The sequence below is a fragment of the Chrysoperla carnea genome, chromosome 4 (assembly GCF_905475395.1).
Source record: "Chrysoperla carnea chromosome 4, inChrCarn1.1, whole genome shotgun sequence".
NCBI lineage: Eukaryota > Metazoa > Arthropoda > Insecta > Neuroptera > Chrysopidae > Chrysoperla > Chrysoperla carnea.
In genome coordinates this window covers 146,820-218,908 of record NC_058340.1, presented here as the reverse complement: position 1 = coordinate 218,908, position 72,089 = coordinate 146,820, and the positions used below count along the sequence as shown (strand labels likewise).

At 25.6% G+C, this 72,089-nt stretch overlaps 11 protein-coding genes across 11 annotated transcripts; 5 read left to right on the top strand and 6 right to left on the bottom strand.

Annotated features, from left to right (window-relative positions):
• Positions 1 to 953: 953 nt before the first annotated feature.
• Positions 954 to 3,255, bottom strand: LOC123297648 (probable serine/threonine-protein kinase DDB_G0272254). Its single transcript, XM_044879395.1, has 3 exons — positions 3,237 to 3,255; positions 1,529 to 2,068; positions 954 to 1,402 (listed from the first exon to the last, which is right to left on the bottom strand). The coding sequence occupies exons 1-3, from the start codon at positions 3,253 to 3,255 to the stop codon at positions 954 to 956; spliced, it is 1,008 nt and encodes a 335-aa protein (XP_044735330.1).
• A 142-nt stretch (positions 3,256 to 3,397) lies between these two features.
• Positions 3,398 to 6,846, top strand: LOC123297644. The gene is made up of 5 exons (XM_044879391.1): positions 3,398 to 3,463; positions 3,981 to 4,019; positions 4,293 to 4,520; positions 4,587 to 4,668; positions 6,782 to 6,846. The coding sequence occupies exons 1-5, from the start codon at positions 3,398 to 3,400 to the stop codon at positions 6,844 to 6,846; spliced, it is 480 nt and encodes a 159-aa protein (XP_044735326.1).
• A 360-nt stretch (positions 6,847 to 7,206) lies between these two features.
• Positions 7,207 to 11,025, bottom strand: LOC123299188 (differentially expressed in FDCP 6 homolog). The gene is made up of 5 exons (XM_044881481.1): positions 10,879 to 11,025; positions 9,320 to 9,698; positions 8,524 to 9,132; positions 7,962 to 8,350; positions 7,207 to 7,415 (listed from the first exon to the last, which is right to left on the bottom strand). The coding sequence occupies exons 1-5, from the start codon at positions 11,023 to 11,025 to the stop codon at positions 7,269 to 7,271; spliced, it is 1,671 nt and encodes a 556-aa protein (XP_044737416.1). The 3' UTR covers positions 7,207 to 7,268.
• A 16,792-nt stretch (positions 11,026 to 27,817) lies between these two features.
• LOC123297623 (type-2 histone deacetylase 1-like) lies at positions 27,818 to 32,187 on the bottom strand. Its single transcript, XM_044879366.1, has 4 exons — positions 31,924 to 32,187; positions 30,036 to 30,346; positions 28,795 to 29,348; positions 27,818 to 28,452 (listed from the first exon to the last, which is right to left on the bottom strand). The coding sequence occupies exons 1-4, from the start codon at positions 32,075 to 32,077 to the stop codon at positions 27,831 to 27,833; spliced, it is 1,641 nt and encodes a 546-aa protein (XP_044735301.1). The 5' UTR covers positions 32,078 to 32,187; the 3' UTR covers positions 27,818 to 27,830.
• A 6,959-nt stretch (positions 32,188 to 39,146) lies between these two features.
• Positions 39,147 to 40,348, bottom strand: LOC123298310 (NADH dehydrogenase [ubiquinone] iron-sulfur protein 5). Its single transcript, XM_044880278.1, has 3 exons — positions 40,266 to 40,348; positions 39,909 to 40,159; positions 39,147 to 39,357 (listed from the first exon to the last, which is right to left on the bottom strand). Exons 2-3 carry the CDS (start codon positions 40,119 to 40,121, stop codon positions 39,271 to 39,273), a joined length of 300 nt encoding a protein of 99 aa, XP_044736213.1. The 5' UTR covers positions 40,122 to 40,159; positions 40,266 to 40,348; the 3' UTR covers positions 39,147 to 39,270.
• Positions 40,349 to 41,183: 835 nt separating this feature from the next.
• Positions 41,184 to 43,788, top strand: LOC123297639 (deoxyribodipyrimidine photo-lyase). The gene is made up of 5 exons (XM_044879384.1): positions 41,184 to 41,208; positions 41,606 to 42,192; positions 42,251 to 42,418; positions 42,494 to 42,641; positions 42,728 to 43,788. Exons 1-5 carry the CDS (start codon positions 41,184 to 41,186, stop codon positions 43,417 to 43,419), a joined length of 1,620 nt encoding a protein of 539 aa, XP_044735319.1. The 3' UTR covers positions 43,420 to 43,788.
• A 1,351-nt stretch (positions 43,789 to 45,139) lies between these two features.
• LOC123297637 (UDP-N-acetylglucosamine transferase subunit ALG14 homolog) lies at positions 45,140 to 47,501 on the bottom strand (the record flags this gene model as incomplete). The annotated part of the gene is made up of 2 exons (XM_044879382.1): positions 45,140 to 45,148; positions 47,025 to 47,501. Coding segments are annotated over 2 exons (486 nt in total), but the record flags the coding sequence as incomplete, so codon positions are not given.
• Positions 47,502 to 57,446: 9,945 nt separating this feature from the next.
• LOC123297634 (U4/U6.U5 tri-snRNP-associated protein 2) lies at positions 57,447 to 60,496 on the bottom strand. Its single transcript, XM_044879378.1, has 5 exons — positions 60,429 to 60,496; positions 60,070 to 60,332; positions 59,825 to 60,000; positions 58,975 to 59,257; positions 57,447 to 58,169 (listed from the first exon to the last, which is right to left on the bottom strand). The coding sequence occupies exons 1-5, from the start codon at positions 60,494 to 60,496 to the stop codon at positions 57,469 to 57,471; spliced, it is 1,491 nt and encodes a 496-aa protein (XP_044735313.1). The 3' UTR covers positions 57,447 to 57,468.
• Positions 60,497 to 61,403: 907 nt separating this feature from the next.
• LOC123297551 (probable galactose-1-phosphate uridylyltransferase) lies at positions 61,404 to 63,701 on the top strand. The gene is made up of 6 exons (XM_044879259.1): positions 61,404 to 61,539; positions 61,605 to 61,780; positions 61,849 to 62,060; positions 62,401 to 62,629; positions 62,933 to 63,261; positions 63,496 to 63,701. The coding sequence occupies exons 1-6, from the start codon at positions 61,518 to 61,520 to the stop codon at positions 63,587 to 63,589; spliced, it is 1,062 nt and encodes a 353-aa protein (XP_044735194.1). The 5' UTR covers positions 61,404 to 61,517; the 3' UTR covers positions 63,590 to 63,701.
• A 386-nt stretch (positions 63,702 to 64,087) lies between these two features.
• LOC123297631 (transcription elongation factor B polypeptide 3-like) lies at positions 64,088 to 69,261 on the top strand. The gene is made up of 7 exons (XM_044879375.1): positions 64,088 to 64,403; positions 64,540 to 64,789; positions 65,855 to 66,265; positions 66,683 to 66,993; positions 67,343 to 68,023; positions 68,945 to 69,110; positions 69,179 to 69,261. The coding sequence occupies exons 1-7, from the start codon at positions 64,335 to 64,337 to the stop codon at positions 69,259 to 69,261; spliced, it is 1,971 nt and encodes a 656-aa protein (XP_044735310.1). The 5' UTR covers positions 64,088 to 64,334.
• A 1,369-nt stretch (positions 69,262 to 70,630) lies between these two features.
• On the top strand, positions 70,631 to 71,822 carry LOC123297628 (golgin-45; the record flags this gene model as incomplete). The annotated part of the gene is made up of 3 exons (XM_044879372.1): positions 70,631 to 70,965; positions 71,031 to 71,098; positions 71,647 to 71,822. Coding segments are annotated over 3 exons (579 nt in total), but the record flags the coding sequence as incomplete, so codon positions are not given.
• Positions 71,823 to 72,089: the final 267 nt, after the last annotated feature.

Here is a 72,089-nt window from a genome sequence, read left to right as displayed (position 1 = left end):
TTTAAAGTTAAATTTAATAAAATTGTATATTTAGGTAATTTTGTTAATTGTTTTTTTATAATCATTTTAAAATAAATGTATTCAAATTAAAATATTAAACAAAATACTTGGTATTTTTATTTATTTATTAATATAATCACAGATAAATATTATCCAACTAATATTTCATTATTTGTATTTACAGTGGAACCTCGATAATTCGAGCCTTAAGAGAAAGCCAAACAATTTCGAATTAATGAATTTTCTACTTAACAAGTATTTCGAGATACAAAGCCTTCTTTTATTGCTAAAATTTCGACTTCGAAAGGTTGTCATTATATTTTACGAATTACGATTTACGGAGTCAGCCAGAAATAACATTTTGTTCGAGTTACAAAGTGTAATATAATTCGAGACACCGCGTATTTAGAGGTTCGGCGTAAGGGAATGGCTTTTAGTTTGCCGAGTTATCGAGGTTTTACTGTAATAGGTAAGTTAAACATGCCTCAGTATCGTACCCTATAATTCAATTGAAATTTAATTTTAATCTATATACAGTTTGATAACCATCTCGTTAGCCATTTAAAATATATGAAGTACGAAGAGTTCTTATGAACGTTCTTATGTATAAGACAAACAAAGAGTCTTAAGACAATATATTATGTGTAATCATAACATTTGATCGGTAGTTATACATGTGTATAGATGCACACAGCTGGTCAGTCAGTCTCATTACTTGTACATCGCTTAAAGTTGTACACATATGATACAGCGAGATAAGACCGTAGATGGCTAACGAGCTAGTTGCCAAACTGTATATTTAATTGCACAACATTCAACTTTATTTTATTATTTTTCCAGTGCTGGATCAAGGAATCCACCCAAGAAGGACCAAGAGCCAAGGACCAAAGACAGGTACATTTTTTTTTCTAATTCATTCACTCACTATTATATCCCAAATAAAATAGTTGTAATTAAAAGAAATCATAATGATCTGTTCCTCTTGTATGTTGAACAATATCAGGTATTGATGATAAATGATAATTATAATTATCATTTGATAATGGTTCACGTTCACGTTCATGTTCAGCTCTTAATTCTGATAAAAATAATATCTGATCTAATGTAAATGATGCACTATTACAATTAACTATATTAGTATTATCATTATCATATTTATCTGATAATGATAATGATCTATCATCTGTAACATTATCATTATCATTATGATAATGATGTAATGTTGTTGATGAACGTCTTATTTCATCAATAGTTGCAACTAATGTACTTAATGATGATGATGAATATTTATTATAATTATTATTATCAACACCATTATCAGTTGTATTATTAAATGATAATGATAATGATAATGATTCAAATTCATCATCTTCATTAATTGGTTCAAGTGATGATAATGCAGCTACAGCACTAGGTGGTTGTGTATTATTATTATTATTATTATTAATTAATAATGATGATAATGATGATGTTTGATGATGATGATAATGATGATAATTATTTTGATCATTTGATGTTGATGAACAACGTATTGATTCAATACTATCATATTTATTATCATTATCAGAACTGCTAATGGTTGTACATGTATCATGATCATGATCATGATCATGATCATCCCATGTACTTGTATTTGTAGTGCTACGTTTGTCATGTATTGTGCTGTCATCATGCAAATCAATGTCAATGTCAGTGTAACCTTGCCATGAACGTAGTCCATGATGTCCATACTGTGCTCTATTTATATTGACAGCACACATATTCTCATAATCATGCGTTGACATTATCTCATTATCAATATTATCATTATCATTAGTTATCATTATCACTTTATTATGATCAGCAACTGTTTGATTATCAATATTATCATTATCATTGATAATAATTGATGGTGTTGTTGTGTTAAAATCGATAATTGATGTACAAATAGCACGTCTTTTTAATATTATTAAATTATCATTATCATTATCATGATCATTATCAGTTGTAGTTGTAGTTGCAGTTGTATGAATATTATTTAATGATAATGTTTCATTATGTATTGAATGGAATTCAATATCATTATTATCTTGTTGTTTTGATTGTGATAATGTATTATCATTATCATTATCATTATCATTATTATTATGATAATCTAAATTATATAATTTACGTAAATGTAGTATTTTAATATTTTTATTAATATTATTATCATTACAACAAGTGCATGTTGTTGAATGATTATTTATTTTTATTACATAATTATGTAATATTTTTAAAAACGCATCTAAAACATAAATAAATAAATAATTATTAATATTATTATTATTAAATTAAATAAATAAAATTAAATAAAATAAATACTTACATATAATTATAATAAATATAAATGTAATAATTGTTATTAAATATGATGATTTAATAATAATATATATAATATGTATTATTATATTTTCAATAATTATAATTATATAATAAATATATTTAATATATTTATTATTAAATATATTAAAATAATCAATAAATAATATAATTGATAATAATAAATTATATATAATTTGTATTATATTTAATCGATTATTATATTTATAATAAATGATTGTTAATATAATTATATTACATATAATATGTATAAATATAATATTTATTAATAATATATAATTATTATTAATATTATTAATAAATATTATATTTAATAATAATATAATTGATATAATACGTATAATTATATTACAATAATGTATTATAATTGTAAAATATTTATTATAATATTTAATTATACAAAATGATTGTGTGGTTCTTGTATTTATATTATATTTTGTATAATTTATAAATAATATATATTTTATTGTATATATTATTATTGATAATATTGATATTAAAATAATTATTGTTGTTGATAAATTATAATTATTATTATTATCTGTAACAAAAATATATTTAATTAATAATTAATTATATAAAGTACATAAATAACTTACTAAAGCTTAGATAATCAAATTCTTTTTTGAAATGAGGTAAAAACAAGTACAAAACAAACAATTGATTGAGTTAATTGTTGAAATATCATGTATAGACATGCAGTATTGATTACACTGTCACATTACACATATACGTACTACCGAAAATGGACTAATTAGGCGATTCTATGAACACCTATTTCAAAATTAAAGTATCTTTTAAATCGTTAGAGATAGAACAAAAATTTAAATGTTAAAAATCTTTCTTATAAAAAAGTAAACAATTTTGTTTGAAACATTTTTTCATAAACACCATTATTTGCCCGTGAAGGCCCAAATTAAAAAGTTTGTTATTCATTTTTTACAAAATTATAAAAGATAGGGAATTGAAAATTTTGTAAATAGAATTAAGTAGTGAAACGCTCTGGAAAAACGAAAAAAAATTCACTATCTCGAATATGGGAGCTTTTTGTGTTTTTAATACTCCAGAAGCTGCTATTCCAGGAGTATTGGATTATTGCAATGTTTGACACTAAAATAGATTTAGTTTTTGAAATAACGTAAACAAAATTTGATCAATTTTTGCAAATAATTTAAAAGGAAATTAGATATAAAAATAAAATGTAGTTTTGTTTTATACATTTTTAATGATAATAAAATACTTAGAATTGAGATGAGGAAGCTGCAAAGTAATGATAAGAATTACAACATTACAGTACAGTAGAGTACAGTACAGTACCCACACCAACACTCACACTTCAACCTGACTGATAAATAAATAAATAATAGTTAAATAATGTTAAATTATTATAATTGTTGTATTTATTTTAAAATAAATACAACAATTATATTTATTTTATTATTTATATTTATTAATTATTATTTATTTATTAATAATTTTATACAACAAATAAATAATAATAAAGTGTTTTTAAAATTAAATAAAATTAATATATCATCATCATCATCTATTACTGCAGTAAGTACCTACTTACTTATAATTAATTTAATTAATTAATAATATTGTAATTATTTATGTAGGTTGATATTGAAAATGAATTACGTAAACGTTATCAAAGAGTACAATATTTATGTGATAATATTATAAATAATAATGATCATGATAATGATAATGTATTATCAAAAATGATGTTTATACAAATGTAAGTACCTCTACCAAAGATATTATTTAAAACTTATATCATATCATATTTAATTATAGAAGGATCTAAGATCCATTTAAGAATGGTAGACCCTGACTCTAAAAAACAATATGCAGCCGTTTGTAATTTTGGTATAAATTTTGAAAAACTTTCCTTTAATACTTTTGATGAATATTAATAATTAACAAAGCTTTATTTATCGTCTCAAAAAACTGCAAAGAAATTTTCGTTAGAATTTGATTCCCTAACAAGTTTTTTTTTTTTAAATTTTAGATCAAATAAATCATTATTATGGTGTCCAACTTTTAAAGTAGCAACAACTTTTGTACACAACTATTTTCAGAATATAAAACATGGTCGTACTTTTAAATTATCAAATAAATATTCAGATTCATATATTTTAAATAATATTATAAAGGTTAGTTTACACTATTAGTAATATTAATTTAGCTACTGACGATGATTTATATGTTTTTGTTTTTAGAATAAAACTAATTTAAGATTGATAATTGTACGCGATCCATTTGAACGTTTATTATCAGCATATCGTGATAAATTTGAAAATCGTTTTAAACATGAATATTATTATCAACGTTTTAGTAAATTAATGTTTAATAATAATAATAATAATAATAATAAATTAATTATAAATAAAGTACCAACATTTATTGAATTTATTAAATATTTAATAAAAATAAATAAAAATAATAAAAATAATTTTATTGATGAACATTTTAAAACTTATTTTAATGATTGTTCACCATGTTCTATACAATATGATTATATATTAAAATTAGATTCATTTAATTATGAATTTAATTATTTTATTTATAATTATTTTAATATAACAACTATTAATTATAATAATAATAATAATATTAATGAAACAATTTTATATAAATATTATTCACAATTAAATCATGAATTATTATATCAATTATATCAAATATATCAAATTGATTTTCAATTATTTAATTATTCACCAAATAAATATTTTAATTATGTTGCTACCAACAACAAAGTCAATGTTGTTACTACATCTACAACTACAGTTCAAAACTAATTATAAACGTTACGTTAACATTATTATTAAATAATACTGCTATTTGGATTCAAAATATGTGGCGCTACCTAGTGTTTAATAATGTATTTAAAACATTGGTATGTGAGTCTGTGTGGTATTTTATGATTGAATTAAATAACTATAATAAAATTAAATTAAATTTAAGTTATTGTTTATACTTACTATAATATAATGTAGCATCATCATCAGTTGATGTAATAAAACTTTTAAAATTAAATATTTGTATAAATAATTGTGTTGGTATTAAATATATAAATATATTTATGAATTGTAATATTAATAATTCATTTATTAATTCTTTATTATTATTCATTACTTGTACTTCATCATCTTGTTCTTGTTCTTGTTCTTGTTTTAATTTTAATTCTTTATCATTATTATTTAAATAATATGTTTTTATTAAAATATAATGTCTAAAAAACAAACAATTAAAGAAACTTTAATAATTTAACACACAGTGCATCAGATTCCTAAGGAGTTTTTGTCATAGAATTTGGTAAGAATTACATATAAAGATAATTTTTAAAAATAATACATACCTGTATATAATTGCTAATAAACATATTTGTTGAATATAATTATAAATATAATTATGATTATTATTAGATTGTTTATATTGTTTATTTTGTTGATACCACCAATCAAATGATATTATTTGTATTAATATTATAAATATTAATAAATATATTATTAATATATAATTATAATTATAATTATATATAATAAATATAATATCTAAAATGAAAAAATGAATGCATCTTTTAAATTTTATTTATTAGTTTATTAGTTTAAAGTGACTTACCTGTTATTAATTGTAAAATATATAAAATAAGTGATATCGATTCAATAATTATATTTATTATATTATTATTATTATTATTAATAATCATTTTTAATTAATTAATAATTATTATTATTAATCATTTTAATTAATAATTATTATATATTTATTTTGTTTTGTTTTGTTTTGTTTCTTCATCAAGTTAGGTTTAATCTATAAAGAACACTGTATAAACATCAAACAAACAGGTCTACAGATCGATCTATAGGTCTACAACAGCATTCAACAGGTACAGGTACCTACATTCAGATCCAATTCCAATTGCTTTTAAAGATTTTATATTCAACTCAGTTCAACAGCAACTCTTCTTAGGTTTAGGTAGGTACTACAGAATCATTGTAAATTATTGAACTTATAAAACATTCAAATTTAATTCAAAAATTGTGCAAAAACTTACAAAGCTGAAACCTAGGCCATTGTAATCGATACCAAACATACAAAAACTTTTTATAATTTCTTAAAGTACTTTGGATGCTACGGGGGGGGGGGGGGGAGAGATGACTACAATCTACCAATATGGTGATAGTGATCAGTTTGTAAATAAAGAAATGGAATTAGTTGATTCTAAAACAAGACCACATTGATAATCAAGCTTTAGCCTACCTACATGTCTGCATCTTATAAAATAACCTCATTTGAATACAAATACTAACTTAATATATTGATTATATAATGATGATTATTTTAGAATGTGTTTGTAGCTGCTACCATTCATTGTATTTGATTTGATTTGTTTGTGTACCTGTACCTGCAGTACCTGCTGTACCTGCTGTACCTGCCATGTTTGTGGTACTTGTGGTACTCACAGCTCAACTCTAGACTAACTAAATCATCTGAGTCTGAGATCTGAATCAAAATGCAGTCGTCTGATACAGACTACAATACATTACCTGTCTCCTGTCTCCTGTCTCCTGTCTAACGATATCAATTTTACAATTCTTTAATTTCAATTCAAGAGTTAAACAGATTAGCACTTCTATGCGTCCCGTAGTCGAGTAAAAAGAGCTTTATTAGAATTCAAAAGAAAAGGATCAATAATTACAAAATAATAAAATATAATATAATTTAATTAATAATACATTTTAATTATAAATAATGTTTTGAGCATTTTTTAAAGTAGGTAAATAAATAATTAACAATAAGTAGATAATTAACAAATAAATATTAATTAATGAATGGACAAGGCAAGTTGATTAAATTAAGTTTGTTGAATGAATTAAATAAAAGTGATGACATTAACATTAATGTTGATTTGATGATCTACGTAACGTAGCTGATCTCACTTCAAGTAGTACAGGACGTTCTCTACCTGTTGATGGCATAAATGATTGTGCACGTCGAACACCAATACGATCATCTACGTCTCTTGCATGAGGTGCAGCTGCTGCCTTTATGTAAAACAAAATAAATAAATATAATTATTATAAGTTTACTTTCATCCAGATGGCTATGCTGCCATCTGGATGAATAAAACTTCAGCAGCGTCAAATATTCAACAAAATGGACCAAAAAAGTATATTACCCCTGAAGGCGATAGTATATTGAAATTCTGACTTCAGAATGGTGATCAGCGCCCGGGAGTACTTTTCTGGCCCATTTTGTTGAATATTTACAGAATATTACTAGGTTGTATCTGCGGGCGGGCGCGAATTACTTCAAAAACTGGGAGTTCTTGTTTTTTGTAGCTCTTTTTTTTCAATTTAATGCTAGATGGACATAATTCTCTATTTTTTCAGCTAAGTAGATTATTAATTTATCGCTCAAAGCCAGCATCAAGCGTCATCATAAAATTACATCTATGTTCGCTTTCGATGTTTTTATTTATTTGACACTAACAGTGCAGAGTTTTAGTCAGTATACGCTTATTTACGTGTAAGCGGCCGTGGCGTCCAAAACGAATACCGCAACAAACGTATGCATATATGTATACTTACTTTTAATCTAGCTTCTAAAACTTCACGTGACTCCTCTGAACGTTGTATTCTAGAATGGGCAGCACGTAATTGTCTATCCAATTGTTGACGTTCTTCGTCCAACAGTTTTAAACGTTCCTCAGCTTCACGTTGTTTCGATTCTAATTGTTCACGCTTCGTGCGTTCCAATTCTAACAATGCACGTTGTTCATTCTGTAAACGTTCTAATTCATCTCTACGTTCCCATTCCTCGGACAGTACACGTGCTTGTAGCGCACGTACCGTCTCTTCATCACGTCTAGCTTGTGTTTCCTCTTCTAATAAACGTTCTAAAGTTGTTCGTACACATTCTAATTCAGCAGCACGTTTTGCTTCATCTTTAGCGGCTGCTTCTAAAATACCAGCTCGTCCTTAAAATTCAATTCAATCAAATCAATTTAATTCATTCAACATTCATTGTACAAGTCAAATTTACAAAATTTAAAAAGCACCCCATCAATTTTTCTTTTTTATTTCGGAGGTGTTGCTGGAGGTATTTAAACAATACCTAAGTATGTAAGATAACATCCATATACATACATACCTTCAGCCGCTTGTCTTGCAGCACGTTCTTCAATTAATTGTTGTTGACGATTGAGATCAGAGGCAGCTTTAGTAACTCTTTGCTGACGTCGTTTATATGCTAGCGCTCGTTGATAGCCAACACTAGTGCCAGAATATTGAACCGCTAAACGTATTGCTGACACCCATTGTTGTCTGGACATGTGATCCGATGCAGACAATTCAAATTGACCCATACTTGTTGACAACATAAACTTGTGACCATGTTCGGTGCTGATCACTTCTACACGACTTGCTGTGTCCAACACCAGCACACCACTTCGATCTTTCTCGCTTCGTGTTTTATAATAAACCAGCTCGGACGGTTGCAGAACGAACCAGTATTCACGGAATGTGGGCAACAGATAGCCACGTTTAAACAGATATCCTTTTTTGATGACATCTTGAATAAAAGTACGATACATGTCATTGACCGCTTCTGTGATCGGTACAATATCTGTCACTGTTGTTGAGCTTGAACTATCACCAGCTCCAAGACATCGTGCCTCAATCAATGCAATGAATATGTTTAGTTTCATGCTACCAGCAGATTCAGTCAAATGTCGCCAATCATCTTCATCAAATGAATTACCTAGGTACAAAATTTATAATATATCAGACAGAATCCTTTAGCTTCATCTGATTTTAATAGCGCCTCGTCTTCGGGTGGTAAGTCGTTCTCAAGGAAGGCACAGAGGACTCTTGGTCTAGGTGCTAGAGACCCACTTGCCTATCTATTTATGTAATAAACTATAATCTGTGAACTATAGCTCACTTACCTAATGATGTTGCTAATGTTCTTGCCAACCATTCAGCTTCATCCGGATGTAAACGAACTTCATTACCATATTTATGTTGATCGGTTTCACCGAATACACAAAATATACGAAATATTTGATAAACCGATTCTGATGTGAAAATTGGATTTTGTCTGCACAAATATGGTTTACGACACACCAACCAACACACTTCAGCAATACGTGTTTCATATTGACGTAGTTCTGATGCTGTCAACGTGTTTGGTAACGCTCCAAACACTTCACACTTCAAGTAATAGACGTAATGTTGGAAACTTAAGGTTGATGTACTTCTGAAATGATCCAAGCCACGTTCCACTCCGTACAAATCCAATAAAATTCCTATATTTGCTGTTAATACCTGAAATCATTATTTATAATAAATTTATTAGTTATTTATTCTTTATTTACTTAAATGTTCAAATGATCATAACTAATTTTCACTTTGGATCAAAATTTTATTTTTAGAAAAATTCAACTAGTGGGGAATTCGGCTCTCGTAATTACCGTATTCCGTGGCTAATAACAACAAACAAAAAATATCGTAGAAAAGTGTTGAAAAAACAATCAAAAGTTCTTAAATTAATATTAGGAGAACATGTATTAAAAATAGTAATTATATGTCTAAGAGTATTAGGAAAGCTCTAGCCAATAATTAATTTAATTATTTATTAATAATTAATTTTTATTTCAACAAATATTATTATCAATTAATTAAAATTATTTATTAATTTAATAAAAATATAAATAGAATTTCTACAAAATTTAAATTTGTACATTTATTTTAAATTTTAATGTAACTAAAATATTTTCATTAAGAGACCAGAGACCCATGATTTTGTTAAAAGTTAAATGACTTGAATAATATATTATATGACTGTGTGTACACTGTACAGGATGTGTACAATTTGAATGATAAGAATAAGATAATAAATAATTGATAAGTAAATATAAACAAAAACATTTCATTTTAAAGTGGTCCGGCTAGGACTGTTTGAGCAAATACCATGAATATTCTTTTTTTTTTGCAATAGTTCAAAGTCCCTTGATCACAATAAGGACAGTTTTGGGGACTCAGTACCTAATGGAAGAAGTCACAATAATGTCAATTGTACAAAAATTGATATTACATCATTAAATCGATGAATAAGCATTACCTTTTCCAAAAAGAAAACACTAAAAAAAAACTTTAGTTTTTGATGCTTTTACGATACTTTTATAGCATTTTTGTTACATTTATGTCATACAAATTGCCTAGTTAACTAGTCATGTGACAGCCGAACCACTTTAAATAAAATTAAATGTTATGTATGTAAGTATGTATGTATGTATGTATGTATGTATGTATGTATATATGTAATATGAATGTAGAATCATTACCTTATAAGGATATTATATAAATAAACTTACCTTACCTTACCTTACCTTACCTTACTTATATAAATTTAAGTAAAGTAAAGTATTTTATAAATCAATAAAACATCTGTTAAATAAAATATGAAATTTAAAATAAATATATTTATAATTAATAAATTACTTACTTTTAATTTAGATTTAGGTACAACTTGTTGTTGTATTGTTGTTGTATTACAATCAATTGTTGTATTCATTGTTGTATTATTATTTGTATATAATGCATAAAATGCATGCCATATACAATTTAATGAATTCTCTAATAAAACAGCCATTATTTATTTAATTTTATTAATTAATTAATTAATTAAATAAATAAACACACATTTAATTAAAATTAAATTAAAATAAACACTTGTTGATATATTAACTACATACAAGTAATGAATGAATGAATGAGTCACTGTCACCAATCACCAATCACCAATCACTAGTCACAGTCACTACTATTATTATATTTTAATTATATTATTAAAACTAATACATAGATATTTATTATTTTATTAATTTAATATATATATGTTTAATATAATATTTATTTGATATCCATCCCTTCTACTTCACTTCATCTTACCTCACATATCTATTTACCTCTATTTATTTTATTTACATACATACTCATTAATTAAATTCTTTTAAGATGCTGCTGATACTGATGCTGAATATTTATAATTTAGTATTTAGTTTTATCATGTAATTGATATCTAATTAATCTTTATTAATACATAACTATATAGATAAATTAATTAAATAAATAAACTGCAAATAAATGTATTACAGTACTGAGTACACCACTCTTATATTATTATTATTATTATCAATAAATTGTAATAATAATAATAATAATAATAATAATAATAAACTTACTAATCATTAAATAATATTTATATATGTTATGTGTTTATTGTACAGGGTATTTCAACATAGCTAGTCTAAGACGTTTTTTTAAGGAAGAGTCTATTTAAAAAAAAAAAAAAAAAAACCATGAATAGAGTCTGGTGCGACCCTTGAGGTCCACACCAATAACTTCTTCCAACATAATAAAAAGTTATAAAAATAATAACTTGACGGAGTCGAATGTTATGAAATTATTTTTTTTTCAGATCATATTGCCGTTAAAACGCTTCGATCGACACTTCAATGAAGACGATTTAATTTTTTGTTAACGTGATATTGATCAAGATAAAATTTAAGAAAAAGTTCGCCTTTTGTTTGAAACATTTTTTCGTAAAGACCACTGATACAACTCTAATTAGGTGACTTTATGAACACGTATACCAAAATTTTGTTCGTAACATCAATATTTCTAAGCGTTCCAAACTTGAGATTAAAATAAGTATACCTTGATAAATATATTATATACACAGGGTATACAACATTAGCGGAAGGTTTCGATAATTAAACTTTTAAACTATAACTGGGTTTCTGAAGTAAAAACCTAATAGTACTGGACTATTTATAGAAGAATCGAGTTATTTTTTAAAGGAATTGTGGCTGTGAAAAAGAACTTGACTGAAAAAAATTGAAGTTGGAATTAATTGGAATGAATGAATAAGTGAATTTTTAGAATTAGAATGTTTTGAACTTGTTTTTATTTAGAAAGAAGTCAGAAAGTAGTAACATTTATTTATTGTTAGTAACATTTTAACATTTGTTAGTGACATAACATCATTTAAATTATATTATTTCAATATTTATAACTATTTGTAAAAAATCAATAGTCAGACTCAGTAAATTATTAATCACATCAACACATCAATAATATCATCCATTCGTCAAAGTATTCAAGCGCTTGTCGATCATGATTATTTTTTCAAGCGCCAAAGTCTTCTGGACAAACATTTCCTGATTATTTTCTTGGGTGAGTATATTTCAACATATCCTCACCAACTTGTATCCATTTATCCAAAGGCACTGGAGTCACATTCTCGAGCTCAGCCACTACAATCTCTTGATCCGTTCGAGTTATTTCTTCTTTATTTTTTGTGAATACTTTATAGTTTTGCGAGAAACGTTGCTTGAAATTTTAAATTAAATACAATTCTGGCTGCGTCAAAACTTCTGTTAATTATTGTTCGTGGTAATTTTCCATTTTAAATATGAATCCTAATTACAATCTAACAAAAATAATTATAATTTGAGCTGATCAAACTAAGTTGAAAAATCTATTAAAATATTCAAAATCAAATTTTGGAATTTCAATTCCACACATACCTTTCGATTGGCGCTTATTCCGTTTCTTTTCGGTCAAAAGAGTACAAATCAAATTGACACTTGGAATCGCTCGCAATGGCTTTCAGTCGTTTTAACACCAAATGTTGTGTTTTCATTTATAAATTTATTGTACCATTGTAGATGTTGTTATCAACCATTTTTATTCATTTACAACATTAATTCTTATATTATTATTACCTATAAAGTAAAAATCCTCTTTTTTAAAATGCTCACGTTGGGCTTGTACTCTTCAATTAACAAATTAAAAAGCTAAGATTGCTTAAAATTTTCGTCCGATGACAAAAAGTGAAAGCTTACAATATCCAAATTTGTTTTTGTACACCATTTTACACAATAATATTTGATTTGTTTTAATTTATACATTTTTACAAAATGTATCCAAAACGTCAGATTAATAATTGTAAACAATCCCTCGTAGTGTTTCTACAAAAGTCCATTTGGCAGCGCCACAAGATTTGTTAATCGCGAATTAGAACCAAAAAATGTACAAACCAATAAATTAGTTTAAAGACAAGACAAACTCTACATTACCGACAAACTTTTTAATGATTAGTTATTACTTCTGCAACAACTTCGGCAACGATCGATCATCTACGAAAGTATACGATTTACAATGACATTGTATAAACCAAAGACTATAGGATAGACAAGAAGCAGAAGTATAATTATAAGTGACATCTGGAGTCTGAGGCGATCAACTATTAAGTTTGTCGGCCTTTGCGGGTATGGCTATTAAGTTTAACTACTTTGCGGGGGTGACTATTAACTATTAAGTTTGAAAGCCTGACTCGGTAGAGGCGCTGAAACTCGTATACTACGATTTTACATTAGCTCATATGGGCTGCTTCTCCTCTATCCTATGCTCTTTGGTATAAACATCAAAATAAAAACAAAATGGCTGACTAGTGTATATGTACACTGTACAGTTGTATGTTGGTGAAATATAATTGATTTTAAAATTAAAATGTGTTCTAATTAAATAATAATAATAATAAAATAAAAAATACACAACACAAACATTGAACGTATTATTTATTATTCATAATTATTGAATTGTTTTCTTTTATTAATAAAATGAAATGAACTTGATTATTCATGGAGGTTATAAACAATATTTTACAATTAAATGAAATATTAATAAGTGGTGTAACTATTAATAATAAAAATTAATAATAATAATAATAATAATAATAGTACAAGTGTTTGTGGTGATATTATTGAAAAATCAAATAAATTAATATTTAATAAAGTTATACAAAATTTAAGGATGGATACCACGTCAAATTCGGGTAGTACATCTAATTAATTTTTATAGAGAATCATACATACTAATATTTTTTTTTAGTAATTATAAGTAATTATAAGTATGAAATAATTAATATTGTATCTTTAATTAATTATTTATCATAAAACAAGTATGTGATTTGACTTGAAATTTTCATAAAATAATGTCATAATGACATTTAAATGACATAAAAGTATGACTTTCCCAAAATTGAACTCAAATATTTCTACAAAAACCACGGTAAGGACCTTTTTTTTTTGCATAAAATAATTCTAAAAAGTGCATAGTTTTCAAAAATTAGTTTTTTTTTTTTTACTTGAGTTCAATTTTACGTATCATATTTTTTAATTTTTTTCTAACTTAAACTACTTCCGGCAAACTAACCCGGAGTTAATGACGCTTTCAATTTCGATTATTTCTCTTAAACCCACGGAAAAGTACTATTTTTTTCAATGTAATCGAAAGAGTGGAGTTTATTCTTCAACATACTTTAAATTGAATAAAATAACTCCAAATTTAATATTGGGTATCCATCCTTAAATTAAAATGAATGTTGTGTATTATTTATTGGTAATAAATTAGAAACAGATTTAATATCTGACCAAGTGGTATTCAATTTAATTTAATTTAGATTTAACAATATAGTTATTACCATTAAATAATAATAAAAATACAACTATTATTTAACTTAATTTTATTATTAATAAATTAAGTGATTTATTAATTAAATATATTATTATTTAATAATAATACAACAACAACAACAACAACTGGTTTTTATGATTATTATGATTCAAATAGTAATTCTAGTGATGTAATTCTAATAACTGATTGATTATTAATATAAATATTAATATCCAATACAATACTTGAACGTATTATGTTATTTAAAATTGATTTGATTAAATAACAACAGAAAATAATTTAACTATAAATAATAAAATAATAATTATATGTATTTAATGTAATTAATGATTAATAAATAAATATATTTATTGAAGTGAAAACTTCTTTAGCGGCGTTGTACACTTTTTTTGTAATGGGTAAAAAATTTTCGTTCATGAAATTGTCATGTTTGTGCAATCACGATAACGCAATAAATAAATATTGTATTCTACTTCTACCACATAAATGATAGTACTTTTATACTGATAATTAAAGCAATTCGTGCAAAATTATTCCCTCGCCATTCCAAAATATCAAAAATGCACAACGTTAATATTCAAGTTTTCACTTCTGCCGGCACTCCCAGAGTGCAACCCGTTTTTTTTTTTATACCATGTATATATGAAATATACATAGTATATTAAGTTTAGTCCCAAGTTTGTAACGCTTAAAAATAATGATGCTAGGAAAAAAATTTTGTCATAGCTGTTCATAGAATCACCTAATTAGTCCATTTCCGGTTGTCCGTCTGTGGACACGATAACTCAAAAACGAAAAAAGATATCGAGCTGAAATTTTTACAGCGTACTCAACACGTAAAAATTGAGGTCAAGTTCGTAAATAAGCTTCATAGGTCAATTGGGTCTTGGATCAGTAGGACCCATCTTGTAAACCGTTAGAGATAGAACAAAAGTTTAATTGTAAAAAATGTTCCTTATCAAAAATTAAACAACTTTTGTTTGAAACATTTTTTCGTAAACATCACTGTTTACCCGTGAGGGCGCCAATTAGGCGGAAATTTTATAATATGTACTATACTTGATTATCAGTTATGTATGTGTAATGTGATAAAGAAATCAACACTGACTATGCATGGTATTTCAACAATTAACTCAGTCAATTGTTTGTTTTCACTTGTTTTTAAATTTGTACTAACATCTTACTAACGTGAAAACGAAATCATTTGATATCAAGTTGAATGAAATTAGTATTTATAGAGTGTTTAAAGTGAGTTGTGTTGGTCGTAACGTAAATAAGCAACATATATCAACTGAATCCGTAGCGTAGGACACATCTTGTTGTAATTCGTTAAAACTACAACAAACGTTTAAATGTAAAAAATGTTGTGCATTCAAACATTAATAAAAATGATTACAGGGTATTCAAATTAAGTATTAATTAGGTGATTCTAATCAGAAATGAATAGGGGTAACTGAATTCCTTTGAAATAGAGAATTGCAAATAGAACCAGAAAAATTTTAATTACTTTTAATAAGAATAGAATTAAAATTAATAATTTTTTTAACAGGCAAAATAAGAAAAAATTCAGAAAACTCTCAACAAGAATTCGTAAATAAATTTTTCAACAACAAAAATTGTATTTATATTTTTACCGACGGATCGAAATTATCCGTTGACGGTAATAATCGTGTTGGCTTTTCCATTTGGTCAGTTAATAATCACTTTAGATTCCAGATCTCTCATCGATCTTCACTGCTGAGTGTTACGCTTTAATAAAGGCCATACAATTAATAATTTCGTCATAAAATGATAGTAGTTTTTAAATATTTTCGGATTCACAAAGTGTACTATCAAAATTGGCAGCTATAGGATGTTTAAACATCATTTTAAAAATCCTATAGCTGTCAATTCTGATAGTACCCTTTGTGAATCCGAAAATCTATCATCATTTGTGATGAAATTATTAATCAGAAGTGAAGATCGATGAGAGATCTGGATTTTAAAGTGATTATTAACTGACCAAATGGAAAAGCCAACACGATTATTACCGTCAACGGATAATTTCGATCCGTCGGTAAAAATATAAATACAATTTTTGTTGTTGAAACATTTATTTACGAATTCTTGTTGAGGGTTTTCTGAATTTTTTATTTCTTTGCCTGTTGTTAATCTTGTTAATAAAATTATTAATTTTAATTCTATTATTTGCAATTCTCTATTTTAAAGGAATTCACTTACCCCTATTCATTTCTGATTAAACCAACATTAATTTGGCTGGTGGTGCCATCTATGTTGAACATATCGAACTAAAAATTTATTTAAACGGTAATGCCATCTGTGTTGAATGTATTGAACTAGAAATTTAATTCGACTGCAGTGCCATCTGTGTTGAATGTATTGAACTAAAAATTTATCTCGGCGACAGTGCCATCTGTGTTGAATGTATTGAACTAAAAATTTATTTCGACGACAGTGCCATCTGTGTCGAATGTATTGAACTAAAAATTTATTTCGACGCCAGTGCCATCTGTGTTGAATGTATTGAACTAATAAATTTATTCCGACAGTGCTGCCATCTATGTTGAATGTATTGAACTAAAAATTTATCTCGGCGACAGTGCCATCTGTGTTGAATGTATTGAACTAAAAATTTATTTCGACGACAGTGCCATCTGTGTTGAATGTATTGAACTAATAAATTTATTCCGACAGTGCTGCCATCTATGTTGAATGTATTGAACTAAAAATTTATTTCGACCGCAGTGCCATCTGTGTTGAATGTATTGAACTAAAATTTGTTTCGACGGCAGTGCCATCTTTGTTGAATGTATTGAACTAAAATTTGTTTCTTATTTATTTTTTTCTGTTAATTTACTAAATTAATTTGTATCTTTTGAATTGTATTTTAAATATAGCTTGTTAATGGTTGGATGGCAATAATTGTTAAAGCCAGTTTTAAAAAAAAAATATTAATTTGTATCGTAATAAAATAAATTTTATTGAAATTTTTACTAATTTTATTATTCTTATTACCATTCATTATAATTCCTGGCACCTTATTTTCTCCTAACACAAATATAAAAACATTTAATAATTATTCGCTGAATGTGTGTTCCAATTTCGTTTCTATTGACATGTCACTTTTTAAATACTAATTCAATCATTAAAAGTTTTATACTAATTAATACCAGAAATACCAGCTTTGAAAAAGTAACATGTGAAAATGGAAAATTGGCTATAACTCGAAAACGGTAGGTCCTAGAGCAAAAAGGACGAAAATTTCCGCAAAATTCGTGAAAATGGAAAATTTTGTTTAAAAATTGAATGATTTTTTCTCATTTTTTTGTGTTTTTTGCCAAAATTCCTTCAATTTTCTTCAATTTGTATTAGGAGAATATAATGCCAGGTTAGTACACTAAGATTTTCATAAAAAGATTTTCATTTTCTTTTTTATTTGCACATAAGGTGCAAATAATTCGCTATGTAAATGAAACGAAACGAAACGAAACGAACAAATAGTTAAAAGTTTTATACTAATTGATTAATACCAGAAAAAAGAAAAAGGTTTTCAGGGTGAAAACACTTACTTACCATTTCCCTATCAGGTACTACTATTTCCCTTGTAACTTATATTCTCCTAATACAAATGTTAAAAATTTTCATAATTTTTGGTGAAATTAGCTTTTAAAAAGTAACATGTGAAAATGGAAAATTGGCTATATCTCGAAAACGGTTGGTCCTAGAGCAAAAAGGACGAAAATTTTGAGCCACTCCTGAACCTCTTGCTTAGAATGTTTTTCCAAATAACATCGATGAAAAATTTCCGGGAAATTCGTGAAAATGGAAAATTTTGTTTAAAAATTGATGGATTTTTTCTCATTTTTTTGTGTTTTTTGGCCAAAATTACTTCAATTTTCTTCAATTTGTATTAGGAGAATATAATGGGAGGTTAGTACACTAAGATTTTCAGCAAAAAGATTAGTATACTAAGATTTTCAGCAAAAAGATTTTCATTTTCTTTTTTATTTGCACATAAGGTGCAAATAATTCTCTATGTAAATGAAACGAAACGAAACGAAGCGAACAAATAGTTAAAAGTTTTATACTAATTAATTAATACCAGAAAGAAGAAAAAGGTTTTTAGGGTGAAAACACTTACTTATTTACCTTTTCCATACCGGTGGTGCCATCTGTGTTGAATGTATTGAACTAAAATTTTATTAAGACGGCAGTGCCATCTGTGTTGAATGTAATGAACTAAAATTTGACGGTGGTGCCATCTGTGTTGAATGTATTGAACTAAAATTTATTTGGGCGGCAGTGCCATCTGTGTTGAATGTATTGAACTAAAATTTTACGGTGGTGCCATCTGTGTTGGATGTATTGAACTAAAATTTGACGGCAGTGCCATCTGTGTTGAATGTATTGAACTAAAATTTGACGGTAGTGCCATCTGTGTTGGATGTATTGAACTAAAATTTGACGGCAGTGCCATCTGTGTCGAATGTATTGAACTAAAATTTGACGGTGGTGCCATCTGTGTTGGATGTATTGAACTAAAATTTGACGGCAGTGCCATCTGTGTTGAATGTATTGAACTAAAATTTTATTCGGGCGGCAGTGCTTTCTGTGTTGAATGTATTGAACTAAAATTTGACGGTGGTGCCATCTGTGTTGAATGTATTGAACTAAAATTTGACGGTGGTGCCATCTGTGTTGAATGTATTGAACTAATACAAATGTTAAAAATTTTCATAATTTTTGGTGAAATTAGCTTTTAAAAAGTAACATGTGAAAATGGAAAATTGGCTATAGCTCGAAAACGGTTGGTCCTAGAGCAAAAAGGACGAAAATTTTGTGCATCTCCTGAACCTCTTGCTTAGAATGTTTTTCCAAATAACATCGATGAAAAATTTCCGCAAAATTCGTGAAAATGGAAAATTTTGTTTAAAAATTGAATGATTTTTTCTCATTTTTTTGTGTTTTTTGGCCAAAATTACTTCAATTTTCTTCAATTTGTATTAGGAGAATATAATGCCAGGTTAGTTCACTAAGATTTTCATAAAAAGATTTTCATTTTCTTTTTTATTTGCACATAAGGTGCAAATAATTCGCTATGATGTAAATGGAACGAAACGAAACGAACAAAATAAATAGTTAAAATTGTTTTATTTATACTTATAAAATAATACCAGAAAAAAGAAAAAGGTTTTCAGGGTGAAAACACTTACTTACCATTTCCCTATCAGGTACTACTATTTCCCTTGTAACTTATATTCTCCTAATACAAATGTTAAAAATTTTCATAATTTTTGGTGAAATTAGCTTTTAAAAAGTAACATGTGAAAATGGAAAATATAGCTCGAAAACGGTTGGTCCTAGAGGAAAAAGGACGAAAATTTTGTGCATCTCCTGAACCTCTTGCTTAGAATGTTTTTCCAAATAACATCGATGAAAAATTTCCGCAAAATTCGTGAAAATGGAAAATTTTGTTTAAAAATTGAATGATTTTTTCTCATTTTTTTGTGTTTTTTGGCCAAAATTCCTTCAATTTTCTTCAATTTGTATTAGGAGAATATAATGCCAGGTTAGTACACTAAGATTTTCATAAAAAGATTTACATTTTGTAATAAATATTTAAAATAAAAGGTAATAATAAAATAATATTTGAAATTCATTTTGTATTCTTTATTATTTATTATTTAACAAATAAAATAATATTCTTAATTTTATGTATTTAATTAAGAATTAGAATTCAATCAATCAAAAAAACAAAAACAAATTAAAAATAAATGAAGTAAGTAAGTAAGTAAATAAGTAAATATAATGTAATAATAATTAATAATAATAATAATAATAGTTTATAGTTAAAAGTAAATAAAATGTAAGTATTATTGATTGTGGATCGTTTGTATCATTATCATCATGGTGGTGGTGGTGATGCTGGTGATGGTTGTGTGTTGTGTCACCTTACAATTCATCATCCAATGTTTATGATAACAATAGTAGCTCCACAACACATCTATATACAATCATATATCTTATAATATCATAGATAGATATTATAATTTATTTTGTTTGATAAAAATGAAATTATAATTATAAAAAGTAAATGTAAATCAATATGTTTATTTATTTGTATTGTACGTACGTACATTATTATTAAAAATAAATAAATAAATAAATAATTAAATCTCAAATAAAACGAAGAATCTTTTTTTTTAATATAAGATTTAGTTTTTTTAAATATTTTTATCTGTCAGTGTGATTTGTATTAAATATCTGTATTATACAGAATATAGATTATTAAATGATAATTAATTAATTATATTTACAATAAAAATATAATTAATTAATTAAAAATATTTAATAATGTACGTATCATATATAATATAATATAATATAATTATATTATAAGTAATATAAATAAACAAACACATCATATATTATACATTATACGTTACAGATAGGTACATATTTATATAATTAATTAATAATATTTACATTATATTATATTATATTATATATACAACATTACATTTTTTTATTTTATACATATTATATTTATGTATTATATGTATTATATGTATTGTACTTATATTTAATTTAAAAATAATAATAATAATAATTAATAATAAAGGTACTTTAAATATGGCAGTGGTAGTGCATTTTAATTTTAATTTTATTTTAAATTTAATTCAATTCTATTTTATTTTATTTTTATTTTGTGTTTTAAAATCATTTTGTAAAAATAATGATCAATAATCAATCACTAACCAAATTAATTATAATACATTATATTATATTATATTATTATTATTAATAATCATTTTATTTATTTATAAATAATACACACAACTCTTTAAAAATTAAATGATAATTCATTAATCACAACACAAACCAACACAATATAATATTATTAAATTAATGATTATAAATAATAATAATTATAATTATAATATTTATATTTTATTTTAATATAAATATAATGTAATATATTTATATTTATTAAAATAATTGTTTAGTTATGTTATATTTAAATAAAATTATATCAATTTGATAATGTAATTAATTAATTAATTATTTGTACATAAGGAACAATAATTATATTAATATTATTATTATTATTATTTAATAAAATAATTTTTAATAAACATAAAAATTAATCCAAAACGATTATATAATGTTGTTACTTTCTTACATTGATTGTTATTTTTGTAGTCATTGTCAGCCAATCAAACAACTGTCACACAACAGTTTGCTATATATTAACTTGGTTAATATTAATAATAATAATAATAATAATAATAATAATAATAATAATAATAATAACATTTATTATTTTATATTAATAATAAATGTACAAATATTAAGTATATTCTGTTATCTGATCTTGTTCTGTTCTGTTCTGTTTGTTTTGTTTTATTTTGCCATCTATAAACAATTCATTAATAACTTTTAAAGATAATGAATGCTTTTTAAAATAAACGATTCAAATAAAAGTTCAAAATACCAACAAGATGTTAAGTTAAGTTCAAAAACAAAATGGTAGTATTTGTTTACATTTAAATTATAATATTTACAATAAAAGTATTCATTCAAATTATTTGTTTGATTTTAAATATATTTATAATTTAAAATATTTGTTGTATGAACCTCTCACAAATCAATAATCATATTTCTATAAATCTATTAATTATGTTTACAGATTGTTTTAGTTACCCTTTTAAAAGATAAATAAACAAAACAACAACAAGAACAACCTAAAGTCTGTCAGACAGTCAAGTCAATCTTAATAGATACATATATAATAATAATAATAATATTACAGTGGACCCTCTGTAATCCAACAGATGTTTTGCAATGTAGTATTGAATTATGTTTTTATATAATACAATAAATTATATTTATAATCTGAAATACAAATATATCAATCAGTTCAATTACATTACATGAGGTGATGGTGCTGGATTAATCAAAAGCGTTAGATTACCAACAAACAGTCCATTGTATATTATAATTATAAAGTTACATTTAAAGTTAAATATTTACATAAATAATAATTAATTATAATTACACTTTTAATTTGAGCAATTCAATTTTAAATATAACTAATATGATTGATTAATTAATTAATTAATTTTATTATTATTATGTTGTTTAATTATCAATAATAATAATAATAATTATTATTTATTATTATTATTAGTCACATGTTGTTTGTTTATTTATTGTTTAAGGACGGATTATTAAATATATTATTTATATTTATATATATATGTATGTATGTATATATATGTATCATTAACATTATATTTACATAGACTAAGTGTCAAACGTTCTTTAACAGATCTAAACAATGATCTCTGATAACTTGTCATTACGTATTAAATGATAGATGATAGATGATAGTTAATCTATGTATATTATAAAGTTAATGTTGTAAATGTACAACACAACATTATTATTTATGTAATTATTATTATTGTTGATAAATGTAGTAATTAGTAAGTAATCAGCAAGTGTTCCATTCCTTGTTTTAATTAGTATGAACTATTATCGTCAATTAGTGAGATTTATCTGATTTGAATTTAAATATTTTGATTATATAAAAAAGGATAATCAAATATTACAAGTATTATCACATCTAATAATTTTAATTGTAACAACTGAATTAAGATCTACTTTTGATTTTAATTAAATATTAATTATTACAGTTTGTTGACAAGTTACAACTTCCAGTTATTAATTATTAATTATTGATATCTTCATCGTGATCGTCATTTCATCATTATTAATGTTTTAATTAAATAAAATTATATAAAAAAAACATTAATATAATAAGTGTGTTGTGTTGTGTTGTAACAAGTACTGATTGACTAACTTAAACAATAAAATGTTTATTGTTTATTACAAATAATAATTAAATATTTATTTAAAATATATATTTAATTATTATTAACACACACAATATTTATTATAATTAATTAAATAATATAAATGTAACGTTTGTTATGTATACATACATATATATAACGTAATTAATTAATTAATCATATTATTTATTTATAAATATATGATATAAAACATTTATTTATTAATATTATTATATAATTATTTATAAATAATAATATTAATTATATTTATAAAATAAAATGACTATAAAGTATTTATCATACATTTATCTTTGTTTGTTTATTTATTTATTTATATTATAAATAATAATAAGTGTTAATTCTTAAACAAACAACATGTGATTTGATTTGATTTAATTTAATATAATAGTTACTGCTAGCTATTCATGTAGTTTATCTGTTCATTACTTATTAAAATTAAACAATTAAATGTTTTATAATAAATATTATTATTAAAATAATATTAATAATTAATTATTTATTAAAATCATTTATAATTTCAATTAAAAATTGTTTGTTTATTATAATTATAATTGTAAATAAGTTGATGTTTGTACATTACGATGTACATACAATACATAACGTATGTACATTATGTATATACGTTATGTATTATAAATTGTTGTTATTTATTTATTTAATAAGTAAAGTAACATCCATCCATCGTTCATTAATTATTACCTCCTCTCAATCCTATGTAACAGATTGTAACAATTATTGAAACCACCTCCTCTCTCTCTCTCTCTCTCTCTCTCTCTCTCTCATTGTTTTGTACGTAATTTTTGTTTTCTTAAATTTTTAAATATTATGGTTAAGAAAGATTCGTGTGTTTTGAGTAATATCTTAATACCAAAAAATGTCGTAAAGCGCTACTTTCAAAATATTAAAAACTAGCTACAAACCATCAACAATTTATTTCGATAATTACGTACGTGCGCGTTGAAGGACCCCTTTCCCCGCACCATAATAAATAGTAACATTTTAATTTGATCCCCTCCTCCTCACTTCTATAAGTTTGTTATGTAATTTAAATACAACCTCTTATGTGTACTTATTTTTATATTTAATTCATTCAATCATTATCAACAAATTGAATGTTTAACAATGACAATCATAATGACAATGACAATGTATCATGTCTAAACTATATGTCAGTCTGAAGGAGAAGACCATGTGTCATCATCTTTATTATTGTTATCAAACTCTTACCATTCATTTGAATGAAGCTTTGTTTGATATGATTGTTCCGATCAGAATTCAATTGACATGACATGACATGACATGACAATATGTTTGATATTTTTAATTAATTTATAAAGTAATAATAAAGCTACTATCATTCAGTGATACACAAGTAATGACAAGACAGTCATTGTAAGTTAACTAATCATGAATTAAACTTTCAACAGTTATTATGTATGATGGATGCTTACATTACATTACGTTTATTGATAACAACAATGTTATATATTTATTTAATAAACCACCATCATTATTATTATTTTAATATAATTTTAAATAAAATCATGTTCAATTTTAATAAACAAACATTTTTAATTTAGGTTTCATTAACATTAACTCAACTGATTTCATTTGATTTGATTTGATTTTATTTTAAATCATCAACTTACTTTACTTGTGATGATTTTAAGATGATCACTTTAATAAATATTTAAATACAAACAAATAAATAAACAAATCATTTTAATTTATTAATATATATTATACAGAATGTAAACCATATTATTAGCTATTTATATCATTATATAACACTTTATTATGTATTCAATAAAGAGAAGATTAATGTGATTTGTAAATTGTATTGTATTGTATGTATTATGTATTATGTATCCATGAATATAGTTGATCAGTCAGTCAATCAGTTAGTTAGTTAGTTAGTTAGTCTTGTACATCACTTTAATTACACTACTTTACTCTCTTTGTTTCTTACACTTCATACATATATATATATATATATAAAGTTTAAAATGCTAACAAAATGATTATCAAACTGTATAACTATGATAATATTATATATAATAATTAATTATTGATTATTATATATATATTGAATTTAAATTCAATAGTTGTTTATTAATTTATAATAAAAAAAAGTACATACACACAAAATTATATTAATTATTAATAATATAAAACAAAACAAAACAGAACTAAATTAAATTTAATTTAAAGTAAATTAAAATTAATATTAAATAATTAAGTAGTTGTAATAATTATAATTGTATTCGAATCAAATAATTATATTTATTTATTTATTTATGTATTATTATTCTATTTAATTTATAATTAATTAAGTATACAAAAACACATTATTATCTTATTTATAATAATTATAATATAATAATCAAGTAATTTATTAACTATATATAATATAATATTAAATATATAATATAGTTATGGTCCACAACTTGTACATAAATATTCTTACACACATTGTATTCTTGTTTGTTATCATTATTAAATAATAATTAATAGTGATAACAATGATTTGTAAATAAATAATAATTTTAAATCAAAGAGTAAGTATATGATTTAATAAAAAAAAAAAAGTATAAAAGATTCAATAGCTAGCAATAACTTAATTAATTGATTGTATTTGTTTAATTATAAAATAAAATGATTGAATTGTTATATTTAAATTTAAAATATACCAAAACTATTATTTATAAAATTAATATAAATACAAATTAATATTATTATGATAACATGTATCATGTATCAATACATGACAAAACACAAATATTAAATGTTATTCATGTCTTCTTTATTTATTTATTTATTTTATACTCTTTAATTTAAGATATAAACGTACATTATTTAAATCATTTAATAAGATATTCATTATAATATAATTATAATGAATATAACCATACAATATGGTTCAAATAAATGGACCACTACCACTAATTAATATATATTATATTATATTATATATTATTAATATAATAAACTATGTAATTATATACATTTTAATATTTAATAATTATTATTAAATATTATTAAAAAGGCACTAAAATCATTATTATTATTCATTATTTATTATTATTAATAATAAATATAAATTAAATATTATTATTATTTTATTATAACATCACAACACAATGTATTATAAACATAAATATATATTTATTTATTATAGAATACATTTAATATCACACATATATAATATACATGTTAAAAGTATTCAAGTGTACATACATACATATAAGTAATATGTATAAGAAAGATAAGATACTAATACAGATTGTATATGTTTTGTTTGTATGTGTTGTAACGTCATTTTTATAATTTTGTATATAAAATTTATGTTAAACTATTCATAATTAAGTTCTTTTATGTTTTGAATGTTTGCATACAATTAAATAAAATTAATAATTAATATATAATAAATATTATATAATTATTAATTTTATTTAGTTGTATGCAAACATCCTAAACATAAAAGAACTTAATTATGAAAACTTTAAGAATAATTAATAAAATATTGAAAATGTAATAGTTTTCAATTAATTGAATCCTCACTAATGATCGATAAGTGACTTTAAACATACATATCACATATGTATGTTGTGTTATACAGGGTGGTTTTTTAATTAACTTGACATATGTTTGAAGAACTCGTTAAAATTATTAATTTGTAAAGCATCACACATCTTATATTGCCATTAAATTCCATCTAAATTTTCAAGTTTAATTTAAAAACTTATTATAATTCATCAAGTTTCAAGCATATGATATGTCAACATAATAAATAGAAAGACATCCTGTATATATTAAGTTGTAAAATAAAATAAAATAATAATAATTAATTAATTTATTTATTTATAATTAATAATAATAATAATAATAAATAATATTTGATATAATAATAATAATAACAACAACAACAATAATATTTGTACATTATGATACACAACCATTTAAATATATTTTATACAACACAATATTATTTATTAGTTATTAGTTATTGTTTATTATTTATTGTTGTTGTTTATTGTTATATATGTACAATATCTTCTTGTTCTTTTTCACGTTGTCTAACAGCTACAGCTGTCTCAACTAATAAATATAAACATTTAAATTTATCTTTATCAACTTGTACTGTTGTTGTTGTTGTTGTTGTTGTATCATTGTTACTACTTTGTTGTTGTTGTTGTTTTAATTTATTACTATTACTACTATTATTATTATTATTTGTTGTTAATGTTGCTCCTGTTGTTGGTGTTGTTGTTGTTGTTGTATTATTATGATGTGCAGGCATTACTTGTACTTTTGGATTTGATAATGGATGTGGTAATTGTGGTAAATGTGCTAAATGTGGATGTGCTACACTTAAAGCACCACCACCACTTACATTCCAATATTCTAATGTTCTTGTTGGTGTTCTTGTTGTTGTTGTATCTTGTTCATCATTATCATTATCTTCTTCTTCATCTTGTAGTAACTCATCATGTTCAACTTGTTCTTGTTGTTGTTGTTGTATTGTTATTATATTATTACTATTGTTATTACTACTGCTATTATTATTATTACTATTTGTTGTTGTTGTTGTTGTTATTATTGTTGTTGGTATTTCTTTTATTTGTGTTGTTGTTGTTGTTGTTGTTACACCACCACTACTGTAAATTAAATTTAATTATTCATATTAATATCACTTTAACTTCATAAATAATAAATATTTGTTATTACATATCATCTAACAACAATTATTACGTTCTTCTATTAAATCAAAATTAACTTTTTAATTTAAAATGTTATTCTATTCTATTCTATCTAAATCATTTTTTAATACATAACACCTCTAACGAGATATTCAAATGCATACATTTAAAAGACCCACCCTGTATACTGTATGTAAAATATTACGTTTTGTTTTGATACAAAGTATACATGCACATTCTCTTCCCTTCTAATGTTTACATAAACCCTTAAAATCATTAAATAAATCTAGTTTGACTTACCCTCGTTTAGCTGGATGTGGTTGTTCATCATTTAAACCATAACGTATAACACTCTGCCACGCTGCTGGACTAAATTTATCTTCTTCAGACGGACTTGAACTCTCATAATCATTTGGACTGTCCTCCTCGCTACGGTACATTAACGTGATGCCATCATCGTAGTCATGGTCCATACCTCCAAGTCCAGCCGCACGTCCCAACACTGTTCCACTGGTTGTTATAATCGTTGTTCCACCATCACCTCTGTGATGTGCTGGTGATGTTGTTGTGATCTCTTCTTCAACAACCGTTTCCCATCCAGCTGGTACACCTACATTCACACCCAAACCTTGTAGTGCAGCAGTCACAGCACTTCCATGTGTATGTGCAGCTGTGCCACCATGATGACCATGACCACCATGTGTTGATGATGTGATCAACTCGTTGACTTGGGAACTGTTGCTCATTAGTTTCTTGCCACGTCTGGATATCGTGTAATGTAGTGGATCATGACCTTCACGTCGTATCATTTCAGGTAGTATGCGTCTGCGTGCATTTATAAACCAATTGCATACCTGTTGTTCAAACAAATGTATCAAACCAAATTAATTACATATTACCACAAGTCCTCTTACGCCTACGGGTAAGAAGCGCTATTAAATTCGGATGAAGCTAAAGGATTTTATCAAAGCCAGACGCCACACAGAAAGCTACAGCTTTTCCGCTGGGATTTCTCCCAGGATAAATGGATCCAAGGTTTCAGACCCGAACATTCAGAACCAAACGCTCAGCAAATTTTTGTAGGTGCAAATGATATGTATGAACGTTTCGTTATCCTTCATACAGGCTCTAGAAGTAAGATCATTATAGATCGATCCTCATGTTACGAAGGTCATAGTTCAATCGACAGTGTGATGTCACCACCCTTTTCAACTGTGTTCAGTAAATTTCAGGCGAGCATAGTCGAATGACCTAGCTGTGGTTATACATAGTTTGGCCTATCGCTTGTCCTGTACATTCCCTTTAACGCTAGAGGGGTCCATTTTATGATTTTTTTTTATACCCTAGATCCGAAATTGAGTCCAAGGTAGACCCAAACGCAATTTTAATCAACATCTCGGATTCTAAATAGCTCAACATACTCGAACGAAATTAAAACAAAGAGAGTTCCACTTTTTTTTAATTTTCATGCTGCCCCCCAAAACTCTCCATGAAAACTCCTTAAATGATTGGCCTAAAATAAAAAGGTACTAAATACTAACCTGTAAGACTGTTAAATTGGCTTCTTGTGATAATGTTAACTTCTCAGCATCACTAGGATATGCATTGTATCGGTGTTCGTACAACCAACGTTTTAAAATCTTCACCGAATGCTTTGGTAGATTACCACGTCTTTTACGTATCGTATGATGTCCACCACTGCCACCATGCATACCTCCATGTAATGATGATAGTTTAGTACCTCCAACACCACCCATACCTCCCACATGACTTCCATCATCCAAACCATGTTCTTGATCTGATCCACTGTCATTATCTTCTGTACTACTTGAAGATTGAAATCGTTCACGAGCTTTAAATCAAACAAATATCTAATTAATTATCCATCTTTATCAATATTCAAAGGGCACATAACGCGCGCTAATTTTCTAACGTGTTTATAGGACCTTAAAGAACATGCAGTCAACTTAACCTAGTCCTAGTGAAGGTGATATGTATCTCAAAATTTTTTTCATGTACTTATTTTGGCTTATAATTGTATAAAGTATTTTTGGTCGCTCATATCGATATCGTAACTAAAAATTAAATATATTATTTCTAGAAAATACTAATATCTTGATTATATCAACGTCGATATTTGAGTGTGTTCTTTTTGTGACAAAAAAGTGGAAATTTATACCAACACTGGCACTATTTTCGAGATACGAGGTAGGATCCGTGTAATCTGACATCAGATTCATTTTCAGCCACCAAAAAAACCTAGTAAATAACAATTTTAAGCGAAATAAGCACTTAAAAAAATTTTGAAATACATATCCCTCCCGTTGGGTTCCTATGCCCCCTTATGCTAAGTTTTAGTTGGCTTAAGTTAAGAAAGTTTCTTAGGGTCTTATAAACACGTACAAAAAGCTTCATTAAAATCGAAGCTGTTTTCTAACTTTTCCATGCTATAGACATTTTTTCCTGCTTATTCTCGGGATTAGTAATTATTTTTTGTGTATGAGAAAGTAAATGAAAATTATGTTGAGTTTTCCATCATAGAAATCCTCCCTTTTCCATCTCAGAAATTTCTTCTAATTTATAAAAAAATATATTGCAAGCACTGATATTCAACACTCTCTATACAGGTTATTTCAACAATTATCTCAGTTAATTATTTCACTTGTTATCATTAAATTTGGACGCCCTTGAAGACGAAAAACCTTAATGGGAATGTAAACTTTTTTTTAAAAAGGCTAGCTTTACCTATTTTTTAACAAATTTTACATCTAATTTTGTAAATTCCTTAAATATTTAACTTTCAATCTTGAATTTAATTAAAATAAAATTGTTTAAAATGTGAACATGTGCTAATTTGTTGTTACATAATACTAATATTGTTTATTAATTTTAGATAAATGTATCATAATAATAAAATAATATTAATTAAATTTAATAATATTAATAAAATGAATAGATTGTAATATTTAATTTAAATACAATTCTATTTTAATTTATATTCATATTTTATTTTTTAAATAAAATAATTTTTAATTTTATTAACATGGCATGGCATTTTTTTTTTTAAATATATTAATACGCATGCGTTTAACAATATTTATAATGATGCGCAACGCAAACAAACATGTCTGACATATATATATCCATCCTTCACACTTGGCGCCATTTTGATCACCACGTTTTTACAATTTAATATCAATTTGATATAATATAAAAATGATTCAACTAAATAAAACTAATAATTTTTAATTAATTATTTGATAACTAATCATGACATTATATAAAATAACATAAATATTATCGAAATGATATTGATTGAAATGTCATGTTGACATATGTCATATGCACGCTGTGACCGGAAATGTCAAAGTCCAATCTGCCATATTTGAAAAGTCACATTGAAATAAATCATAAAAATTATGTAAATACCTGATAGCGTTGAACGATTTAAATGCGTTAAAAAACGTTCATCTCTTGACATGTCACGAATATCACGAGGATGCGATCGAACACGCTGATTATTAGCATCAATGGTATGTTCATGGTCCATGGCGTGTGTTTGCACGCCTGCCGGTGGTAACATTTTAAGCATCGATATTTTATTTATTTATTTTTAAAAATCAAATAGTTGATCTTTCTTTTAAAAATAAAAGATATTTTAATCAACTAACACCAAACACCCCACGTGCTATACTTTTGAATTGAGTTCTATTTTTGAATGATTTATTAAAAAAAAAAAAAAACAATCACATAGATTATTAATGAATTAATTAATATTTAAAATGTTTTTATTATAAAAGAAACACAACACATATAATAATTATTATTAAATTGAGAATTGAATTGAATAAATAACAAAATGACGCCAAGTCAAGTCAAATGATATACATTTTATTATACACTAAATAAAACACAAACACTCAGTTCAGTTCAGTTCAGAATCAGTTGACAGTACAGTACAAGTACAGTATAGGACACACGATAAGCTACCTTCAAGTTCTACTGACAGCTACAGCACCAACATAACATAAACAAGGACGGAGAAACAGACGCAACCAGACCTTTACTGTTGTTCACTCTCACTCTAATATAGTTACTAGTTAGTACAGTATGAATTGGCGTGTACAGTATATTTATTTATTACCTCGTATCTTTCAAATGGATGAATGGATTTCAACATTTAATGTATCATTGTATTTGTTTCAAAAACAAAAGATTTTTAGATACGGTTTACAAGACTCAGTTGACCTATATTGATCATTTACGAATTCAGCCACACTTTTTTCGTGTTATTGTGTTTACAGGAGGATAGGAACCTGAAATAGACTAATTAAGTGATTTTATGAACAAATATACCAAAATTTGGTTCATGGTATTAATATTTTTAAAATCTAGTTACAAACTTGAGATTTTTCATATAGGTATACATGGTATAAAATAGTTATTTGTCACGGTCGCGTCGATTAGTACTGTACTAAATGTAGTATTTTGACTTGCGTTACGACATACACACATACATGCATGTTTGGCTAACGCTACAACCTAACATGTTTGGTTGTTTGCCCGGGTGTCTTCATAACGATACACACACAGTTCAAATTCACATGCCTTCTTACAAACTTAACATCAACAACACAACCATCTCTATCTCACTCAGTCACTCATATTAAACAATATTTATTATTAGTTAAAATGAAATAGATAGCATACCAATACAAATACCGGCTTCTATATGATTGGTGGTGATTGGTTGAAAATAAAATCATATTTTAAAACTGACATGGCATTTTTATTTAAAAAAATATTTTTATTTTTAAAAACGTTAATAGTCTGATTCTTTGATAGTCTGATTCATTGTAATTCTATGTCATTTTTAATAAATAAATACACTTCCTATATTATGTATAATATGTACCTAACAATTCTATTTTTATAATATATCTAAATAATATTTATATTTTGGCGGCAAATATAAATAGTTGAAATAATGACGACATATAAACGTTACGTTCGCGTTGTGTGTGTGTCTTTGTCATACTTGTATTTATTTGAATTTAAACAAGAATGACAAAGAGACCAACTGGAATCAAATGTATGAGTTCTTTCTGTACGTACTTAAAAGAACAGAGTTTCAATGACATATTAAATGACATTTTATATTTATTTAATTTTAATTTGATCATTGATCAATACAAATCAATTCAATTGAGTTTAAATAATAATAATAATAATAATTAATTGATTGAATTGTGTTATCAAAATTCTTAAGTGTATGTATTTATATTTTTAAAGTTTTCAATTAAATGTTTTAGACATAAAATTAGCCAATATTTATCTCAAGTATTAGACCAGTCTCTTTATCATTCAAAAAACGAGATCAACTTTTTTGAGATACACACTTTACGGCTATAATGTTATCAGAAATAAAAATTCAAAGAAGTTGCACAAAAATTTACCGATTTTTTTAGCAGGTTTTTTGAAAAATTTCGACAAAAAGAGCGGTTTTTTGGGTTTCTTAAAAATATTGATTTTCGCGGATAAAATTAAATTTAAAATTTGAAGATAGTTCAAAAATACGAAGTTTAAGCTAGAGATCGACCATGTATCCTTACCCGTTCTCTAGTTATAAGCAACTGAAGTTTTTGAAATTGACAAATTTTTTTCAGATGAAGGAGTTAATAATAGTATGAGAAGGTAGCACTTTTATGTACTATTTATGATATTTTCTCGTATTTGTATTAATAATAGAAACGGGTCTGTACCCATTCGGAGCATTTTTCAAGGTATAGACCCGTTTCTATTATTAATACAAATTCAATATCATAAATAGTACATAAAAAGTGCTACCTTCTCATACTATTACTATACTTTTTCTTGGTAACATTAAGAATTCACTCCCATAATCGCAAAATATGAACCTCAACAAAGTTGGTCTCCATATAGAGCAAGCGACTTGCCTAATTCTACGCAACGTTTAGTTATTAAATTGATTAGTAGTTAGTTAGTTAGTTAGTTAGTATGTCAAATGACATATGAATTGAATTGAATTGAATTGAGTTGAGTTGAGGTTGACAAATGTAAGTATTTTAATTATATTTATAGATTCATAGAACCTCATTATATAAGATTATATTATATTTAGATATAATACTAATACGTTAACGTTAACGTTACTTACTTAAATCAAATCAACAGAGACAAGACAAGATTTTAGTAAGTTCAGTTAAGTATATTTTATAAAGAGGTCACACATCACATTCACAGTCACATTTACATGTGCATGTGACATACCAGACTAATGCTAACCAAAAACGTTTATTATCAAATACTAGCGTTTTACCGCTCCTTCGTCCACCTTCATGTAGAGTTTGTTGGTCGACATAACAGGAAACAGATTAGAATGGATACCATTCAGTTGTTAAAAATTAGTGTCAATAGAATCATAGGTTCTACTTTGCACATCAATTAAAAATCGCATTCCATCATCGAATCATTTAGAAAATCATTGATTCTTTTAGTGACACGTCAATATTCTTAAGCTTTAGTTACAAACTTGGGACTAAATTTAATATACTATGATATATTTCATAAACATGGTATAAAAACTGTTATATTCGAAACATGTTTGCCTGATACACTTATTATTTTTAACTCAGATTTTTTCGTTAAAATTATTTCCTGTTTTTTTTTTTCTAAGCGGTACAATTTTAGTCCGTAAATATATTTTTGTCAGACGCCAACATAACCAGCTTGAAAATGAGTTGGATGAATCATGGAAAATGATAAAGGGCTAAAGAAGATAAGGTATGAACCGAAAAAAACATGCTGGAAAAATAATAATTATAAGTATTAATTAAGTTAATGCATTAGAATTTGTGAAGGCATCATTTGAATTTACAAAATTCAACATTCGTCTCATCACTAATATAGATGATTGATTGTAAATAATATCAAATCATTAATTTAAATTAAATTTAATTAGATTTCCTAATAATATACTAAAATATATTATAAAATATCTGGATGACCGAGCTTCGCTCGGTTATTCGCCAATAGATGTCAGCAAGAGTCATATTTTTCATTTTAGACTACTCAAACGCCTCCTTTTTGTTATGTTATAATTTGCATTGTATTTCATTAACTACGTTATACACCAATAGATGTCTGATGAATTTTTCATGAAAAGACGGATAAAAGGACATTTCTGATAAATGAAACCTAGCTAGATCGACTTATCGCCCCAAAAAACTCCTACATACTCATTTTCATGAAAATCGTTGGAGCCATTTCCAAGATCGTTGATATATATATATATATATATATATATATATTTATATATATACAAGAATTGCTCGTTTAAATATATAAGATATCTAAAAATAATACTATTATTAAAAAAAAAAGTAAATAAACCATGGATAGGTACGAACCTACCTACCTACATCATACAATGTAGGTTTTTAACAATAATAAATAAAGTATCTTCCATTGAATTATATTTATTTATTTACTTATTAATAAATATTTAAATAAATTTATAATTTTGTATCTACCCTTGATAATATTTACATAAAATATAACCTTTGTAAGTATATTGTATTGTATTTATATTTGTATTTGTATTATGTGTGTTTTATTTGATTTTAAACTCAATTCAAAACTATGACAGTGGCTATATGATTGGACCCTAACTGTTTTTGATTTAATCAAAATCAATTCAATCTTTTTAAACTTTTTATTATAATTATCTATCTAAATAATATTTTGATTTTATTATTAATTAATAATAATAATAATTAATTAATTAATATATAAAATAAAATGATGTATAATTAATATTACAAAATATAATTTTATTTAAGTTTATCCAAACATAGTCAACATTATATTTATATTATCATCGTAATCGTACATAGGTACATATTATATATCTATCTATTCATATTTAAATATGTGTTATTAATACGCATGCGTACAATATATTTAATAGTCAGCCATCTTTAATAATAACGAATTTTATCGAATGAATACGAACTTAATAATATACATAACATACATAACATATACAACAACATCAACATGGTGTATGGTGAGGTGATGTGTGATGGTAGGTACTAGGTATAGTATAGTATGTAATGCATGTGTATTCTAATGTCACTTTGACAGATCAAGTTGTATCTACAACTACCTATCTAAAGTTATATTTACATTAACTAAGTTTTTCTTTTACGATAAGAAAATGGAAAAAAAATATGATAAAAATGAACATTTCTGTAATGCACTCCTGGAATTTCAACAAATTCCCGACTACAGTTTTCACTACAAAAATTCCCAAAGTTAGCACTTTTAACATAGGCTTATATGAAAGTTAGCTAAAATCACAAACAATATCTTAAATAACGATGGTCGTAGCGATAAGAAAGTTATAAAAAACGAATGATATACTGATATCACTACCGGTAGTGATGACCTATACCAAACGTCATTCAAATTACGTCTACAGATTTGTTTTATTTTGACTTTCTCAGATGTTTAAAAAAATGATCAGTTGTTAATGGACATAGTACAAGAAACAAAAAAATACCGATTTTAAAATGTCTTCGCATATGGCATTGAAATGAGCGCTAAATTTGATTTGTATTAAAATAGTCGAATATGTTTTTGAGATAAAATTATTTGTTAATAATTTTATACTTTCTTGATTACAACTTTTTTAGAAACATTTTTTCCGATATATCTAAATATTTTATGGTTATTCAAATTTATTTTATTTATTTACATGATAATGGCAAAGAAGTACCATACATTTAGCATTGCAAGCTTCCCCTCCACCCACTTTCTTCAAGTGCATAACTTTACTTCTTTAAGTACACTTAGATGAGATAAACAATTTCCAGCGGCTCCCATAAAAATCTACTGACGAGGAGTTAATTCTCAGTCAGTTTTTTTCGGTTTTATTTGCTCGATTAACTAGTTTGATATGAATGAACCTTTATAATATAATGTGTAGCATACACATACATATAAATAAATTTATTAATATATATGTATAATATTTACTGTAGTAGATTTAAATATTACTACTTATTATTATTATTATTTATTAATAATTATTAATAATAAACTTTCTATTTATTACTTATTTATTAAACTAATGCTTATATAAATAACCAATCAAAATCAAATGTAATGTCAAAACAAGTACGTATGTATGTATGTAAAGTATTTGACAGTTGTAAAATGTCATGATGGCGTCTATTTAGTGTACTTTGATAGAACAGGACCATGCATGCATTACATATAATACAATATATTACAATATATTACATGACTGACTGTACATTACATATAAAATGACATGAATGATTACGAATGCGCGCCAAACATTTACATTACATTACATTACATATTACATTCAAATAATTACATATTATTAAATATTACTTACGATTCTTTATTTTTATCATTTTTTATATCAATCAAATCACACCAATTATTATTATTATTATTTTTAATTCAAATGTTTTTTTATTTTTATTCAAACACACACACACGACACAAAATAATGCACTTGTAATAAATAAATAAATAATTATTATTTATTTATTTGTTTGAATTATTATTTTTTTAAATTAAATATTTAATCAAATCAAATCAAATAACTGCAATCATTTTGATTTTAGATTTTGATTGATCAAGTTGGCGTCAAGCGTCCTATACAACTAACTCCTGTCAACCGGACGGACATCAACTGTCAAATGTTTATTTTATTTATAAACATTCAATAATTTTACATTATTATTTATTTTTATTAACATCACACACATACACAGAATTTAATTTGATTAATTAAAATCTTGTTTTAATCTTGAATTTATAACTTTTTATTAATATTATTATTATTAATAATAAAATTCATAAAATAGTAGAATAAGTAGGTGCACTGATGCTACATAAAATGAAAACAACGCGGTTTCATCTGACAGCCACACCAGTGACAGGTGAGAGTGAGAACGAGAACCAGAACGAGCAGACCAGACGACCAGAGCATCACAACAACACCAACTACTTCATCCAAACAAAAGTACTATAAATGCTGCCATCTAGGTTTTTTATTTTAACTACTTTTTTTTCTTAATTTAAAATGTATTATTTATTTATTCATATGTTTTTAATAATTATTTATTAGAACTATTCAAATTATTTATAATTAATATTATAAAATCGTGCGAGTATAATGAACAGATTGGAGACTGTGACTCCACTGTTCCTCTTTATCGTTTTGATCGCATTTCGCATCGCATTTTTTATGGACCTAGAATAAAGGAATCGTTGCCTCTAGGTCAATATGCGACGTTTTTTTCAATCGGAAATCTTCGCCCTGCTGAGAGGTCCTCAGATTTGGGTATAACTCAAAAGGTTACAGTGGGGCGCATATCAGCATCTCAGATAGTCAGGCCCTCTTCAAGTCTTTGAAGAGGGCAAACTTTTTTGATAACATTAAGAACCTTTCTTCCATTGTCGCAAAGTGTGTACATACAAAAAATTTGGTCTCTAAATAAGTCGACTGGCCTAAAATAGCTAGCATTTCCCGTATTAAAATTAATTTTGACTGCAGAATGATAAATAAAAAAATAAATATAACGAATGAATGAATGGTAGATAATAATAATTTTATTTACAATTATATTTTAACTACAGTGCAATGTATTAGAATTACAGTAGAACCTGTTGTTTAAAACACATAACATAACACACAGTTGTTGTGTTTTTATTTTAAAAACTATCAACTTTAGGTGGTTCTGCATAATGTTCTTTAGATTCTCCAAGCAAATATTGACGATGTCGTTCTTTTCTCATTTCCTGCCATCAAAAATAAAATAAATTAATGAAATTAATTAAAAACAATACAATAATATATGACTATGACTAACAAAAATAATGTAGATAATAAATATATTATAAATATAATGTGATCAACCAAAAACTTATCCTGTTTAAAATGAGCGGCACTCCAGTGTGGCGTTGTTGCCACATTTTGTTACTGTACTGTTTAAACTCAATAAAAGATACAAAGATAGAGGAGAGGTTATACAATTATTATTTGATGAGGTCAATCATGTTGTAACTTTGTAAAATAATTTAATACAGGTTGATTTTTTTTTTATATCACGTCAAGTTTATTAATATCAAGAATTCTATGAAATCCTATACATTTTCCGTCGTGTTAACCCCTCACTTGTACGCATATCTAGACTTGTTTAATATTAAATATCTCAAAAAAAGTGTGGTAACAAAAATTTTTGGGTAAAACTGTTTTTTCTTTTTATTGGTATAAAAAAACAATTTAAGGCATGTTAAGTTTGAATAAAATTAGCATTCGAAATACCTTATTATAAAACTTGTAATCTTACCCATAATCTTTTAAATTGTTTTGTTTTTAAATGACATTCTTTGAAATCTTCCATGAGTACTTCACATTTCTTTTTGCCACGATCTAAACCGTACGCTTCAATACAATCCATGTATTTTAATTCTAAATCAGCACATTTACCAAAATTTTGATTATTTATTATGCAACCAGTTAAATCTGTCAATGGTGTTTTAAAAAATGGTGCTAACGACATTCTGAATCACTTCTTGTTAGCAGCAGCCCTACTTTATACTAAAACAATACAATATACAAGTCCTTAAATATTAAATAAGGCTCTTTTATTTGTTTTATTATTTTGATATTTTTATTAAAATAATGTACTGACATTAGACATTACCTAATTGAAGTTAGTTGCAGTTACAAAATAAATTACTAACATTCACTGTGAAGTTGGATATTTAAAATTTAATAAGAAAACATTTGGATATTTATATTATTTTAAACTTTAACATTATAAAACATTTTAGACCAAGAGTCCGTCCACTTTTTTTTTTTTGGAGTAGAAAATTATGAAGGCCGCAACGCAACTGCCTTTATATCGACTATTCACGACTGATTCATCGGCGTTCATCTTATTTTATTCCTTTTTAATTATTATAAAATTGGTGGAGGTCTGCGAATCGCTTATTTTACCTATAACAAACATTTTGAATTCTGAAAATGAGGCTTTATTCCAAAATATGAGACGAAGTTAAGATATAATTTCATGATGACGCTTGACGCCGATTTTGAGATTATCCAGATGACAACATGGCCTAAACTGATCACGTGACCTAACTTGACGTTCAAAGCCAACGTCAAGCATCATCATGAAGTTACATCTTTTAAATTTGACATGCTGCACAAGTTCTATTTTTCCAGATTGGTGAAATCCGAGTTTGTCGTTCAAATGTAGCATCAAGCATCATCAGTCATCATGAATTTACATCTTTAGTACATAGTAACCCCGACAATGCCGTACATATATTTGCTGGTGTAGGGGTGAGACACCAAAGGATGTGACATTCATATTCTCACCGGTACCGCACAAAATTAACGCCATGTAGTCCTTAAACTTACTTTTACTTATAGGAGTTTCTTTTTCAACATGATTTCTGTTGAGTCATTTCACTTGAAAAATTTTAACATGGGCTTGTAGTCTATTTAAAGACATGTTGAAATCATAGATATATATATATATATATATATATATATATCATTTAGATAGAGGAGATCCCATTTATTGAAATTGATCTGAAATTTGAATGGAATTAGAATGATTGCTAATGAATATATAGCATGTAATATGAATGGTTTTATTTAGTGCCCAGTTACTCATTCTGAGGCGTTGATTTACTTTAAATTTATTTTATATATAAATTTTATTTCACGCCATGTATCCTCTATCTATATGTTATAAGTCTATGGTTGAAATGGAAATAAAACGCCACTAGCGACATTACAGGTGATCTGACGTATTAAATATACTCCTCGGTATTAATCGGTAATTGTACTCGGTACAAATCGTTTATTAATATTACATTGTAATGTCATGTTTATTATTTTTATATTTATAAATTTATTATAAATATTAAAATTGTATGAGTGTATTTATTAATAATTATATAAATTATAATAAATATTTATTATTAATAATTAATAAAATGAGTACAAATATTAAAACTGTGAATAAAAAAGCACAAAAACGTACAAATAGTGAAGCATTTAAAACTAAAACTAAAACTAAAGATGATTCAACAGTAAAAGATGAAACTAAAACCAATGATTTAATAACTAGTTTAAAAGAAAAACGAAATCAAACAGCTAAATCAATTTTAGATTTTGATTTTAAAAAGAAACGTGTACAAATTTTATCACAAGCAAAAGAAATTAAAGAAAGTGATTCTAGTGGTGGCATCTTATACTGGATGTTCCGTGATTGTCGTGTACAAGATAATTGGGCATTATTATTTGCACAAAAGTTAGCATTAAAAAATGAATTACCATTAAATATTTTATTTTGTTTACCACAAAAATATTTAGAATATAATGCACGACATTATAAATTCTTAATAAAAGGTTTAGAAGAAGTTCAAGAAGAATGTGACGAATTAAATATTAATTTTAATGTTTGTGTTGGTGAACCAGCGATTCAAGTTGTTGATTTTATTGAATCAAATCATATACAGGGTGTTGTTTGTGACTTTTTACCATTAAAAGATTGTATGCAATGGCAAGAATCTGTTTTAAATCAAATTGATTCAAATCAAATACCATTTATACGTGTAAGTATTTTAATAATAAATAAATAAAATTAAATATTAAATTAAATTATAATTAAAGGTTGATGCACATAATATCGTACCATGTTGGATTGCTAGTGATAAATTAGAATATGCAGCTAGAACTATTCGAAATAAAATTAATTCACAATTATCACAATATTTACAACAATATCCACCTGTAATTCAACATAAATATAATAATAAGAATATTATTAATAAAAAAAAGGTATTTAATTAATTAATATTAATATTAATAATATATTTATTGATTTATTTATTTAACTATTTTTATTTTATTTAGATTGATTGGAATGATGTATTAAATCAATTAAAATATGATAAATCAGATGAATTAATTAATAACAATGAGATTACATGGGCTGAAGGTGGCACCTCCAATGGTCTCAAAATGTTACAATCATTTCAACAAAAACGGATACAATTATTTGGTAAAAAAAAACCCACTTAGCGTCTACACTAAGTAGTTCTAAGTACTTAGTTAACTAATTTATTGTTTGTTTGATTTTGATTGCAGGTACAAAACGTAACGATCCAACAATCTCAGCTTTATCAAACTTATCACCATGGTTACATTTTGGTCACATCTCTGCACAACGTTGTGTTCTAGTAATACAAGAACTGAAATCTAAATATACAGAATCGGTGAACTCATATTGTGAAGAAGTAATAATACGCCGTGAATTGTCTGATAACTTTTGTTATTATAATATAAATAAATATAACAAGCTGGATGGAGCACCTTCATGGGCACAACTCACATTAAAACAACATTCAAAAGATAAACGTACTTACCTCTATACATTAGATGAACTTCAACATGGACGTACACATGATGACTTGTGGAATTCAGCACAAATAGAATTATATAAAACTGGTAAATTACATGGATTCATGCGAATGTATTGGGCTAAGAAAGTATTAGAATGGACTGAATCACCAGAGCAAGCTTTACAATACGCTTTATACTTAAATGATCAGTACGCATTGGATGGTAACGATCCAAATGGTTATGTAGGTTGTATGTGGTCCATTTGTGGTGTACATGATCAAGGGTGGGGTGAACGTGAGATCTTTGGTAAAATACGATTTATGAACTATCAAGGTTGTAAACGTAAGTTTGATATTAAAGCGTACATAGCACGTTGGGGTGGCAAAGAATATAATAAGAAACAAGAAACCATACCTTTTAAGAAACTTAAAAAGTAATTAAAATATTAAATGGTTTTAATACTTGATTTTATATACATACGTTGATTAACTTTAATACAGGATGTAACTTTTGAATCTTAACACTTAAATATCTTGTTTTTTAATTAATTTATGTATTGTAATATGTTGTTACTAGTTTGACTCGTAAGTACTTAAACTTCCGTGCTACTGGTATCCGTGGCTACGGAATTCTTTAAAGGTCAAGTTAGTCTATTTTAATAAATATTTATATTGAAGAATGAATGATTGTTTAAAATAACAAATTTGCACAAATGATTATCAAATACTAAATACAAGCTTACTAAAATTCACCACTCACTAACTTATTTAGAATTATAAATAAATACACTAAACTTATATTTACATTTAAGTTAAGTTTTATTCTCTTGTATAAGTTTTGTTTGTGTGACTTTTCTGTAGAGTTTATGATTAATTAAATACGATCATCATAATTTAAAAACGATGAATTTCACAGAATTGAGATACATTTGTTTATATAAATAAGTTAAATATTAAATAATTTTTGGTATTGATTTCAATTAATAATGTAAAGAGATGTAAGATGGATGTGATGTTTTAAATCTTTAAATAAATGAATGAATTAAATTTAATTTTAAAACAGTTATTAATAATATATTTAAATATGTATTTGTTATTGTATTATTTATTAAAATTCATTTTTTATTAATCACTTGCAATTTAAATAAATAAAAATATATTTTTTCTTTCACATTTGAATGATTTTAAATCGTTTAATTTGAATTTTTTCAGCTAACGATAATGTTTAAAACAAAAGTTAAATAGATTGAATGTAAAATAAAACTTTCTTACATAATTATAACTCTAAAATTAAATAAAATAAAACTCAAATACTAAAACTCCGACGATTACAGAATCACGCTCATAAAACAATTAAATATGAAATTGTTATGATAGTTGAAATCGTCATTACAGCCAGTGGATCTCATTTCTATCTTATAGAAAACTGTTGAATCTTAAAGGTTCTCTAACTGTAACGGCGATTTTAATAATTATCAAAACAATTTCAAATGAAAATATTTTCTTGTTTTCATACTTTTAAAATGATCGGGGTTTCAGTTTTTTTAAAATTTATTTTATTAGAATTTTATATAATTTGTTAATAATTAATAATTAATATTATTTATAATACAATAATATTTAAAATTTACACGATAGATAACATTAAATGATAACTGTTGTAAATAAAACTATCTGTTGTACACTTTAAAATCAAAATAATAGTAAAAGTTGAAGCATTCTAAGTGATATTACTATAACAGTAAATGTTATTCACATATAATGTTATAGCTATATCACTTGGTAATAGTAAAACGTGTATGTTACATATAAATACTATATAAATATAAATATAATAAAGATAGCTTTATAAAATTGTAGTTAAATTTATAAATGTTGTAAATGAAGATATTATTGTAATTATAACTACAACTAATTAATATATTAACTTTTATAATTGTTAAATATAAATATTAATATTATTATTATATTAGGTTTAAATACAGATGGTACCTGATTTAACAATCTACCTCTAAATTAATTATTATTATTATTATTACATATTAATATTACAATGAATCCATCATACTAATCCAACAAACATATTATAAAACAATTGATTTTATAAAGTATTAACAATCTAACTTCTACAATCCGCTTCTATGTAATCAATAACTATTTATGTAATCTTTAAAAAAAAAAAACAAATCAAATCAAATCAAACTAATAAATAAGATATCAATCATTTTCATTAAACATTCATCATTCATTATTCAACATGTATTATTATTGACCTTTTTCATTTAAAGTTGAAATGCTTTTTGTTTCTTTTTTATGAAAGTAGTGATTAAATAGAATCTGTAAATCGAAAATTTGGTATTTTCAACAATAATTACACAATGAAAAACAAATTATTAAAGAGTCACACAATATTGATTACTGATCTGTGATGTCAATTAGTTCAGTTAGTAAATATTAGATACATATTTTCAAACACTGTTTTGACATTGTTTGCATTTGCATTTATTAAATAACTCTTTTATTTAAAAATAGTTATCAACAAAGTTATTTGAAATTAAATTTCCTATAATTTTGGTCCTCATTTACTTTCATTTAAAAACAAAAACAAAGTGAAAAAAAGGTCTATTATTATTATATATTGGATTACAAAGATTATCTTGGTTGTGGGTGGGTTTATTGTAATTAAATAACATAAAATAATAAATAAGATATATACGAATGAATCTATTATTGATATATTTAATTTTTATACTATTTTATATTTAATATTTAATATTTGCTTGTTTGCACAATAAAATAAAAATAAATATATTTAATTTTATTTATAACTTTATTTATATTAACATCATACATTCATTCATTCATTTATTATTAATTATTAATTATATAAAAATTTATTTGTGTTTACATGACCTTTACTTTAAAAGATAACAAAAACAAACATACGACTCAATCAAAATAAATGATAAATACATAATGCACACCATCCATGTAACCTTTAAACTTAAGGGATACCTCATTAAACTAGCTAACAATTAACCCATCTTTAGAATGTTAATTAAATAGGTTCTAATACGATTTTAATACAAGAAAAATTACACACAAGTTTAACACACGACTTTAGTTCGAATTATCCTTTATTTATTAAATATTGTGTTGCTAGCTTAAAAGATTTACATGCACATTTATCAGATTAAGGCAAGAAGACAACAGTCTATAAAATAATCCGTTAATTAAATCAATTAAAATCAGGTACAAATAAAATGTAGAAAGTTTTCATCATCGTCCATACAGTCAATCTCTACAAGTCTCTACAAACGGCCCTACAAATGAAATGATCAAGTTATGAAGGTGATGGAGCTTATTTATTTTTAAATCTCCATTCTATATATTTAATATCGATGCAACAAAAATTAATTTTTAACTCCCTAAAATAAACGAGTGTTACAAGATTGACCTCTATGTGTGTGTCTGTCTGTCTGTTTGTGGCCTTATAACACCTAAACGAATAAATCGATTTTGTTTCACTTGAAAGGTAATTTAATGCGGAGTGTTCTTAACTATGTTTCAACTGCGATTTTATTTTTCTGTACTCAAAACAACTAAAAAATAGGCGATGATCTTCAAAATAGTTTTAATTTGGTGAAGTCTTTAAGGAAAACAGTAATTTAATGGAGATTGTTCTTAGATATGTTTCAAGTGTGAGTTTAGGGTTTTGTACCTGAAAAATTAGAGGGGAATTTTTTTAATTTTACTTGTTAATAAATAAACACAACAGCATGTTTTATAAAATAAATATTTATTTATTTGTTACTTTTTATACATTTTAAAAATAAATAAATACAATCAAAATCATTTATAACGACATTATAGTGAACGCATCAATAATATTGATAATTTATTATGATATTCATTTTGATATTCAAATGAATTACTAATGAATCATTATGATTGATTAATTCAAATGAAAATGAAATGATTTATAATAATTGACCAAAATATAAAGTTGTTGGATATTTTGAATATAAATATTTAGATTGCACCACAAATAAATCAACAAAATAAAATAATATTAGACCAGTTATTGATAATGTATGTTGTCTACATATTGATTCAATATAAATTAATTTACAATTATTATTTAAATACATTAATTTATATAAAATAAAACTAGTTAAAATGATTGGTACACATGTACCAGGACCATTACATATAATTAAATTTAATTGATTTATTTTAAATATTAATAAATATAAAACATATATTAATGATTGAATTGTACTAAATACACTTGTTAAATATGATTGATGTACTTGACGACTACGTGGTATTAAATAATAATTATTATTATTAATTAAATTTAATTGATTTATTTTATTTAAACTTGTTTGATCTGTATCCGCTAACATATATATTATTGGTTCATATTTATTTTTATCTAATATTTCTATGATTTGTAACATTTCACTTGTATGTCCACCACTACCTAAACATACTAATGTTTTTATTTTTTTATTCTTATTCTTATTTTTAATTAATTTATTATTTATTTTATTTTTAATTATTATTAAATAACTTAATCGTATTAATATTATTGTTATTATTATTAATAATATTATTAACCACATTTTTATTTAAATTTAATTTCAATACATCAACCATTTATTTATTTATCAAATAAAGGGTGCATTCTGACACACATTATAATCACCACTTTGAGTTATGACGTATAAGATGTATGATAAAGCTTGACGCTCAATTATTTTTATGAATCATATTTACCACCCATTATGGATATAGTTGTTAAGCATTATCATTACATATGTTTTATTAAAAATAAGCTTATGGATTAATAAATAATCAACCTTTTTGTTTTTTGTCGCTCCTTTTTACTCTTTGACGCTAGACATAGTTTTATTGTTTTCAGTTAAGTGGATTCCTAATTTAACGCTCAAAGCCAGTATCAACTTCATCATGAAGTTACATCTTTTAAATTTGACGCTGCACATAGTTTTATTTTATGCAGCTAGGTGAAATTCTAATTTATCGCTAAGTGCCAACGTAAACGTCATCATGAAATTATATCTAAAGATTAACCTGACTTTTAAAACTTCAGTAAATGCTTAAAATGGTGGTGATTTATGACATCATAATGTCTGTACAATACTGTGGCAGTGTACTGGAAGTCTATAATAAAATGAATTTCTTTCCACTAAGAGCACCGTACAGTATTTGCAATGAATAACGGAACGCACCCTAAAATAACTTTTACAGATGGAAGCACTGTATTCGTCAATCAAACACGACACACGACACACGATTCTCGTTGACATAAAGAATAAAAAACTAAAATGTTTGGTTAGATTAGAATGAATGAATGAAGAATGTTAGTTTGTTGTTTGAATATAATTATAATATTAAGTTACCGTTGTTTATTTATTTGTAAATAAATAAATAAATAATAATGAATATACAACAACAACAACAACAACATTATTCTTCATTAAATCATAATTCAAATGATTTAATTCAAATAAATAGTAATAATAATAATAATCGTTTATTAAATAAAGTAAAAAGAAATAAAACAGATATAATAAATAATATTGTTACATCTTATTTAGAACGTAGAAATTATACAACAATAACGGTAGTTATATATATAAATAATAATAATTATAATTATTTATTAATAAAGTTTTATATTGATTGATTTATAGAGTAATAGTAATAATAATAATGGTAGTAATGATGATAGTGATAATAAATTAAGTAATAATGTTGTGGATGATAATAATAGTTGTTGTTTAACAAGTGAACAAATGGCAGTAGCATTATATACAGATGCTGCTACAGCACGTTCTAATTCAATTTTATATAGCAGTTGTAATAACGAACCAAAACAAATCATGCAACATTATTTAAAGTAAGTCTACCTGTTTTATTATATTATATTTATTACATTCAACTCTTTACTCTTCACTGGTATCGATCATCATTTATGTTACGTTGTCGTTGTTGGTATTAACGGTCTAAGATTTTTTCAGAGTTTCCTAACACTTATTCTTATTTCAAATATATTTTCCACTAAGGCAGATTAATTATATTTGTAACATAATCAGTTTCCAAGAACAACTTTACAAATTAGAACACATTACAAACTTTAATAAATAATTCTTACAAATATAATTTCAATATTTTATAAATTGTAGATCTTGTTTTTGGTAACATAAATAACAAGGGCTTTATTTGTACCTTGATGTTCCAGCTTTACTTACAGTTAGACTAGTCGCTTTGAGACTGATTATTTTTAGGATCTTTTGTGTACGTTAACAAATTTTTTGATATTAGTCATATCAAGGAAAATTTTTGAATATGCAATCTGAATCTCGTATGAACGATGTGTGACGACTAGAAGATGTTTTAGAGTATTTAAAACTGTTCTTGTCTGTAAAATATCTTGAATTTATAATGATATCTTCTTCTTGACTAGAACTACTTATACTAGAATCATCTTCTTTCATAACTGTACCGTCTGCCCAGCAATTAACATTCTCCACTTCTTTTCTGTCAATTATAACTTCATCTTCATGAAAATCACTCCTACTTGGTTCATCCTCGGCCTTATAGCGTCATGGCCAATTTTCAATAGTTTTCGAAACATTTTTGCTTCGTATTACTAAGAAAACGAAAGTAAAATGTTCCCTGGTATCTCCACTTCTAATAATATATAAATAATAGAATCGCGTAACCGTAACACAAAAACTTAAGAGTATTATAAAGCAGTAAATATGTGGGATGGATCGCACGATACCAGTTAAAAGTTAATAAATATAATTAATTAATTAATTTATTATTATTATTATTATTGTTTAAGATGGTTAAATTGGTTATGTAATATAAAAAATATTGGAATACAAACAGAATTATGGTGTATAGCTGGTCCATTATTATGTCATTTACATGTTGAAACATTAAAAGCAAATACAACAAATACAAATACAACAAATACTAATACATTAACAACAACAACAATACAACAACAACAACAACAATTATATAAAATATTTGAACGTTTACGTAAAGAATATCATGAGAAATATCAACAATATTTAATTAATTTTAATAAATTTAAACAACAACAACAATATAATCATGATAATGATAATGATAATGATGATGTTGATAATGGTAAGTAAATATCATACTTTATATTTATTAAATGTAAGAAAATGCTATAAATAATATCGTAAAAGTGTTAAAAACTAAAGTTTTCTTTTAAGAAAGGAGCATAATTTAATATTTGTTTACATAAACATAATCTGTGATCAATTTACTTTATAATGAAAACTTTTTTGATGTTAATTTTTATACAATTAATATTATAATTCAAAATTTGTATCCGTATGAGGTCCTAAAACTGTGTTTATTGTGATTAAAAGACTTTAAACTATCATTTACAGCAACATAATTAGTTGTTATTAGTTAGTTGTACTAGAAGTAGCACTAGATGGATCTGATGATGTTATTTTATTATTTTTACATTCAAATGATTTTAAATGTGCAGCTGAAACAATCGATCTGAAACAATATCAATAAATATTTAATTATTTATAAAAGTCATTATATTTACATCTAAATCAAAAGAGTATCAAATAGAAGAGAATTCAGACAGACAAACAAACACGAATATCATCTGGTATTTGTGTTTAAATACTCAAGTATATATGATTCAATCAAATTAAACCCGGGAAGGGGGGAACGAACCTTGCAGTTTTTACATTTAAATTTTTGTTCTATCTCTTAACGATTTACAAGACGAAATTTTGTATAAAATCGTATAACTTGAAAAAAATAAACAAACTTTGAAAAGCTGTATCTCATAAAGTATCAGTCTTACAAAACCCGACTTGATCTCAAATTTAATATTGTTTAAAAACTAATACTATTGTTTTTGATGAATAACCAGTTCTTCCAGGCTAAATCTGAAATAAGGTGAACATTTACGAGGGATGCCTTATTTTTTCGGTATGATCTGATTACATCTGTATAATATTCTATGTCTAGAATGTAATGTGTCTTTCAATTAAATTCAATTTCAATTAAAATCAAAACATAAACATAAAGTCTTCATTAGTTTAGTTTTGTAGAATTGTTTAAAACCTCTTTTTTTGTTGTATAAATAAATGTAACTACATTTAATTTTTATTACATGGTATAAAAAGTTTAGTACCAAGTATGTAACTAGAGGTTAAAAATACTGATGGTACCAACAAAATTTTGGTATAGTTGTACATAAAATCATCTAATTAGTCCATTTTTGGTTGTTCGCCCGCCTGCTTGTCTGTCGACACGATAGTTCAAAAATGGAAAAAAATATCAAACTGAAATTTTAACAACGCATTCAGGACGTCGAAAGTGAGGTCGAGTTCATAAATGAGCAACATTAGTCAATTGGGTCTTGTAAATCGTTACAGATAGAACAATAGTTTAAATGTAGAAAATGTTTCTTATCAAAAAATCAACAACTTTTGTTTGAAACATCATTGTTTACTGATGAGGGCACACATTAGATGCAAATTGTATAGTATGTATTAAAATGGGATTATTATGGATAAGTAGGTATAAGATAGAGTAACATGGTATTTAAACAATTAAATGTATAATTAAATTAAAAGTTAATAAATAAATAAATAAATAAAGGGTAAAACTTACTTAAATTCTTGATATGTTTTAGTTGTTGTAATTGCACGTAATTTAGCATTATTTTGTAATTGATATAATTTATCATTATTTATATTTAATTCACATTCTTCATTTAATTTATTTAATTCATTTATTGTTATTAATTTATTTTTATTATTATTATTATTATTCATTATTTATTTATTTATTTATAATTTTATATATAATAATAATTTTATTTATAGATATTATTAGATATATTATTTACTGGTTGCTATGGTAAACATTATATTTATACAGGATGTACAAAGTAATATGTATGTGTGGTTATACAATGTGTATTACAAACACAATCATATACAGTACGTTCATATCAAAACTATTAACTTTTAATGTGATGTGATTGATTATTGTTTTGAGTGAAAACACGATCATTTAGATATCGAGGATAATGTTCAAAAATGGTACTTAGAGAATTTTAAGTTTCATTCCTTCGCCCCTAACCATCCCAACTTTGAAATTTCAAATGGTACCTCTTACTTTTGCTTATAGCTCATTTGAAAAAACATAAAATTCTCTATTCAATCATAATAAAACAAATGATATCAATCGATTGGTTCTTGAGATAAATTACACAGAAGGTACAACTTATAAAATTAATATTCTGTGTAGTCTATCTTAAGAACCAATCGATTGATTTCTTTTTTTATATCATGGTTGAAAAGACAATTGTATGCACTATCAAATGAGGTATATCACAAAGTAAAGTAGAATGTTGGAGTGAGAGTGGGAACGAAGCGATCAAACCTACAATTTTGAATTTTGCCGTCGATATCTAAATGTGTGTGACGTGTCTTCACTTAAAACAATAATCAGAGCAGGTTAACAGATATTCAAGTTAGATATTTTTAAAATGAACACACTGTATATTTATTGATGTAAGCGTTAGTACCCAAAACTACTAAATAGCTATAATTAATTAACTTAATAAATATTATTATTATTATTAATTTAATAAAATAATAAATAGAATTTATACGAAATTTAAATTTATTGATTGATTTATTTTAAATTTTATTATTAATTAACGCTACTTAGATTCGATATATGTAGCACTGTCTAGTAATGCTTGTGTTTAATAATATAACTAACAATAAAACATTTTCATTAAAAGATCCATAATTTGATTAGAAATAAAAATGATTTGTATTGATTTTTAATAATAATTATTTATTGATTTATTTTTAGATTTAATACTAAGAGATGATGATGATAATAATATATTATTATTACAAACAGATATAAATATAACAAGTACAAGTACAAGTACAAGTACAAGTACAGTGTGTACAAGTAATACAAGTAATACAAATACAATAGTTGAACGTATATTTAAAATATTAGAACATGAACACATATTAACAATATCAGATATTGAATCACATTTAGATTTAATGACATTTCGTTCATGTAAATATCAATTAAATTTAACTAAACAATCATTTAATTACTTATTAAAATATTTATCACAACAATCACATATTATTATTATACAAATATTACAAACATGGTTTGATATACATATTATTAATAATAATAATTATAATAATAAACAACATGTAAGTATTATTTATTATTAATTTAATAAATATATGTAGTGCATCAGCTACGTTAGCCAAGTCTAATATTGTATTTTTAATCAAGTGTTTACAAAAAACATGACTCTTGTGATTTTTTCTGTAAATGCTTAGTTTTCAAAATAAAACTTAACTACTTGAAATTAAGGAAAGTGTGTTATTTTTTTTTACATTTCTGAGGGAATTCGTTTAACTAACGCAACTCCTGCACTATGAATTTTTGTTATTTGTATGTTGATATACTTGAAATAAAAATAATAAATGAATACTTAATTAATTGATTATAATATTTATTTATTTTATAGATGATATCAATTAATAATAATAATAATAATTGTATATTAGAACAACAAGAACAAGAACAACATGAACAAGAATTATTAATAAATGATAATAATGATAAAACAGATTTATTATTAAATAATTTAAATGATAGTATTTTAAAAATGAATCAAATACATCCACCATTATTAGCATATCATTTTTATAATTATCAAAATAAGTAAGTCATTTTATTTTTATTTATCTGTAATTAATTAATTAATTAAATATAACAACAACAACCAACTGTTATTAATCTTATTTAAAATGAACAATACTTTAATGTGACGTGGCTTCAACAAAAATAAAAGATCAAGATACAAGAAACGTCATACAATTTTTATTTTATGTGTAGCATAATCATCATCTGATAGTTGTTTGGGAGTTTTCAAAATGGGTGATTTTACAAATTTTAAAGTACTCTACTCGAATCTCCATTTTGTCTTTAGACAATATCTCCTTTTCGAGTCATTTTACAAGAAAATATAAGCACATAAAATTGAATTTATGTTTTACAATTTTATCTGAATTGTTTGTTTTGTTTTTTAGATGTTCAATCAGTGCAGCCAGTATTGATGATAATTTTGATTATTTAGCTTACGCTAACGAACATTCTGAAATATATTTATATTATAGAAATACATTATCATTATATAATGATAATGATAATAATAATATAACTAAAGTATCATTATCATTATCAGATAATAATTATAATAAAATAATATTACGTGGACATAACTCAACCATTTATGATATAAAATTTATTAATTCACAATATTTATTATCAATATCACATGACAGCACTTTAAAATTATGGAATTATCAAGAAAATAGACAAGTTGTACAATATGTTGGACATCAAGCACCAATCTGGTGTATGGATACAAGTGCATACAACATGTACGTTGGAACTGGATCACAAGATAAATCAATTCGATTATGGACTTTAGAACAAATCTATCCAATACGTGTTTGTAGTGGTCATACATCTGACATTATGTGCATTAAATTCCATCCAAATTCATTATATATTGGATCTGGTTCAGCCGATCATACAATACGATTATGGAATATTATTGATGGTTCTATTGTTCGATTATTTAATAATAATAATTATAATAAATCAATACAATGTTTAGAATTTAGTCCTGATGGTAAATATTTAATTTGTTCATTTATTTCAGATTTATTTTTACAAATATGGGATATTGCACAAGCTAATAAATTATTAGAATTTAAACTAAATATTAATATTAATTTAAATAATAATAATAATTTATTTAATATTAATATTACTAAATTATTATGGTGTAAATTAAATAATTATTTATATATAACATTAAATAATGGTTTTATTTATATTTATAATATGAATTTAATTATTAATAATCATTATAATAATATTAATAATATTGAACCATTATTTATAATCAATACTAAATGTACACAAAATATTATTAATATACAAAATATTCAACAACATATTGTTTATATTGGTATTATTAATTAATTATAATTAAATGACTGAAAACAATCAATACTTTGTTTGTTTTGTTTATTATTTATTTAAATTTAAAATATTGTTCATTTTATTATTTCATTTGAATATTAATAAAAATTATAAAAAATATTTTAAAAAAAGTTCATCATTCACATCCACAACCTTACTAACCTAGCATGATGTTCTCCTAATACAAATTGAAGAAAATTGAAGTAATTTTGGCCAAAAAAATGAGAAAAAATCCATCAATTTTTAAACAAAATTTTCCATTTTCTACATTTAAACTACAATTCAAAAGATACAAATTAATTTAGTAAATTAATAGAAAAAATAAATAAGAAATAAATTAAAGTTCAATACATTCAACAAAGATGGCACAACTGTCCGAATAAATTTTTAGTTCAATACATTCAACACAGATGGCACTGCCGTCCTAATAAAATTTTAGTTCAATACATTCAACACAGATGGCACCACCGTCAAATTTTAGTTCAATACATTCAACACAGATGGCACCACCGTCAAATTTTAGTTCAATACATTCAACACAGATGGCACTGCCGTCAAATTTTAGTTCATTACATTCAACACAGATGGCACCACCGTCAAATTTTAGTTCAATACATCCAACACAGATGGCACCACCGTCAAATTTTAGTTCAATACATCCAACACAGATGGCACCACCGTCAAATTTTAGTTCAATACATTCAACACAGATGGCACCAGCGTCAAATTTTAGTTCAATACATTCAACACAGATGGCACCAGCGTCAAATTTTAGTTCAATACATCCAACACAGATGGCACCACCGTCAAATTTTAGTTCAATACATCCAACACAGATGGCACCACCGTCAAATTTTAGTTCAATACATTCAACACAGATGGCACCAGCGTCAAATTTTAGTTCAATACATTCAACACAGATGGCACCACCGTCAAATTTTAGTTCAATACATCCAACACAGATGGCACCACCGTCAAATTTTAGTTCAATACATTCAACACAGATGGCACTGCCGCCCAAATAAAATTTTAGTTCAATACATTCAACACAGATGACACCACCGTCAAATTTTAGTTCATTACATTCAACACAGATGGCACTGCCGTCTTAATAAAATTTTAGTTCAATACATTCAACACAGATGGCACCACCGGTAGGGAAAAGGTAAGTAAGTAAGTGTTTTCACTCAAAGAGCATAGGGTAGAGAAGAAGCAGGAATATAATTTTAAGTGACATCTGGAGTCTGTGGCGATCAACTATTAAGTTTGTGGGCCTTTGCGGGTATGACTATTAAGTTTAACTACTTTGCGGGGGCGACTATTATCTATTAAGTTTAAAAGCCTTACTCGGTAGAGGCGCTGAAACTCGTATACTACGATTTTACATTAGCTCAAAGACTATAGGATAGACAAGAAGCAGAAGTATAATTATAAGTGACATCTGGAGTCTGAGGCGATCAACTATTAAGTTTGTCGGCCTTTGCGGGTATGGCTATTAAGTTTAACTACTTTGCGGGGGTGACTATTAACTATTAAGTTTGAAAGCCTGACTCGGTAGAGGCGCTGAAACTCGTATACTACGATTTTACATTAGCTCATATGGGCTGCTTCTCCTCTATCCTATGCTCTTTGCATTAGCTCATATGGGCTGCTTCTCCTCTACCCTATGCTCTTTGTTTTCACCCTAAAAACCTTTTTCTGCTTTCTGGTATTAATTAATTAGTATAAAACTTTTAACTATTTGTTCGCTTCGTTTCGTTTCGTTTCATTTACTTAGAGAATTATTTGCACCTTATGTGCAAATAAAAAAGAAAATGAAAATCTTTTTGCTGAAAATCTTAGTGTACTAACCTCCCATTATATTCTCCTAATACAAATTGAAGAAAATTGAAGTAATTTTGGCCAAAAAACACAAAAAAATGAGAAAAAATCCATCAATTTTTAAACAAAATTTTCCATTTTCACGAATTTCCCGGAATTTTTCATCGATGTTATTTGGAAAAACATTTTAAGCAAGAGGTTCAGGAGTGGCTCAAAATTTTCGTCCTTTTTGCTCTAGGACCAACCGTTTTCGAGTTATAGCCAATTTTCCATTTTCACATGTTACTTTTTCAAAGCTAATTTCACCAAAAATTATGAAAATTTTTAACATTTGTATTAGGAGAATATAAGTTACAAGGGAAATAGTAGTACCTGATAGTGTATGTACTAAAATAAAGAATATAGAATAACAGTGATAGATAAACAGTGATGTAATAAATAAAATAATTTATTAAAAATGAATATTTATTTAATATTTAAGTATGCAGTATAAATGTAGTATTTAAATAATTAATGATTGACGGTTGATGAAGCTGGTTTTCTTAATTCATAGATTTGAATGTAAGCCTCCGTTAATGTAATCATTTGTGGTAGAATATCAATAACATGTAAATCTTGCATCTCGTACCATTTATTACAGCCCTTCTGTAAGACATGTACTCGATATGTACCTTTGTTTGGTTCGCCATCATGGACAATGTTCGCTACCAAATCATAAATCGTACCACCTCGTTCCATATTATGTTTCAATTTAATGTCGTCCGTTAAAATATCCCCAAAATCAATGTTCTTGACGGGGAAGTTAACAATCGTTGGATTCTTTTCAATAAAGAATGTGTTCTTTGTAAAACGTTTTATATATAAAATTAAATATGGCGGCAATTGAATGATTTGAAAACGTTTTAGAAAGTTCTCTTTATATGTTTTATATTCTTTCTCCGTTAATCCATTGAACTTCGTTAACAACTGATACAAGTTCACTTGCGGTATAATATTCTCACGGAATTCATCAATAAATAGTGGAGGTGCTGGTAAATCACATGTTAAATATAAGAATGTTGACTCCTCCGAATGTTCTTGATATTCTTCTGATTGTAACAACAGTTTCTTTTGTTTGTCATCCAGCTCCGTTGGTGGTAATTTTCTGGTATAGATTCGCATACGACCCATAAATGATTTATAAATGATACTTGAATTCATTTTTTTTGTACCTAAAAAATAAAACGAAACCATATTTCAGCAATTTCGAAAACGGCTCCAGCTATTGTCATGAAAATTAATAAGTAAGGGGGTTTTTGGGGCGGAAAATCGATCTAGCTTGGTTTCATTTTTAGAAACTATCGTTTTATCCGTGTTTTGGCGTAAAAACTGAAACATTGACTACAAAATATGACTTCTTGAAATCTATTATCGACGAAATAAAGTACATTACCGAGACATTCAAATTGGTATTTGTGTGAGGAGACATTTTACATGGTGTACTTAAATTTGTTTCTTTTTAACTCAAAAATACCGAATAAAGCTCGCTCATTCAGGGAAATCCGTGCGTATGTACTCTAAATACAACTTTTGTCTGAACACTTTTTTGATCTAGCCCCCATTGTTCAAAGCTAGACTCAAGAAAATCGAAATTTTCATGTTCAATTCAAATTTCGACTATAAAAATGTCGAACAAAGGGAACAAAATGATTCCAAAAATTCGTGATCAGCGCACAAAATAACCCCTGAGGAAGTGTACTTCCAGACATTCACAACAAAAAAAAAATCAATTTAACTTACCAGGCGACTGGGCAGCCATTATTTTATTAAATTTTACAAATTTTAACGCTTCTTTTGGGCGACCGATGGAGATTGGTCAGTGATCCCTTTTTAACCCCCCGAATCAAAACAAGGGCTGTTATAAGTTTGACCGTGTGTGTCTATCTGCCTGTCTATGGCATATAAATTAATGAAAAGTGTTCTTAGCTATGTTTTCAAGTAGGAGTTTAGGGTTTTGTACCAGAAAGGGCTACTTACCATTAAGTGTACGATGTAATGCATTCAAGAACCATGATAAGAAGTCAATCGGATCACCTTGTTCGATAAATTGAAACTTTTTACGACTCCATAATACAACCGCTTGTAACATCTCATGTGGTGACACATGCGCTTTAAAGTTACGTGGATTCCATAATTTACGCATCAGCTCACCAAAACGTTGTACCAATAAGAATGATGAATCACCTGGCGGTCGTTTTATGTTCGCATAGTTCTCTTCACGTAAAAAATAATTACGTAATGGTGATACGTGTGATAATGCCTGCGCAACAAAATCTCGTGTCACTGTTTTTATACTCCATCGATTACCTACCGAATACCTATGAGTATAGCTTGTCAAGTATCCCAAGCTCATGCTCCAGGTGGTGAAAAAGGGAATGATAAGTTCGTTTTATAGAAACCACATTTAAATAATTTTATGGACAAATCAATGTTTGCTAACATTTCAATGTTACAAAGGCTTTTTTAATATCATGTGCTTTATAAAAGACAATTCTAATTATTCTTCTCACAAGCAATATGTTAAGAACGTTTCTTTAAAAAATCGAAAATCTTTAACTTAAATAAATATTTGTATTTTGTATGAAGAAAGTTCAAAACTGGCAGTGTCTAATTGTCCTAGAAATCGGAGTAAAGTTTATGTTTAGCGGAAGGTGGACTAAACGGGCGAACTAAGCAATAGTATAAACTATTAATGAATAATTACAGTTACAGGTGTGTGTGTTAATTTAGATTAATAATCATTGATCAAAAAGTTATATTCAAATAAATTAATTGTACGTGAAACGAAGTTGATTATAAAGGTATAATAAGTTTAGTGTACACTTACTTGTAAGATAACATTACAATAATCATTTGCTTTAATATTATTTAATCCAACAATCCCTGGTAAGTACATGCTACCATCAATAGCACGTGATAACTTATCAGACTTGTCTAAATCTAAGATTTGTTTTGATGTAAATGTTGGATTTAATACATATTTAATATCATCTAAAGATGAATCTAAAACAATAAAACATAATAATAATAGAGAAGACAGAACAGAACACCCTATATATAAGTATAACTTACCTATAATTTCATAATTATCTGGTAAACAATAAAACTTTAATGTATGTAAATTTAAATAAACATGATGTGATTCAGCAACTGAATGTGTATAAGCATGTGTATTCGTACCTCTACCTTGATAATATTTACCACAAACTAAACACGCGTACACATTTATACGACTTAACGATACCGAACATAACTTTTCAAAATCAAAATCTAATACTTGTCTATTTATTGTATCTAAATATGGACATAATCTATTATTATTTGTTGTTGTTGTTGTTCCATTATTATTATTATTATTACTTGTAGATGTTGAATCAACTAAAAATTATTATTATTATTACCTTTCAATTCTATTCAATTCAATTCTTTACTTTACTTTACCTTTTAACTCTAATTTTATCTTTTTTAAAGCTGGTTCATCTGATTTCATTTCAGACATTTTATTTATTGTGCTTTAAACTTTATTTTAATAAATATTTAAAACACAAATTACAAATATAATGCCTCAATCTTTATTTATTCAAGAAATAAACGCATCAAATTAACTTTGACATTTGATTGCGATATTTATAGGTTATCTTTTATTAAACAGTTTAGAGTGCGTTCACATAAATCAATCTTGAACTTTTTAATATTGAGCGTGATGAACTAAATTTTAATGAGTTAAGATATAATTTCATGAATTTATTATTTTAATTAATTCAGTTATTACTATATTACCTTTTAAATCTAATTTTATCTTTTTTAAAGCTGCTTCATCTGATTTCATTACAGACATTTTATTTATTAAATTTTATTATTATTATTTTAATAACAATTTAATTCTTATAATAAATTTAGCATTCAACTTAAAAATATAATGCCTCAATTTTTATTTATTCAAGAAAAATCACATGAAATTAAATCTACACTAATATAATTTGATTTTTTGTTCTTTAATTTCTGTGTGTATTTGTAATGAATAAACTTTAAAACTACTAGAATTAGAGCGATTTTAAAAATTAGTTTACGTATATAGAAAGCTACATTATTAATGAGTAACATATAGGTCGTATTTTATTTTTTAAAAAAAATAGGATTCCATACCAAAAAATTAAAACACAAAGGTTGGGGGGAAATAACTGACAGCAAGGAAAATGAAGTATATTGCTCAGCGAAACGGATGAGTAATTGCTAGTGAATGATGTATGTATGTATGTGTGTATGTGTGTATGTGTGTATGTGTGTATGTGTGTAATCTGTTATCAATAAAATTATTATTATTATTAAATTAAGTTTGAAATACTTAATTATATTAAAATGATATTACTTAATAAATATATTATCATAAATAATGACTTTTAAATGACCTTTAAAATATATTTTTCAAACAAATTATTATTACCTACGTAAGTAGTATAAACTAAATATAATAATTATATTTTAAAAGTATACAGCAGTTCTATAGCTATCAATTAAATATGTCATTATTTAATATAAATGGTATGTAATTCATTATAAATAATTAATAAAATAAAATTTTAAAACTATTCAATGTTTATTTTTAGAACATCAACATATTCGATATAATCCATTGAAAGGTGAATGGATCTTAGTATCACCACATCGAATGTTACGACCATGGAGTGGTCAAGTGGAACCAGATCCAACAAATCAACAACAAATACCTGACCATGATCCAACAAATCCATTATGTCCTGGTGTGACACGTGCTTCTGGTATTGTAAGTCTGCCTGTCTGTATTTATTATTTATATTAAATTGATTGATTGATTGATTTATTATTATTTAGGTTACACCTAATTATCAATCAACATTTGTATTTACAAATGATTTTCCAGCATTATTAGAAGATGGCCCTTCACCTGACACAGACCCATCTGCAGATCCATTGTTTAAAATGGCCGCAGCCAAAGGTACATGTCGTGTAATGTGCTTCCATCCAAAAACCAATAAACAAATACCAACAATGGATTTAAATGATATTCAAAATATAATTAAAGAGTAAGTAAAGTTAAGAGTTAAGTTAGCTACATGTAGACAGACTAATGTCTAAAATGTCATTCCATGATTACGCTTGACGCTGACTGAGCGTCAAATTGTAAAAAGGAGCGACAAAAAATAAAAAAGTTTATTAATCGATAACCAAATTTTTAATAAGACACATGGTAATAAACAACAAAGTTAAACAATGTTGATGTTAAACATCATGTTTAGCTTTTTAAAATTTGACGCTGCTGAAGTCTTTTCTCTATTCAGTTGTCCTAATTTGACGCTCAAACTCAGCGTCAAGCGTCATCATGAAAATGCACCTTTACTTAAGTGATTAAACAATTAAATTCAGATGGATATCACAGCTAAAAGAATTAGGCGCAAAATACAATTGGGTACAAATATTTGAAAATAAAGGTGCAATCATGGGCTGTTCAAATCCACATCCACATTGTCAAATATGGGCATCATCATTCATGCCAAATGAGCCACGGATCAAAGATCAATATTTAAAACAATATTATTGTGAACATGGACGTCAATTATTAATGGATTATGTTGAAAAAGAAATTCAGAAACAAGTAAGAATTCTTTTAAATAAATAGTACTTGGATCACCGAGAGCTTTACTCGGTATTTTTGTAGTTAAAAAGGCACAAATTTTATAACTAATATAAGAACCATTAGAAATGTCTCCACACAAATACACAATTTGAATATTCCGGTTTAATATGTTGTTTATTTCGTCTCCAATAGATGTCATATTTTTTCAACGATGTTTTCTAAAAATAGCTAGACCGATTTTCCGAGATTGCTGATATAGTTATACAAGAATTACTCGTTTAAATATATAAGATATATAGATATTTATTTATTTATTAAAAGGAACGTGTGGTTTGTGAGAATACAGAATGGATTGTAGTTGTACCATTCTGGGCAATATGGCCATTTGAAACGATGGTCTTACCAAAGAAACAAGTGCAACGTTTTACAGATCTAACAGATGTACAACAATGTGAATTAGCTAAAATAATGAAAGAAATCTGTTCGAAATATGATAATTTATTTAAATGTTCATTCCCATATTCAATGGGTTGGCATGGTGCACCTACTGGACCCACATACAGCACACAAAACATGCAACATTGGACATTCCATGGCATGTACTATCCACCTTTATTACGTTCTGCAACTATTAAGAAATTTATGGTTGGGTGAGTTGAATAATGGATACACTTACACTGACACTTGTGGACAAAAAAAATGCGACACTTTGTTGTTGTACATCAGAATAAATATATATAAATATATTTGGTGGTGGAAAAATACACATTAATTAATGGAGATGTGTGTTTTAATGCCACCAAATATATCTGAGAACAGAAAAGTGTCTACAAGCAGACATAGATAGATTTAAATAAATTAATAATAATTTATTTTGATTTTAGATATGAAATGTTAGCAAATAGTCAACGAGATTTAACACCTGAGAAAGCAGCCATCATGCTTAGACAACAATCATCTATACATTATACATTATAAAAAGTTGTAATAACAAACTGTAATAACATTATTATTGTTATTACTTATTGAACTACAGAACTTGTTCTTTGTTAAATCTTAAATTGTTATTTTATTTTATTTACAATAAATTATTTACAAACATGTTAAAACCTCTTCTTTTATTTTTATTTATATTTTAAATTGAATTCGAAGATAGACATTCAAAATTAGTTTATCATAAAATTTTAAGTTCATATCACAACAATTTCAGATGAAAATATTTTTATTGTTTTCATGCTTTTAAGAGCGTGATTCTGTAGTCGTCGGGATTTTGTTTTTTAACTTAATATAGTTGGAGTAAAAAAACTTGTTTCATTCCATGAACAAGTTTGTTTGTTTTTTAAATAAATAAAATAACTGATATTGGTGAATAACTTTTTGAACGTTCTGTATCACACAGCACCATAGAATATAGAATGTTAAATTAAATGAATAAACTCTATGAATATGAATTATAATATTAAAAAAAGATGGCGACCTATTTAAAATTGACATTGACAAGCAGCAGAAGACGATGGTAATGGAATGGTAGGTGCTTTTAGTGCTAATGAATGTGAACTGTGACTGTGACTGTAAACGTGAAGTGTGTACTTCTATTTAGTGAAGTGTAAGTGTAAGTGACTGAGTAAATACTGTGTAAGATAGTTAGTTGTACATCCATCTAAATCAGACATCTACAAAATTATTTTGGTGATAACAGCTGGTTCATTGGTAATGAATAAGAATGTCTGTTGTTGACGTTATCAAACATTATCAACGTAGTATTGAAAAATATACAAATGATGAGAAACGGGTATAAATTATTTATAATTATAATAATAATAATAATAACATATCAATATTCATTTTTTAATTATAATTCTAACCTAAATTAATATATGAACGGATCTAACTTATATTAAGTAAGTATATTATTTATTTATTTATAGATTTTATATTGTATTGGAAAACTTGAAAAATTACCAATCAAAGTGAATGATTTACAAGATACGGGTGTGGGAAGAACTATTAATTCATTACGAAAATATGAAGGAGCGGTTGGGCATGCGGCACGCACTTTAGTTGCTAAATGGAAAGAAATGGTTGCTGCTGAATCAAGTCATTCAGAAGCAGAAGCTGAACCAGAACCAGAACCAGAACCAGATGTTGATAGTGATGTGGATCAAATCGTTATTGACGGTTAGTTAGTGTTCAGTATCTATCTTAATATTACTTAGTATTTAATCGAGCAGCTAATAAAACTGTATAATATCACCAAAACATCGAAATTTAAAACTACAACTCCGATTGTTACGAGGCCGGGTGTAGAACAAGTGAAAATTTATAAAACTCTCGACAAATTTTTCGGATACGGGACCCTAAACTCACACTTGAAATATATCTAAAAACACTCTCCATTAAATTAACACTTTTCTTACAGCCTTTTCCAAAAAACAACCGATTTTGAAGATCATCGCCAATTTTTTAGGTTTTTGCTAAGCTCGAACTTGAAACGTAGCTAAGAACATTCTCCATTAAAAATTACTTTGCAAACGAAACAAAAAAAAATCAAAATCGATTCATTGGTTTAGGCGCTACGATGCTTCAGACAGACACACGCATATAGCGGTTAAACTTATAACACCCATTTTTTTAAACTCGGAGATTAAAAATCAGTTGATTTTCTAATCAAATATTTGATTAAAATCATTCGATAGTCGTTAATTTTAATACAGGGTGTACCAAAATTGGCGAACCTGAAGAACATAATAATTTAGATTAAAGAATACAAATTTAATAAGAAAGTCAACTCCTTGCAGTTTTTTGCAGATGCAAATAACATGCATGGAGATTTTGTCATCCCTCATACAAGTGAGATTATTAGACCAATATCTCCAATATTGTGAAGGTAATAATTCAATCTACAATGTCCTAACAAGAGTCCCACCACCCTTCTCAACTGTGCTCTAATAACTTTCACACGAGCATAGTCGAATGGCCTAGTTGTGGTTATACACAGTTTAGTATGTATCGCATGCCCCATGCTAAGTCCCAGTATTCAAGATGTCGGACTGACTATCTGAGAAGATGCTGATATGTGTTCCAATTTAACTTTTGGAGTTACAGATCTTGGCACCTCTCTGCGTTGTTACATATTTGTAACTTTCAAGATGCTGTCTATATTTTATAATTCTAAATGCTATATAATAATTCTGTTACACCTTGTAGATATAATAATAATAATAAATGATAATTAATTTTTAGAACATGGTTATGATAATGATAATGATGATTACAATAATGATAATAATGATGAATATGTACCAACAACTAATAATTATCAACAAGAACAACATAAAAAACAAAAACATAATGATAATGATAATGATAATGAATATAAACCAACATCTATTATAAAAGATGATCATGAACATCATAAAAGTGATAAATCAAAACATCATCGTAGTAGTAGTAGTAAACATAATGATAATGATAATGATGAAAGTGATAATAAAAAGAAATCATCATCATCATCATCATCATCAAAAAGAAAAACAACAACAAAATTAGATAGACATGATAATAGTAATTCTCATACAAATGATGAACATAAACATAATAAACATAAAAAGAAAAGTCATAAAAATGATAAAGATAAAGATAAAGAACATAAAAGTAGTCATAATCATAATCATAAAAATAATAATAATAATAGTAATCATCATCATCATCATAGTAGTAGTACTAGTAGTAGTAACAACAGTAATAATCATAAATTATCAAATAATGATCATGATAATAAAGATAAAGATTTTAGTAAAAAGAAAGATAAAGATAAAATAAATATAGATAATGATAATGATACAACAACAAAGAAAGATTCTAAAAATAAAGGCTGTGAACGTGAAGATAATAAAAATAAAAAGTCATCATCATCATCATCAAAACATCATAAATCATCATCATCATCATTATCATCATCAAAACAACATAAATCTTCATCATCATCATCATCAAAACATAAAAAAGATAATGATAATAAAGATAAAGATATAAATAAAACAAATAAAAGAAAATTAATTGAAATCGATATTTTAAATAATATGAATGATAATGAATTAAGTGATAATGATAATGATTTAAATCAAATGATAAATGATAATGATTCAGATCATTATAATGATAATGATGGTATTAATTTTACAAGTGGTAAATCATTTGCTGATGCATTAGGAGGTCATGATGATATGTTAACAGTTTTAACATCATCACCAACTAAAAAGAAAATCAAATTATTAAATAATGGTACTACAAGTACTACAAGTACAAGTAATACAAGTTGTCATTCACCAAAATTAAAATCATCAACAAGTAGTAAAAGTCATCAAAATAAATCATCAAAGGTATGTATTTTTAAGTTTTGATTGTGTACCTATCTATCTGTAAATTAATGTATCTTTGAAATTTTATTTACTAGTTGTTTATTAGGTGCCTACTCAACACCCTTCTTTCTTTGGGTTGGGATTAATTAGTGGTTTTAATCAGTTTGTTACAAATTACAAAAAAAAAAAATCAATTTAATGTGTTTTTTTTGTAATTGGTAACAAACTGATTAAAACCTACTCTCTACCCAAAGAGTTCATTATTTTTTACGCCGTGTTTACAATCTAATAAATAAAATTTCAAAGATGCATTAATGTTTTCCTTTTAAATATTGAATTGAATTATACTATTATTAAAATTATTTTTTAGAATGATAATAATAATAAAACAACAACAACAACAACACCAGATTTATTATCACCAAATATAAAATTACCATCATTAAATTTAGATATAACTTTACCACCAATAACACCAAACTATCAACCATTACCAACAACACAACAACAACAAGTGTTACCATTAAATAAACATAATAATATGAATAATAGTACAATTGATTTAAGTTTTGTAATAACATCACAAAAGAATCGTACTAAAGTTTATAGTGGTAATAAAAATACAACTTTATTTACACAAGTACCAACTTTATACGAGTTATGTATACGAATCTTACAAGATAACATTGATGCACTAGCTTATACTGGTGGTGTACCATATATGATCTTATTACCAATCTTAGAACGATGTACACCAGATCAATTGTTTGTATTAGAACATTATAATGCATATCTATTAGAAGATACCGATCCATTATGGGAGCAACATTGTAAAACACATTTTAAAGCACAAATGTGCAAGCGTGAAGAGTTTGAATCATGGCGAGATGCTTATCAACGTTTTATGATTGAACGTGATCATAAATTAAAATTATTAACACAAAATATTAAACAATCAATACATGAGAAGTTACAACCGATCAGACAAACTAAATTAGCATATGTTGATACTAATTTTATAAAACCACCAAGATCTATAGCAAGGAAACAGGTGAGTACCTATTAGGATTATATTATATGGTTACTTTTAAAGGGGGGGGGGAAGGCAGGATGAAAACTTTATAAAAAAAAAAGGAAGGCTTTAGCATTTAGTTTAAAACTGTAATAAGGTGTATTCTCAGAAGAGAATGATACTAAACTAAATTAAAGTTGTAGAAAATATTATTTCCTAAAAAAAAGTTAAATAACATAATTAGATTTACCGAACGGTTTGTCGGGAAAAGCGGAAAAAAAAACTCAACGCTCACTATCTTTGAATTCGTTCATTTTTCTCAAAATAAATTTTTATCGATTAATTTTTATAATTATAAAATAGTAAGTAACCAAATAGAGTTTAAACACATCCTCTGTTTAAGTAGAATCATTTTAATATTTTCAGATTCTTAAAAGGAAGAAGAACTCTCTCAAACTTGGGGGTTACGTGTTTAAAAAGCAGTTTATTTAATAAATAATACATTAGGTTTCTTAACCAGAAATAGACAATTTGCAACGCCAATAATACAAGCGTTAGTGCGTGTCATGAATGCGTCTAACAATAATTGTAACGAAGTATGCATCGAACATCCTGACATTGCAGCAAATCGTCTGTGTCTGGTAAACAAACCTATGACTTGTATTTAAATTGAACTTGTACAAATTGTTTTAATTTTATAAATAAATTACATTTAATTAAAGTTCAAAAATCATGTTTTAAACTTTTTAGTTTTTCTTAAAAAAGTAATCCGTTTAGGATCAATTCATCTGTCAACAATTTATTTCTGTCTTTGATCCGATTATAAGAATCGAGTTTTGTTTATGAACTCACTGTACTGTTCAAACAGATGGATCGATGACAATAGTTGAACTTGTACCGCTACGATTGCTGACAATTGTTGATCATTCAAGTAATTAATGTGAATTTGTTATATTATAGGCTAAATATGGTACAGCCAGTAGTACAGGCAATACAAACTTTAATGCTAAACCATTTGTAACACCTGCGTCAAGAGTTGCAGCGGTTAATAGTAGTACATCATCATCGTCTTCAACAGCTCTCATTAATAATAGATCAACTTCTGCATCTGGTGCATCATCTTCAAGTAAGTTATTAAAATAAAAATATACAGGATAGTTATTTATTTAATATTATTTTATTTTTGTTTTTTAGTGTCATCATCAAAACCTAAAAAAGCACCATTAATGCAAAAAACATTAGCGTTAATCAAAAGTACGAATCGTTATAGAAGATAATCAAATACTTAATACATAATTATTAAAATATTTAAAATTGTAATTGTAATTGTGTATATTAATTGTATTTATTTAAATAAATCAATTATTAAAATTAAATTACTTTAAACATGTTACTTACTTTATTTGTTTTATTTAATCGAAAAATATCGATCCTAGAGAAAACTTGATAAGAATTAAAATTTTAAAATTCAAGATGGTGGATGACGTAACAAGGTTGAAATCCTGAAAATCAAAATTTAAATTGTCAGTGAGCCCCTCCCACCCACGATTTTCGAAGAAAAATTGTTGTTATGAATCATTAGGGCTGTGATCAGCATTGATTTTGATTTAATTCAACTGACGTATCATTATTTAATTATTATACAATTCTACAGTCATCGTTACAAACAGTCATTGAATAATTAGGTAGTTAATTATCATTCATCAATAATGAGTTGAACGGAACCATTGAATGACCAAATAAATGTCTTATTAAGATGAACTGATGAACGCATCCTAAATAATAATGAATGCAAACTAAACTGCAGTTGACAGATTTAAAAGTAGGTTAGATATTAATTTTATTTTTAAAAATAAAATAGTTAAATATAATAAATTGATTTTATATTTTATTTATTTAATTAAATGAAAAATAATTATTTTAATTTATATGTAACTAAATTAATTTATTTAAATAAATACATTTATTAGTTATTAAACGTGGCATAGTCAATTAAAATTAGTTCGTACACATCATACATCATCAATAAAAATGAATGAACAAATAAAAAGAGGTATCATCTACATCATTATTTATTTATTTATAATAAAATAAATAAATAATAATTATTATTTATTTTAGATAATATATCATTATTACATAGAACTGATGGTGATGGAATGGAACAAGAAAAACAAATAAATGATCATGATGCAAGTAATGTTAAACAAATTAAAATTATAAAACATTCAATAAAACATTTTAAACAAATAAATTTAAATGAATTAAATTTAAAATATTTAAAACCAAAATTAATTAAAATTAATACAAATATAAATAAATATAATAATAATAATAAAAGTGTTAATTATAATAAATTTAAAGAAACATCAGTACGTTTTATACCAAAAGAACCATTTAAAGGTGCTGTAACACCATTAACTGTTAATTATTATTTAAAACAACAACAACAACAACATTCTATTAAAAAATATAAAAAGAATAATATTGATATACAAGTAAGTAATAAAATAATTATTATAAATTATAGTTTTACTTTATTTAATTAATTAAATTTTAATTTATTTAAAGGTATTAGTATCACAAATGTGTAATTTAGCAACAGCAGAATTAAAAATAAAAGATAATAATAATGATAAAAATAAAATATTATTAAATTCAAATTGTTTAACAACAAATACAGATTCAAATTTAGATTCAAATTCATTATTATTAAATGAAATAAAAGAATTAAAAAATAAAAATGATTTATTAGAAGAACAATTAGGTTTTCAAATAAAAGTAAATGGTGAATTAAAAACATTATTAGTTGCATCATTAGGTGAAGATTTAGAAGCACGTGTACAAGATCTAACAAATGATAAATTAGAATTAGCACGTGCATTATTATCATCAACAGAACATTTAACATCACATCGTGAACAATTAGAATATTTAGCTGGTCATTCAGAAGTATGGCGTAGTAAATTCTTAGCATCAAGGTTTGTTTTATTATTCTTCTCACAAGCAGTATGTTAAGAATGTTTATTTATAAATTCTTTTACAGTTTAATGGTTGATGAATTAGCTAAATATAAATTAGAATTAACAACATTAATAAATGAATTAAAAGAATGTATTAAATTATTATTACAAGAATCAAATGATATTACATTATTAATTAATAATATTTATTATTTATTATTAAAAATAATTAATAAATTAAATATTAATTATAATATTACTACAAATCATTTTAATATCATTGATTTATTAAATCATATACAAACATTAATAACAACAATTGGTTTACATTTATTTAAAAATAATTTTAATACAACAACAACAACAATACAACAACAACAACAACAACAACAAATTCAAACAAATGTTGTTAATATTAATACAAATGCTGAAATTAAATCACAACAGGTTTGTAATATTTATAGTTAAACTAAATATCTAAAAGAAACAAAAATTAATGCATCTTTGAAATTTTATTTATTAGATTGTAAACACTGCAGCGTAATAAAAGTAAACTTCTCAGGAGCGTATCTAATACGCAGTGTTTACAATCTAATTAACAACTAATAAGATATTTTTAAATATTTAGTTTACTTGTACTTAAATATTTATTTATTTATTTATAGGTGTTAATAAAAACAAATAAAATATTACAACAAGATGGCGGTACTAGTGATGGTAATAATAGTGGTTCAAATAATACAACAACAACAACAAATACAACAGATCATACAAATACAATGATCTATCAATTACTAATCAATAATAAAATTAAACAACAACAACAACAACAAATTAATACACAATGTTGTATTCATTGTAATCATAATAAATAAATAACATTAATAATTAAATTAAATATAAAATAAAAACAAAGAAAACAAGTCTAGCAGCTATAGATTAGCTTACATAGCGTCAGCGTTAGCGTTAGCGACTGTCTTAACTTGAATGTAAACTGTTTAACTTGTTTATTTTCTTTTTAGTTTATATTTAATTCAGTCGGGTGTTTTTGATTTTTTAAATTATTATTTTTTTTATTTTATCCTTTTTAGTAAGGATTTTCAAATACCTATTCAACGATACCCAGATTGATATAGAACGTC

Bases quoted from the DNA above. Each gene is read 5' to 3' on its own strand.
- LOC123297648 (XM_044879395.1), bottom strand. The intron at 1,403-1,528 runs GTTGTTCATCAA...CTAGTGCTGTAG, and splicing joins TGATAGTATTGAATCAATAC to CTGCATTATCATCACTTGAA.
- LOC123297644 (XM_044879391.1), top strand. From the start codon at position 3,398: ATGGGAGCTTTTTGTGTTTTTAATACTCCAGAAGCTGCTATTCCAGGA. The intron at 3,464-3,980 runs GTTTGACACTAA...TTATTTATGTAG, and splicing joins GAGTATTGGATTATTGCAAT to GTTGATATTGAAAATGAATT. The intron at 4,521-4,586 runs GTTAGTTTACAC...TTTTGTTTTTAG, and splicing joins TTTTAAATAATATTATAAAG to AATAAAACTAATTTAAGATT.
- LOC123299188 (XM_044881481.1), bottom strand. From the start codon at position 11,025: ATGGCTGTTTTATTAGAGAATTCATTAAATTGTATATGGCATGCATTT. The intron at 9,133-9,319 runs GTAAGTGAGCTA...TTTTGTACCTAG, and splicing joins AACATTAGCAACATCATTAG to GTAATTCATTTGATGAAGAT. The intron at 7,416-7,961 runs GTAAGTATACAT...TTTTACATAAAG, and splicing joins TTTTAGAAGCTAGATTAAAA to GCAGCAGCTGCACCTCATGC.
- LOC123297623 (XM_044879366.1), bottom strand. From the start codon at position 32,077: ATGTTACCACCGGCAGGCGTGCAAACACACGCCATGGACCATGAACAT. The intron at 29,349-30,035 runs GTTAGTATTTAG...TTTGAACAACAG, and splicing joins CCAATTTAACAGTCTTACAG to GTATGCAATTGGTTTATAAA. The intron at 28,453-28,794 runs GTAAGTCAAACT...TTTAATTTACAG, and splicing joins CCACATCCAGCTAAACGAGG to TAGTGGTGGTGTAACAACAA.
- LOC123298310 (XM_044880278.1), bottom strand. From the start codon at position 40,121: ATGTCGTTAGCACCATTTTTTAAAACACCATTGACAGATTTAACTGGT. The intron at 39,358-39,908 runs GTAAGATTACAA...TTTTGATGGCAG, and splicing joins AACAATTTAAAAGATTATGG to GAAATGAGAAAAGAACGACA.
- LOC123297639 (XM_044879384.1), top strand. From the start codon at position 41,184: ATGATTGCTAATGAATATATAGCAT. The intron at 41,209-41,605 runs GTAATATGAATG...TGAATAAAAAAG, and splicing joins TGCTAATGAATATATAGCAT to CACAAAAACGTACAAATAGT. The intron at 42,193-42,250 runs GTAAGTATTTTA...TTATAATTAAAG, and splicing joins ATCAAATACCATTTATACGT to GTTGATGCACATAATATCGT.
- LOC123297634 (XM_044879378.1), bottom strand. From the start codon at position 60,496: ATGTCTGAAATGAAATCAGATGAACCAGCTTTAAAAAAGATAAAATTA. The intron at 60,333-60,428 runs GTAAAGAATTGA...TAATAATGGAAC, and splicing joins GAGTTAAAAGGTAAAGTAAA to AACAACAACAACAAATAATA. The intron at 59,258-59,824 runs GTAAGTGTACAC...TTTGTTGCGCAG, and splicing joins ATTGTAATGTTATCTTACAA to GCATTATCACACGTATCACC.
- LOC123297551 (XM_044879259.1), top strand. From the start codon at position 61,518: ATGTCATTATTTAATATAAATG. The intron at 61,540-61,604 runs GTATGTAATTCA...GTTTATTTTTAG, and splicing joins GTCATTATTTAATATAAATG to AACATCAACATATTCGATAT. The intron at 61,781-61,848 runs GTAAGTCTGCCT...ATTATTATTTAG, and splicing joins TGACACGTGCTTCTGGTATT to GTTACACCTAATTATCAATC.
- LOC123297631 (XM_044879375.1), top strand. From the start codon at position 64,335: ATGTCTGTTGTTGACGTTATCAAACATTATCAACGTAGTATTGAAAAA. The intron at 66,994-67,342 runs GTATGTATTTTT...ATTATTTTTTAG, and splicing joins ATCAAAATAAATCATCAAAG to AATGATAATAATAATAAAAC. The intron at 68,024-68,944 runs GTGAGTACCTAT...GTTATATTATAG, and splicing joins GATCTATAGCAAGGAAACAG to GCTAAATATGGTACAGCCAG.